This window comes from Thunnus maccoyii, chromosome 8 (genome assembly GCF_910596095.1).
Source record: "Thunnus maccoyii chromosome 8, fThuMac1.1, whole genome shotgun sequence".
NCBI classification, from domain to species: Eukaryota; Metazoa; Chordata; class Actinopteri; order Scombriformes; family Scombridae; genus Thunnus; species Thunnus maccoyii.
The window spans coordinates 33332515-33404603 of NC_056540.1; the positions used below are offsets into that span (position 1 = coordinate 33332515).

The 72089-nt window shown below is 39.0% G+C and overlaps 3 protein-coding genes and 1 long non-coding RNA gene across 4 annotated transcripts in view; 1 reads left to right on the forward strand and 3 right to left on the reverse strand.

The window, feature by feature from the left end:
- Positions 1 to 4968: 4968 nt before the first annotated feature.
- LOC121901524 (protein NLRC3-like) lies at positions 4969 to 22531 on the reverse strand. Its single transcript, XM_042418359.1, has 12 exons — positions 22479 to 22531; positions 17303 to 17361; positions 16602 to 16703; positions 16373 to 16504; positions 16170 to 16289; positions 14792 to 14870; positions 14423 to 14630; positions 12495 to 14298; positions 12212 to 12385; positions 11191 to 11364; positions 6852 to 6898; positions 4969 to 6697 (listed from the first exon to the last, which is right to left on the reverse strand). Exons 3-12 carry the CDS (start codon positions 16688 to 16690, stop codon positions 6162 to 6164), a joined length of 3363 nt encoding a protein of 1120 aa, XP_042274293.1. The 5' UTR covers positions 16691 to 16703; positions 17303 to 17361; positions 22479 to 22531; the 3' UTR covers positions 4969 to 6161.
- Positions 22532 to 32032: 9501 nt separating this feature from the next.
- LOC121901480 (NACHT, LRR and PYD domains-containing protein 12-like) lies at positions 32033 to 50593 on the reverse strand. The gene is made up of 11 exons (XM_042418270.1): positions 50577 to 50593; positions 48255 to 48333; positions 47865 to 48093; positions 45939 to 47739; positions 45658 to 45831; positions 45140 to 45313; positions 44621 to 44794; positions 44101 to 44274; positions 43581 to 43754; positions 42622 to 42795; positions 32033 to 32177 (listed from the first exon to the last, which is right to left on the reverse strand). The coding sequence occupies exons 1-11, from the start codon at positions 50591 to 50593 to the stop codon at positions 32033 to 32035; spliced, it is 3315 nt and encodes a 1104-aa protein (XP_042274204.1).
- A 12228-nt stretch (positions 50594 to 62821) lies between these two features.
- ccdc69 (coiled-coil domain containing 69) overlaps positions 62822 to 72089 on the reverse strand; it is a 22511-nt gene continuing 13243 nt past the window's right edge. Inside the window, exons 2-9 of the mRNA XM_042418387.1 lie at positions 71808 to 71871; positions 67529 to 67707; positions 65986 to 66073; positions 65359 to 65432; positions 65079 to 65180; positions 64807 to 64926; positions 64569 to 64666; positions 62822 to 63606 (exon numbers count right to left, since the gene is read on the reverse strand). Coding sequence (XP_042274321.1) covers positions 63438 to 63606; positions 64569 to 64666; positions 64807 to 64926; positions 65079 to 65180; positions 65359 to 65432; positions 65986 to 66073; positions 67529 to 67707; positions 71808 to 71871 — 894 coding nt within the window. The 3' untranslated portion in view covers positions 62822 to 63437. The remainder of the gene's footprint in view (positions 63607 to 64568; positions 64667 to 64806; positions 64927 to 65078; positions 65181 to 65358; positions 65433 to 65985; positions 66074 to 67528; positions 67708 to 71807; positions 71872 to 72089) is intronic.
- On the forward strand, positions 69549 to 71769 carry LOC121901569. Its single transcript, XR_006097315.1, has 3 exons — positions 69549 to 69714; positions 70757 to 70910; positions 71714 to 71769. It is a non-coding gene; the product is annotated as an uncharacterized LOC121901569 (long non-coding RNA).

A 72089-nucleotide genomic window follows, 5' to 3' on the forward strand; every position in this document is an offset into this window, starting at 1 on the left:
TGCTCAGACACCACTTGGACGTCGGGGTTCGACCCGTGCAGCCCGGACTCGGCCCTTCCTGCTCAGCTTTGGGACCCAGAGGACAAACGGCAGCCCATTCAGGAGCCTCTAATTGTGGCCAGGGAAGCTCCACAAAGCCCCCCTGCCTCTGCCTTCAATGGGCTGCCCTGCGGAGGCCCGTGTGAACCACAGAGCCTCTTTTTCCTCCCCATCCTGCCTCAGTGTGTCAGCCTCCGCCCCCCCCCCCTCACCCCCACCCTCCTCCTCCACATGTTAATTAATAGGCCTTACTGGCAGATTTGGATCCCGCTCGGCTTTGATTGAAGGCGGCCATTAGCATCTATTAATTTTGCCTCTGGCGTTTTATCTGCGGGCTCTGAAAGGAGGAATTAAGTGGTGTGAGTTATTGTGAGGGTCTCGGGGTGTGAGGCTGAGTTAAAACGTGATTATTGTCCCCGCGGCCTGGAGCCAGCTAACTGCTGCTAAGCCCTCTTGAAAGTGAAGGGGCGACTCCTCTCATTAGAGCTCAACAAGGGAAAGATATTAACAGGAAATAACTGCAAATTTCCTTTTTCACTCACTTTCCTAACCTTAATCTCTCCTCTTTATGTTCCGCGAGAAAAAAGGGAACTTAAAAAATGTAAAAGTGGGGGAAACTTGAGCGCGATGATACAGTAGTTCAGCTGGATGGACGTCACCTCGGAGGTTTTGTTCTTGAAAAAGCTCCGATTTAATTGGGCGACGAGGAGCAGCTGCAGGAAACATGGCTGCAGTTCTTGTTTATGCTGTTCAGTCAGAGCAGTTTTGTTGGAACATTCGGCTTTTTAGAAGAAAAACGTCCTCGGCTCGTATTTATCAAACTGCTAAAAGTAAAATGTTGGACTTCTAGACAAAAATTCTTCACTTTTACTCACAAACGTCAGAATAAAAACTATTTATTAAACTAGTTTTAAGCAGAAAATGCTGTTAAATGTCAGAGCTGCAGTTCAGTTGGTTCAGATCCTCGATGACTGATCAGACTAAACATCATCAGCTGATCAATAACGTTACTGAAGAAGAATCATGAAACAAGGTCGCTTTAGTCTTTATGTTACACCACGTTTATTTCATCTTTTAATTAGAGCTGCTATGATTAGTCCATGGAAACAATATTAATCAGAAACTATTTCAATATTTGTAAATATATGGAATATTTGTTTTGAAAAACAATGAATATTTGATGTTTACAGCTTCCAAAATGTGAGAATTTGATGCTTTTCTTGGTCTTACATGATAGTAAACTGAATGTTTTAGGATTTTGGTTTATTTGTCGTACAAAACAAGACATTTAAAGGACAAGTTCACAATTTTTCAAGTGTGTCTTGCAACAACAATAATGTGTTGTACAATATATATGTTATTCTCTTTATGGAAACAACAAATGCAGTACTTATGTTTGAGAGCAGTTATGACTTTTCCTAAAGTGACCCAGAATATACAAAAATGGAAATATTTTAACTTTTTTCGGTACAGCTGATACACATTTTGTACACATAAGCGTTAAATCATGATGGTTGTCATGTTCTCTTGTGTTAGGTAACACAGAACCATCATAGAGTGTGATTAAACAAACAGTGTAAAACCTGAAGAACCTCTCTAAAATCATCATTAAAGGACAGTTTCACAATATTTCCAGTGTGTTAAACCAGCAGTCAGGTGTCGATATGAGCAGTGAAAGAGGTTTTCCTCGCTGTAATCATTCCTCCTGTTCATACTGGATATTAAAAGATCCTTCAAATGTGCTTTCAATGGAAGTGATGGAGGCTAAAATCCACAGTGTGTCCACACAGTCATTTAAAAGTCTGTGTGAAGCTTCTATTCAGCTTCAGCAGTCTGAGTTAGTCATATCAAGTGGATATCTGACACATTTACAGTCTTTTTAGCATCAAATTCCCTCTTTGTGTTTCCTCGGACAGTGTTTCCCTGTTGAGCTGCAGGTGGAAGAATAGTAACAAAAAGAGGAACTTTGTCACTAAAAAGACTGTAACGTTGAAAGATATCTACTTGATTTGACTCATTTGGACGCTGAAGCTTCATATTAGCCTCAGATAAACTTTGAAATACATTTTTTGCACAGAAGGAGGACTGTGGATTTTGTCCTCCATCACTTCCATTGTAAGGTCATTATGAAGGGATCTTCTAATGGTCAGTATGAACAGGAGGAATGATTACAGCAAGAAAAACAGGTTTCATGTTCATTTGTTGTTTTAAGACACACTGGAAAACTGAGACAGATCATCACCCTCTGACCTTTAACCTGGACTCAGCAGATCTGAGAGGCCTTTTTGGACAGTAAGGAGTTTGGCGTCATACAAAGCCCTGGCTAGGATTTTAAAATGGCTTCCTTCCTTCCCTCTTTTTCTTTCTTTCTTTCCTTCCTTCCTTCCATCCTTCCTCCCTCCTTCCTTCCTTTCTCCCTCCCTCCCTCATTTCCTTCCTTCCCTCCTTCCTATGACTTCCATGCATCCTTCCTCTCCCTCCTATGTGTTCACACTCTCTTCTCTCTCTGCTTCAGGTGTTTCCAGGTGGCTGTGAAGCGCCATGGGAACACTGTGACATGACAGCAGAGGCTGTGACCCATGGCTAACACACACACACACACACACACACACACACACACACACACTAACACACACTCTCAGCAGGGGCTGACCTCCAGGTTTCAGGTATTGTCTCAGCTTGTCAAACAGCCACTGACACACTGATCCCTTTACATCCGCTCAGCGCTTCACAGCACACACACACACACACACACACACACACACACACACACACACACACATGCGCGCACACACACACACACTTGGAGCTGTGGCTCTTAAACTGCAGGTCAGGATGTCGACCCTCAGTATTCAGAGTTTGGGTAACACACACTTCACACTTCAGTGTTTCTCTACCTGTGAGGCAGCGTGACGTCACAGGAAGTTTCTACACAACAAGACACAAGCTGAGTCCTGTTTCCACTGTTACACTATTACTGCTACTACTACTACACTACACTAGTACTACACTACTATTACTACAATACTACTACACTACTACACTTTTACATTACAACACTACTACTACTGCCACACTACTACACTACTACACTTATACACTACATCTACACTACTACTGCACTACTATACTACTACTGCGCTACCACACTATTACATTACTACACTTATACACTACTACACTACTACTACTGCTATACTTACACACTACTACTGCACTACTATACTACTACTGCGCTACCACACTATTACACTACTACACTTATACACTACTACACTACTACTACTGCTATACTTACACACTACTACTGCACTACTATACTACTACTGCGCTACCACACTATTACACTACTACACTTATACACTACTACACTACTACTACTGCTATACTTACACACTACTACTGCACTACTACGCTACTACTGCACTACCACACTTATACACTACTACTACACTACTACTACTGCACTACTACACCTATACACTACTATACTACTACACTATTACACTACTACTGCACTACTACACTACTACACTACTACTGCACTACTACACCTATACACTACTATACTACAACACTATTACACTACTACTGCACTACTACACCTATACACTATTACACTACTATACTATTACACTACTACTGCACTACTACACCTATACACTACTACTACACTACTACTACTGCTACACTGTGAACAGTATATTCAGATTTACTAAATAATGTATAATCCCTTCACAACTCCATCTGCTGATATGTTTCATATTGTGATGAAGATCTATGAAAAAAAACATTATTTTATTAAATATAGTGCAGACAGTGACTGGATGAGGTAGGATGTGATGTTCTCTTCTGATGGACTGCAGCGCAACCTGGAGGCAGGTTCTTCATGTTCAGCTTGAGTTCAACTCTCTCAGCTTCTTTTGCATCAAGTCTTTGCTCTGAGTTCATGCTGTTGATCCCAGTTTGTCTCCATGTGCTGAAATAATGAAAACAACAACATAAAACAGACTGAAGAAAGTAAAAATATAAATAATATAGTGAGGTCAAAGTTCACTGTTCTCCACAGCGACACCTGCAGCGTTGAGCTGTGAACTAAAACTTTTAGAGACAGTTGATGGTTGAAATCTGTCCTGTAATATAACAGAGTTTCTGCTGGTTAACCAAGTTAAATTTAAGACTTTTAAAGACATTTTTAACAATGTAATATCTGTTTCAGTCAAAAATATGAAATGGAAAACATTTCAATATTTATATTATGTCATATTTTTCCAGTGCTGCCCAGCAGTTTATAACAGTAATTCTTAATGATATAATTCATAAAATGAATGCAACCAGATGCACAGATCAGCTGCATAAAATGGGTGGATGGATGGATTTGGATTTGGAACATGGATGAAAGTTGATTTAGGTTTTTAGTGCATGAATTTATTGATATTTTTTGTCAGCACCACCCAGTTGTGTATTAGTGTATATCAATAATTCTTTGTGATATAAATACAGCTGCAAGGGAAAGAAAATCTTCTTCTATTTTGACAATTAAAAAGTTCCAAAGATTTGATGGTTCCATGTCAGAATTTGATGCTTTTTGGTCTTAAATTTTAGTAAATTAAATATTTTGTGGGTTTGGGACGCCAACAAAAGTTCTTTGCTGCTCTCTAGTGGTCCTGCAGGTTTACTACACAGCCTGAATGGAGCAGGACTCACTCTTCCTATGGATCAATGAGTTTTCTTGATTCCAGCAGCAAAGAAATAAATAAGAATAAAAACAGAAAAATAAATAAAATTAAACGTAATTAAATAAAACTTAAATCAACATAACAACATAAAACATATATATAACCTATATAATGAAACAAATAAAAAATAAAATGGAAAAGATTAAAAACATTAATAAAATGATTGTGTCATGTTGCTGTAATGAGTCTGAATACATTGACAATGAGAAGTACAGTTAGTTGCAGCTTTTTATTTAGTCAAGCCAAAAAACAAAAAACAAAGGAAAGCATCAGTGTGTGTTTTTTTTCTTCTTTTTTGGCAATACAAATGTCACATAAATCCATTGTCATGGTCAGAAGAAGAAAAATACTAAAACTGAGGAAATGGTGATATTGTTCACATCTTTAAAAGGTCATAAAAGATCCCAAACTGACAGTTTATTAAGGTTTTTAGAGGGAAAATGTTTACAGTGATTGTTGTTCTGTTCCTAAAATTCAAGTTATTTAGTGGAACATAATGAGACTAAGAGCCCGGTCACACCAGCATTCATAACAGATAGAAACATTTAGAACAAAAGTCTATTAAATTCAACTCAATAAAAATTCAATGACTTGCAGAGATGAGCAAAGTCTACTAGGAGCTATACTTTCATGAAATTTTAACTTTAATTTTCATTGTTGACCAAAAGTAAACTTTCCTATTTACTGTAAATGCATTATCTGTAGTAGTTAGGCGGGAAAGATTCCCATGTTTACAACTTATGAGTGTTCATGTCACAGAATAAATCAAGACGGCTGCATGATTACAAAGTTGGTGGAATGAGGCTCAAAAATACTGTTATTGACAATAATCCACCATATCCAGTAAATATCAGAGCTTTCAGCTTTTCCACTTCATAATTACCACTTGAATGTTGACCTGAATTCTATTTACAAGTCAGAATCTCATAATTAGCATAATTCCAATATGATATGAATGCAGCATAAAAGCAGCCACACTCCAGCTGCTGAGCCTCAGCCTTCACCATTAGAGGTGTTCATTTAACCAGCCAATAGGAGGCCTGTTGTTCTGACCATCATTTGTCATGTGATCTCTAAATAAGTGAAGGAATCAGGTAACACAGTTACTATGATACTACTATAAGAACTACAACAAATCATTATCCCATTACAGTTCAAGCCTTTCTAATACACTAACAACAGAAAACAACAACAACTGGACTCAGTTTATTGTTTGATTCATTTTACAAACAAACTGTCAATCATGTGGAAACCATGTTTACATTTACAAGCAGTGAGAGATCATGGTGGTACTAAATACCATCAGCTGTGTGTGATCCTGTACAGACTGAACTATCTGGTCAGCAGTGAGAAAGTTTCTCTAACAGGAGGAGACTCTCCCCCCTACAGACCACACAGAGAAGCTGAGGAACCAGACCAGTAGACCCCAAACCCAGCATACAGAGGCTGAGTGAATGTGGTGTTGAAGGTGTGGAGGTGGATCAGTGTGTCAGAGGAGACTCTGTAGAAGGACAGAGTGCCAGCAGGACAGTCCACATACACTGCTACTCTGTTAGAGACAGAGGAGGAGGAGATGATGGATGTTACTCTGTTATTGTGACGGACAGAGTAACGACCATCATCAGAGCAGATCAGACACCAGGACTGATCATTCCATCCAAACACACAGTCATCACTGTTTCCTTTCCTTCTGATTCCTCTGTAACTCACTGATATATCAACTCTTCCTCTCCACTCGACCTCCCAGTAACAGCGACCAGTTAGATCATTTCTACACAGCAGCTGAACCCAGACATCAAATCTGTCTGGATGAGCAGGATATGACTGATCCTCCTTCACACGTGTCACCTTCCTGTTGTTGTCAGACAGTTTGAGTTCTCTGTTTGCTGTGTTTGGATCCAGTGTGAGTTGACAGAAATCTGATGGAGAGAACGAGACACAATACAGCTGCAGTTATTGATCTATCATCTGTTTGATGATGACATCATCTTCATCCTCAGTAAGATGTTAATGAGTGATGTCACAGTTTGAAGTTTGCTTTGTTTTCATGAATCAAATGAAAAACACACTTACACCTCCATGGACCTGGTGTCAACCATCGGACTCCAGCAGGCTGCAGCCTGAAAGGAGGAGGGGGGTTAGAGCAGCACGTTCTCTTTCAGCATGCAAACATGGACATGACATCACTCTAGAAAAAGCAGCTCTGATCCTGATCACACTGAGGTGCTTTGCTGCTGCTAGGCAACACAACTGTCAATCACATCACATCACATGACGACTATCAACAGCAGCTGCATTCAGCCAATCAAAAACAGGCGTCTCAAAGTCAAATGATGTCAACAATGAGACTTTTTCTCCCCAGACTCAGCAGTTTGTATTGTGAACAGATGACAAGACTGTTTAAACTGATTCACACTAACATGAAAATGATAAACCGCCTGTTTCTGTTTGTCTTTCCTCAACAATCTTTGGACGACTGATAAGTTATTTCCTCTCACACAGGTGGAACATTCCTGCATGATGGTTACAGCTGACAATCAGCTGCAGTCTCAAGTGTTTGAGGTGAGTTCACTGCAGCTTCCTGTTTTTCATTTAGTTGATTGCTGCAGGTATTTAATAATCTTTCCACTGTAGCTCAACCAGGAAACACTGTCAATAAACATTCATTAATATTAGATCCTAACTGGTCCTGTCCGCGTGTCTGGAGATTTAAATAATCAATGATATTAAGCTGATTTCCACTTTTTCTTTCCCTGTACAGTGTTTATCTGTTGAGCTGCAGTAGAAGGATCATAACAAAATGAGGGAATTTGGCACTAAAACAAATGTGATGTTGAGAGATTTCTGCTTGAGTTTATTAGACTCTTGCGGGGATCATCTGCATTAAGAGAGACGCTGTGCACATTTACGCACAAGACACAACAGCAACTTTATTATTTAAACCTCCAGATGCCGTTTCTTCACATGAAAAACAGCAACAAAATAATGTTTTATGTATATTTGTTCATCCTGTGACAGCCCTCTCTCTTGTTCTCTCCCTCTCTCTTGCTTTCTTTCTCTCTCTTTCCCTTTTTCTTTATTTGCCTCTAGTTCTCTCCAGTTACTTTTGTTGTTTTTCTTCCAGGAGGGGGAGGGTAAGAGGTCTGTCAGTTGATTGGATGCACCTGAGGAGGGAGTGGCCCAAAGGATATAAAAGGCTGCTCGCCCAGGCGTGTCTCTCTCTCTCTCTCTTTTTCTGCTGAACAACAGTACCCTCATCCACATGGCTTGCACATTAGATTAAGTTGTTTTGAACTTGTGTTTCTTTACTTTTGCACTCAACATTTCATGCACCCATACACCCACCTTACACCACTGATACAACCATTCCCATATTTAAGTATGATTTATGTTTAGTTAAATAAATATCATTTTTGCACCGTTATTCAGTGTGGACTCTCTCCTTTGTTACGAGTTACGAGTTGAACAGATCTTTGGACGGAGGAACACGGACCCACAACCTGGATCGACCAGAACAACTTTAAAGCACAAACAAGTCAGCATTTTAAGGTGTAAACTGAGTTGTGTGGTGGTGGTTAAGCTGTTATATGCACAAGATAATAATAGATCATAATCAGCATATTAACCATAACACAGAAGTCAGTCTTTCAAGAAAAAGGGATATGAGATGTTTTTAGTCAGATGTTTTTAATTCATCATGTTTAAAACTTCAGAATGATGATATGTACAGTAGTAACATGTTCTGTTTATCTTTCATACATTTAACTTTTACTTTCATACTATAATTGGGATTCAGGAGGGTGAGTGTGAGCAATATATCTCAATGTGATAATGTTTCAGTTTGTGACAGTAGCCTTTATTCCTTTTTTAAATTCAATTCTGACCTTAGTAATGAAGTGATATTTTTCACCGTGTTGTCCACGTTTATATAACCTGCATGAAACAACACGGTAAGAACTACCAGGGGATTTATGTAGGATGTGCTTTTTGTAGTCCATCTTCAGAAGATCATAGCTTCACCACAGCAGACCCACGTCAATAACATCCGCTGTCATATGATGACGTAGCCCAAGATGGGCAAAAGTTCCTTGCTGTTTCTTGCTGTAAGTGTGTTACAGAATAAATGGAAAACAAAGTTTTATTTCTTTAACTCAAATCTGTGATACGATCCGAACCGTGAGTTTTGTGATCCGTTGCACCCCTAGTGTTAGCATGTCAGCTTTGTAGACTATATTTTGTATGTCGTGCACATAGATAAGAGTGTGTAAGTCATGTATTTGATACATGCATTAATACTTTCTGATGTGAACCTACACTTTCAGATCTGTGAATGTTTTTAGTGTTCAGTCTTTCTAGTATTCAGCACTGATCTGTTCCTGTATCACATTATAAGCTTTGTTCTACTTTATATATTTCATAGGAAACGTGTAAATCATGTGATATGTTGTCTGTTTTTGATGAGAACATAAATCTGTTGTCACAATAGAATACTATGAATTTGAATTTCACTTTGTTGGTAAAATCACACATCTGAACCACTGCGCAGCTAAAATGAGCTCTTCTTTGTTTAGTAACAATATGTATATGCTAAATGTCTTTAAAGAGGCAGCCTTTACACCACTCAGGGGTTTTTGTTTTTGAAAGAAAATTGTTTTATTGGCATATGAAATTGCCCCCCAGCCCTCCGATTTCATCAGGTGGGGGACAATGATATAGTTTGAAGCGGTTTGTTGTAAGATTCCATGTTGGTTTTCCTCCTGTCCTCCCCAATTTTTGAGTCACCAGCCGCCACTGGTGTGGGGGTTGAATGGACCTCATTTTTGTAGGATACAGCAGAAAGGTCTATGTACGTACAGTACATTATATACAAACTTTGTATGAAGTTTGGTGTTATTATCATTTATTTTACAATAATTATAGGTCTTATATGTATAATTCAGAAGTGGGGATGACCTATGAGGGGAAGGGAAAAAATGGAGTGAGGGTGACAGTTTAGCGATAAAGTGCTGTAGAAAAATATCATCAAAACTGAAATTTGTAGCTCTCTACTGCAGTTTTTCCTTTATTAGGGCCCGAGCACCTAGCGGTTCGCTCACACTCTCCATTCAAATATATGAGTAATTTTCTGTGTCCAGCTGCAGTTAATTATTGTCATCCTCACACTGTTGAGATTTGATGCTTCGCCATGACAGAGGAAGTTGCTATAACTTTATTGTACATGCTCCAGTCTGCACCAAACTTTACATGTTTGATAAGAGTCTCGGCTTGAACACTCCATCAGTTGCCTCCAGGTGGCTACAGTTCCTCCAGCACCCCTACTTCCCACGGCTATGGATGAACCTGCATCAGGCTGACCGGGAGAAAGCGTTGTACCGCCAGGGTCTGATGAGTCTGGTGGACTCAGTCAGAGATGGTGGAGTTTCTTCTTCCTCAACTTTTTTTCAAATAACACATTAAAAACTTTGTGTAGCCATTGTTGTAGCATTAATGTTACAGTGTGTCGGCTGAGTCACATCACAGCCTGAGCCTCACAGCCTGTCTGACAGCCTGTGACAGGCTGCTATGATTATGCCGAGAGTGCCAGCTTGAGATTTAGATGGCACATCTGGGCACACCTGTGGCTATGCGGGTAGTGAACATCACTCTGAATTTAAAGATGCATTTATCATTATAAACACTGGAGACAGCTGCAGAAAACACTCCACTCACTGTAAAATAACTTTACTGATCTTGTAATACATCCATGGCGCTCACAGCTGCGTTTCACTGTTGTTGAACATGAACACAAACTAGATGCAGCAGGTTAATGTGAATGATACACATCCAGTGTGTTTTAGAGTCAGTTTAACTCTAAATATCAAGGAGAGCAAATCAGCTTTCTTTCAACTTATGAGGGAATCTGATGTCCAGTAAATTACAAATATTGGGGGGGGGGCAAATTTCCATGTTTCATATATTGAGGTCTAAACTGTGGTTGGTTTATATCATTGCACAAATATCCATTATGAAATTAAGACTGTGTAACATGTTAGTATTCTGCATAGAAAATATAACAGAATGCTGTGATTCATTCCCAAACAGTTTCTCAGCATTTCTCTGTTCCCCTGTCACATCTGCTTGTCGAGCAGGGTCGCCATTTTGTATGACTACCCTACAGAGAGATTACCTTGCGAGGCAGCTGGATTTGCCTTTTCAGGCATTTGACTTTTCAGATAGTTCTGTGTAACAAACCAGACAGACAGACGCTGCATCTGGACTGTTCATATGTGCTACCTGGTAGTTGCTGATGCGCGCTGCAGCAACTCCTGGATAAATTACTTCACCCCCTTCGCTGCTGCCACAGCATTACTGTGGTACATCAATGGAAATGAGCGACATCTGTACCTGAAAGTGTCCACCTGTTTGTCCATACCTGAGAGTGTCCAGTCTCCAGTGTGGATCCTCCAGTCCAGCAGACAGCTGCTTCTGTCCTAAGTCTCCTGGATGATTGTAGCTCAGGTCCAGCTCTCTCAGATGGGAGGGGTTGGATCTCAGAGCTGAGGCCAGAGAAGCACAGCCTTTCTTTGTGATCAGACATCCTGACAGCCTGTAGACACACAAAACAACAACACACGTCACATGATCTGAGATCACTGCAGGACTGGAACGTAGTGTGTTTATTATTTATTATTTATGTTTTTCATCAGTAAGAATAGTAAAAGAAGAATCAGCCACAGTGAGATGATTAGATGAAGAGGGAGAGGAGGCATTGTAGGCAGAGGAGACAGACTCTGCCTACAATGTACATCAAACCTCAAACCATCAAACATCACAGAAGAAAATGACTCAGTCTCAGATGCTCACAGTCGAATACAGAACAGGAATCCCAACAAATGTGGCATATAAGGACTGAAGTTTGTGGAAATAAAAGTAAAAACTAACAATAAGGAAACATTTCTGACTCCCTCACTCACACTCACCAACTCTTCTTCACTCAGTTTCAGTAATAATCCAGAGTTTAAAGCTTGTTTGAAACAAAAGAAGAATTAAATGGTGGTTAACCACATAAAAGCTGGTGTGTACTGTCACATCCCCATGGTGAGTAAAAATCACTATCATCCCAGCACAGAGAGTGTTCTGAAATTAAAAGAAACTATAATTGTTACCAAAAACTGTTCACTGAATGACTGTCTGTATGTGTTTTACTTTGGGCCAGATAAACAGTTCTTCATTCGGTTTTTCAATCTTAAATGTCCCCTCTGATATGTCAGGTTCCAACAGCAGAGACAGAGCAAAACTAATGAAATTGTGTTAATAGACAGTTATTCACAGGGTCTAAACACTCAACTGGTCTGAAAATAATTAGAGTACAGGTACAAATGTTCAGGTGTTTATCTACTCATATAAATCACAGTTTAAATGGTGATGAGTTGAACAGGTTGATGAATCCTGACCTTAGGGTTTCTAGTGTGCAGTGTGGACTATCCAGTCCATCAGACAGCAGTTTCAGCCCGGAATCCCGTAGGTTGTTGTTGCTCAGCTCCAGCTCTCTCAGACTAGAGGACTTGGAGCTAAGAACTGAGGACAGAGCTACACAGCTTCTCCCTGACAGGTTACAGTCACTTAGTCTGAAGAATACATTTGGAAAAAAATATTAATAAATAATTTATTTTTCCTCACTCTTTAAAAAATCTCTTTGAATATCTTTTCAATAAATCCAACTATCTGAGTACTTACAGAGCTTTCTTGGAGGCTTTGACCACTGGCAGCAGCCTCAGAAGAGCCTCTTCTGAAGCAGAGTATTTTTTTAGGTCAAACACGTCCAGATCTTTTTCTGATGACAGCAAGATGAAGACCAGAGCTGACCACTGAGCTGGAGACAGTTTATCTGTGGAGAGACTTCCTGAATTCAGGTACTGTTGGATCTCCTCCACTAGAGAACGATCATTCAGTTCATTCAGACAGTGGAACAGATTGATGCTTCTCTCTGCAGACAGATTCTCACTGATTTTCTTCTTGATGTACTCGACTGTTTCCTGATTGGTCTGTGAGCTACTTCTTGTCTGTATCAGCAGGCCTTGTAGGAGAGTCTGATTGGTCTGCAGTGAGAGACCCAAGAGGAAGCGGAGGAACAAGTCCAGGTGTCCATTTGAACTCTGTAAGGCCTTGTCCACAGCATTCTGGTAGAGACCTGTTGGTATGGGGTTTTCTTCAAAGACTTTAGACCACCAGGATGTTTTCTGTGCTTCTGCCAGCAAATTGACTCCAGACTTGATGAATGTCAGATGGACATGAAGAGCAGCCAGAAACTCCTGAACGCTCAGGTGGACGAAGCAGAACACCTTGTCCTGGTACAGCCCTCTCTCCTCTTTAAAGATCTGTGTGAACACTCCTGAGCACACTGAGGCCACTCTGATATTGATGCCACACTCTTTCAGGTCCGATTCATAGAAAATCAGGTTGCCTTTCTGCAGTTGTTTAAAAGCCAGTTTTCCCAGAGACTCAATCATCTTCCTGCTCTCTGGACTCCAGTGTGGATCTGTCTCAGCTCCTCCATCATACTTGACCTTCTTCAGTTTGGTCTGAACCACCAGGAAGTGGATGTACATCTCAGTCAGGGTCTTGGGCAGCTTTCCTTCATTTCTGCTTTTCAACACATCCTCCAGAACTGTAGCAGTGATCCAGCAGAAGACTGGGATGTGGCACATGATGTGGAGGCTTCGTGATGTCTTGATGTGGGAGATGATTATGCTGGCCTGCTCCTCATCACTGAATCTCTTCCTGAAGTATTCATCCTTCTGTGGGCCAGTGAATCCTCTAACCTCTGTCACCATGCCGACACACTCAGGAGGGATCTGATTGGCTGCTGCAGGTCGTGTGGTTATCCAGAGGCGAGCAGAAGGAAGCAGTTTCCCCCTGATGAGGTTTGTCAGCAGCACATCCACTGAGGTGGACTCTGTAACATCAGTCAGGATCTCATTGTTGTGGAAATCCAGAGGAAGTCGACACTCATCCAGACCATCAAAGATGAACACAACCTGGAACTCTTCAAACCTGCAGATTCCTGCTTCTTTGGTTTCAGTGAAGAAATGATGAACAAGTTCCACCAAGCTGTACTTTTTATCTTTCAGCACATTCAGCTCTCTGAAAGTGAATGGAAATGTGAACTGTATGCCCTGGTTGGCTTTGTCTTCAGCCCAGTCCAGACTGAACTTCTGTGTTAAGACTGTTTTCCCAATGCCAGCCACTCCCTTTGTCATCACTGTTCTGATTGGTTCATCTCTTCCAGGTAAGGCTTTTAAGATGTCTTCTTGTTTGATTCTTGTTTCTGGTCTGTCTGGTTTCCTAGATGCTGTTTCAATCTGTCTGACCTCATGTTCATCATTGACCTCTGCCGTTCCTCCCTCTGTGATGTAGAGCTCTGTGTAGATTTGATTCAGAAGGGTTGCGTTTCCTGCTTTAGCAATTCCCTCAAAGACACACTGGAAGTTCTTCTTCAGATTAGACTTGAGTTTATATCGACACTCTGCAGCACGAGTTCCTTAAATAAAAAAGAACAGATGAAATCAACCAGAGAGTTCATTAACATATTTTCCTCTATCTCTTGAGACATCAGTAAATGTCTCATTTATCCAGAATGTTAAATCTTTATAAAATCCTCTTACTGCTCTGCAGACGGTTAGCCAGCTCATCCTGCTTCATTCTCCTCAGGAAGTGCAGTGTAATCTTAAGAAATGCCTCTCTGCTGCTCCTCCTATGCTCCTCCTCATCCTCCCTCTGACTCTCTAAGCATTCTGGGTAATCTGGACTCAGAACCTTCTGCATTTTCTTCAACTCGTTCTTCACAAAAGTGACGATGTTCTCCTCCAGCAGCTGGAACAGAATATTATATGAATGACACAATCAAACTAACATCATGAAGCAAACATCAGATCCATGTTGGACAGACTGACAATCCACTGGTCTACAAAGTGCAGCATGGAGATGATTGTGACCAGAACAGATGTAAAAGTAGTTGTTGTACATGTACAGACCATAAATATGGAGTCCAGGTGTGTTTGATGCTGCTGGGCAGACTGACCACTGGGAACCTCTGAGCTCTCCTGGTCCACTCTGTGGAGGAATCATGAAGAATGAGCTCACATTATGTCTGTCCACACAGAGACAAACACAAGCTAAAGTTCCATCAAGTGATATTTGGATGTGAACAGAGAATCAGATGACTTCCTGTAGTGGTAAAGCTTTACTAGTCCTGCTGATCCCACTGAGAATCAACAGCTTAGTCTGTTTGTAGCTTTCAGCTCAGTGTTTTGCTTCATCAGTCAGTTTGCTTTAGTCCCAACAGCTCTGAACAACCCTCCATACAGCTCTCCCTCCCTCATTGTACACTGCTGAAGTGCCCTGGAGCAAGGCAGCTACAACCTTCAGCTACTCCAGTGGACCTGCTCAGTGTCTGCTTGTATCAGACTGGTTGAACTGGGCAGCTCCCAGTATGAAAAATGAAATCAAATCAATAAAGCTTTTCTGAGTAAATTACAGTTCAAACCTGAATCAGGAACATTTTAAGGTGTCAGTGTTCTTCATCATCGTTGCTTATCAAATGTTCCCTCCAAACCTTTTTGATGTCTGAATTGGGGCTGTTGTGTTTTACAATTTCTGTAACTTTCTGAAACTGAAAATCTAACAATGAAGACAACAACTCCCATGATTCCACGCTACTTCACACCGTCATCACACTCCGTCACTAATTATTGTTTTGATCGAGACCCCTAGCGGCAGAAATTACATATTGTGCGTTTAAATCATGTTGGTGATGAATTCAGAAGCCAGTGTGTGTCCATATAAAGTCCCTCCAGTGAAAAATGTAGCCAGAAGTTCCTTTTTTTAAGCTGCTGCCGTGTTGTGGAACAGCCTCCTGTTACACATCCAGCTGTTAAAAATGAGAGGAGCTTATAGACGTCAGGTTAGGACTTAATTATGGAACATGGTCACAGGTTTATAATGAAATCTGCAATTCCATTTTTACTTCAGTCATCAACTTGTCTTTGTTGTACTTTGTGCTTTGATGTGGGTGTTTACTGTTTAATTTAATTTGTAGTGATTTAGTTTTATGTTGTATGTCTTGTGTTTTGTATTTTAACATCTTGGGACCATGTTGGAAATAAGTGTTTACACTTTAACATGTTTTTTACGTATGCAATATATAAATAAAATCATATCATGTCATGTCATGAATGCAACACCATGAATGTCTTCCAGCAGAGACTATCTGAAAATGTGATCTGTTATCTCCATATTTAAATGATTATCATGTCTCCTCCCTCTCTATGACAACCGACTTTTCACTGACGTGGTCGTACAAGCCAGTTCCTTTCTAGCATAACCCAACGTTTACTGTCAGTTTCAGCTTACATTTGACCAGCAGATGGACGTCCTCCTTTAAAATCAATGAAACGTTTGTTTGACCGGTCACTCTTAAAGGACAGACAGCTGGGCTCAGGTCCAGAAGAGTCTGGTCTCTGCTGCTGGATCCTGAAACAACAACAGCTCTGATAAATGTGCATGTCAGATAGAAATGAAAAATCTGTTCAGTCTTTGCAACTTTACATTCTTACCTTCCATCAGCAGGTTGTCCAGGTTTAAAACATATAGGTTCTTTCATGGACCGGTCACTCTTCATGGACACACAGCTGGGTGCAGGTCCAGGTCCGGGTCCAGCAGTGTCTGGTCTGTGCTGCTTCTTTGTTCTTGAACACAACACACACAGAGCTTTGAGTGTGAATAATGATGGTGGTGTGATGTGAGTGGAGAACAGTGATGGACAGTTAAAGATCCTCATCTCACCTCTGAGCTTTGGTCTGGCTGTCATATTCCCCACACAGAGAGCTTTTAGAGGGAGAGACTCCCTCCTCTCTGTCCTCACACTGATCCATAGCAGAGAAACACCTTCACACAAACACAACACGTTATTTCTCATCATTCCTCTCAGTCACATGACAAACACACAGAGCTCTAACTGGAGGAAAGCAGCTCATCCACTTCAATACTAAATACTCTCATCAGACAGTTACCATGTTGTTGGCACTGTGAGCTGCAGTGTCATATCTAACAAATCACTTTCACAGTGCTCACAATGAGCCTCATGCAAGAAGCACTCAAACCAACAGATTTTTTCTTAAGTGACACGTACGAGTGATTCAAGAGAATTTGTGGCTTCACCAATTTTCTGAGACTTCTCTCTGAGGTACGAATGAAACTGACGAATTCAGAGCTGTCGTACTAGTCCTGAACAGACAGTCTGACTTTCTTCACAGTTTAAATATGATACAGAAACCAAATAAAATAAAATGTAAAAGGTTTATATATTACAGAGGTTTAGGAGAAGAGAATGAAAATGTTTTTGCAGGAAGCTTTTGGATGGTTTGAAGACTAGAGGGAAACACTTCATGTCAACATTTGAAATGTTCCTCTTTTTCCAAGTCTACTATATCCAGTCAGAGCATGCAGCGGCAGCTCGTCTCTTAATTCAAAATCAATCATGTTACCTGGACAGATGCTGCTGAATTCACATCCACATCAGCTCACAGAGACTTTCTACCTTCATCTGTAGAGGAAACATAGAGAGAACAGCTGAAAGCATCAGTCCAATTATTGATCAGCAACTGAACATTGATCATCACTCATTCATCCTTTACATCATTTCTACTGGAAACATCCTAAATATCAGCTGCTTCTCCTCTGATTGGCTGCGTCTCTCTGGTTCAGCTGAATCTCTTTGGGTTTTTGGACTGTTGCTGCGACTAAAGAAGCAGTTTGAAAACATGACTGTGAACTCTGGGAACTACTGATGGGCTTCACACTTCAAACTAATCAATACATGGATCAATAGTGGTTTGTTACTGAACAGAGAAGATGCTCCTGGTTGTCATTGGTCAGTCAATGGGATGAATCAGAAAGCTGCAGCCAGTAAGGCAGCAGATCAATCTCCAAACTATCAATACTACTGATACTACTTCTGAGTATTGATACCAGCGTCAATAGGATCGATATCTGATCAATAGATCAGTCTTCTAAGTGCTGCTGCTGTTTGCAGCTATCACCTCCTTAGTTCACAGAATTCACTCTAAAGCTGCAACTAACCATTATTCCTATTATTGATTTAATCTGTTGATCATTTTCTGGATGAATCGTTTGATCAATAAAACATCAGAAAACAAATGTCCGTCACAGTATCCTCGGACACAAGCTGACGTCATTAAATGTCTAATATTCAAACCCCAAAATATTCAGTTTACTATAATGTAAGACCAAGAAAAGCAGTGAATTCTTACATTTGAGAAGCTGGAAACATCAAATATTTGTATAACAAGCTTAAATATTTTGACAGTGTAATGTGGAGCGCTGTCTGTGATGATAGCGCAGCTGAATGTGCACAACTGAACCAATGACCCAAACATCTGGCTTTCATTTTAAATGTCAGAAGGATAAAGATTTACAGAATCATTTACAGTAAGATCAGACTCTGACTGATCATTTGTTATTAATATTATGAAGATCAGTTTGTACAGATGGGTACACAGGCTGCCATGATGGACAAGAAACATTATCAGCCTAAATCCAAAGTCCTGAAAGGCAAATGGTAACCAGAGCACACACACAGACACACCGAGCTGTATTCAACTCAACTAACAAGGTTCAACTTCAGTTTGAATAGTTAGATTGGCTCTGAGGATGACAGGAAGCGCAGCGTCCTGGCTGTGTTTACAATGAACCATTACGCATGGGTGACAGGTATGTTACAGTCATTTTAAACCTCTTTCCATCAGAGGTATGAATGAATAAACATAATTTATTATTAAGCTGTAGAAGCTCACAAAAAACATTTTTACATAATTTTATCCCAAATTTCTCCTGCAGTAGGAATTTACATCCTTCGTCGTCTTGTTTGAAATGGGGCAGATGACATGGAAAATCTGTTATTTATAGAGTCTAATTAGTCCAATAGACAAGAAAACACATCAATAATACTCTTAAATATATTACAGAAACCAAAAGGACCTTTTTTAATAACTAAAGCAGGAATTACAGCTTACATAGGTGATTTGTGTATGTAGAATATTTTCATGGATTCAGGGAGGAAAATAGTGGATTTACTGGAGAGGGAAACTATTGATCTACTCATTTATATGTATAGATAGACTCATTGATTTTTAATGTAAGATTTCTCTCATCTGAATTTAGACTTTTTCTATTTTATTCTGATGCAGCAGCCGCAACTGAAAGTGTGCATTAGGTTATGGAGACGATGTGTATCTCTTTTATGTTTTTAATTATTCATGACAGCTTGGCAGCTCCAAAAGGCTCAATACGTTCAGTGCAGCATTTTTCAATATTCATGGGTCACCAAGTCAGGTCTCCTCAGCTTTTTACCTCCAAGTCTCCAGTAAGTCGAGTCTCAAGTCTCCAGCTCTGCTTGATTCAGTCAGAACTGCTTTCATCCAGATGATGAAACTTGTCAAAGACTGAAGAGAGTTTTGTGCATCAAACTTTGAGATAAATGTTTGAATGTATGAACACATAAAAAGACTTTCAATGTGACGAAGGAGAGTCACTTCCTGTGTTGGATCTCTGAACTCTACAGGACATGCACCTGAGCTTTCACTCCATTTCTTGGACTTCCTGCATGTGTCACCAGCTGAATAGATTCAAGCTTCTTCCCATCTGCAATAAGACTAATTACTGAGGACATTCAGTCTGAAGAAAGATACTCCAAGCTCACAGGGGAAGAACCACCTCAATTTACCTGAAGCACTTTATACTGACTTATTTACATCCACAACACAACGTTGTCATATTAGTACGACTGTTACAGACACAATTAAGTTAAAAAAGTCATCAGTAAATTAGTTATTGTGCTTTCTACATTAATATTAACATTAACAAAAATAGATTTACTATTTAAACCTCTGTATTTTAATGGATTAACTATGTGAATGTGACCTAATACTTTATGAAAGATAATATAGCTAGTAATACTAGCTAGTGATTAAGTATTTGCATGTTAGCACATAGAGTACTGGCCTTTATTGTCTTTCTGTATGATTGATGGTCGTTTTTAGCAGCTTTATAGTAGAATATTAACTGGTATTAAAACATAGATTAAAAATACTTTGTATACAATCTTGCAGAGAAAAAAGGATCATTTTTCAGCCCTGAGTAGTGTCTGCAGGCTTCTTTCTCAGGCTGCATGCAGCCCCAACAACCCCCAGTAATAAGGAGGGCAGCCTGTATGTAGCCTGAGAGGCCAAACTCAGGGCAGAACAGTCTTCAGACCCTCGCTGAGCTTGTTATAACTGAAGGAGACTCAGATGAGCCTTTCACTGGTTGCACAGTCAGAGGACAGTTTAGAGAGATGTTGGTGAGAAAATCAACCTGAGACTGTAAAGGTCGGGGGACTTTGATGGTGCTGGACTCATCCTGAGCACGGCCGCTTTGCTCCCAATGATTTCACTGTATAAACTTGGAATCAGTGTGTAACAGGTCACCTGTTTTCTGTACAGAAAAGCCTTTAAGTTAATAATTCTATCGTAGGTAAAATCTGAAAACAAAATCAATCTCTGTGTGTCCCAGGCCATGAAACCATGGATCATGTGGACAGAACAACGATGGCTCTGACAAGCATCATGGCCAAGGTACAGTATGTGCACTGAATGTGAAAATGTCATACCTGTATTTGTGGTGCCATCATGCTTTTTTTTAAACTGTTATTCACTACTACAAATTACATAATATCAGAATAACTTGTAACTATCATTTTTAATTGTGAGTGTGTGGATGGGGGGGAGGGGAGGGGGGTCTCCACCCGCACTGAAGGGACAACCCTAAAAGATTTCGCATTGCAGTTTAAAGGATTTGTGGCTTCCTGCCCTGAGCTGAAGAACAAAATAAAGTGGCGATGTAGAACATAAGAACAAAGTACCTGAAAATTGTTTTTTTGTTGTTGTTGTTGGTCTGTTACATTTACAATTTAAACATAGTTTCCTGTTTTGTTCTTGTTGGGTTTTTTTTTACTAAAATTAATCATTTTATAACTTTGTTAGATTAGTTCAGATAGATAGATTAGTTAAGTTATTTTGTTGTTTAAGTTTTATATATAGTTTTTGTTAAGTTTTATATAGTACAATTTATGTAGAATATTTATATTGTATAATAATAGTTCATATAGTTAAGAAGTTATAAATGAAACATATTCTATTTAATCATGTTCAATAATGTTTTCTCATTGTCTGTTCAAAATGTTGGTGTGGTGTGTTGTTAATGACACGTTGCATGTTGTTAGGTTGTGACATGAAAGGTAACAGAACCAAATAGCTCAGTAAGGACAGGAGAACATAATACAGCCCACTCCCTGTTGTTACCATGTACTTCTAGGGTAACTAGTCTGTACCTACAGAGTAAGACTGGGAGAACAGCATGTTGTGGTTTATGTGTAATTAAAGAATAAAATCATTTTTCATAACTTCCTACGTACCTTATTATTGTGTAATTAAAGATATACTATTTATATTACATTACTGTACTGTTATTTTTTCATCCTCGGATGACAATACAAGCCTTTCATAGCTGGTACACTGGAGAGAGGTAAGTTTGCCTGTTATGAGCTGCTGCAGTGCTGGACCAACATGGCTGCTAGGGGGTAATTTTCAAAAGTATAGACCCATTTCTCGACTTGTTCCATTCAAATTTATACAGTGAAGTGGAAGACATAAGCATAATAAATCTCTTGAGTGTGGGTGAAGCTTGCCTGTCAAATACACGTGCATAAAAAAATGATTGTCATAACTGCCATGAGCAAAAACATTTGATTTTAGTACAGATATACACATGTAACGTATTGATTCATACGAGGAAGTTACACTATAAGTTCCGGGAAGTTACATGGTAAATGTTGGGAAGTTACACTTTAAAACCCAAATTGTTACTCCCTCGTTTCTCTTTGCTTTGTTTTCTTCCGCTGTACCTACATTTAAGTATCAGTAAGAACCGGAAGGTATTTTATATGTACGGATTCATACAAGGAAGTTCAGGAAACATGGTAAGTGATGGGAGGTTACACCGTAAAACGCGGGCTGTATTATAAAGTGTTACCATTGCGCTCAGCCCCTCTTCCAGTCTGGAGACGCAGGTACGGATGCTGCTGCTGTGTGACAGCCACAGCTGTTCATTAAAGTCAGAGGAAAGGAGCAACATTACACATCTATCAGCGTGAGACACAGTCTGAAAGCGGATGTTTCTGACTCCCGGCACGATTTAACCACTTCCTCCATCACTGCCAAACACAATCTGTATATTGTATATTAAGATTTTTTTTTTTTTTTTTTTTACCTGTTTTTACTTCTATGTTTGTACTTTTTATGGACTATAACTCTATACAGACAGAGCAGGTTGTTGTTTTTCTCCACAAAGAAGACAAATGTTGGAAGTTATTGATCTGTGAACACTGACTCAGTACTGTCAGCTGTTATTGGACATTTTGAACAGTGACACTAAAATGGAGGAAAACTTCCACGTGTTGATTTGTGTTGACTGTTAGTAGAGTTCTGAACTACAGATTTCTGCTGTTTCTACTGGAACTAAACTAACAAGATGAACAAAGAGTCATTCAAGAGTCAAACAGTGAAAACTGTCACAATACAAACAGAATAAAGTTACAATAAATACCTTTAGACGGAGAAAAGAAGCTGCAACAACTAAACTTCAACAGGAAACAGGAAATAACCAGAGAGAGACAGAGAGAGGGGGGGGGGGGGGGGGGGGGGGGGGGGGGGGATGTGTGTGGCAGAAACACAAACTGCAGGATGTCAGTTTCCCTAACAGATCAGTTTAAAAAAGAAAAGAAAAGGAAAAACAAGGATGACAGTGATTCACTTTGTAGTTTATATAATATGACATTGATTTTATATTGATATAGTAGAAAGATACTGAATGAAAGGTTTGACAGCAACATAAACTTTTGTTTATATTGCTGAAGCTCTTTTTGTTTTGGTTAAAATACTGAATATCATCTGTGATATAGTTTAGAGAGATTTCAGAGAATATTATTTTATGACTTTTTATTACCTGTTAATCACTAACCATACCACCTGTGAAACAAAGTCTCCCTCACTACCAGCATGATACTGCTTATTAAAACATGCACCAGTTTAAAGGTGACTGAATGGGGCGACCCTTCATAAACTTCTCAGAGTAAAATTAATGACACACACAATTCCTTGCATCAATAAAATGTTTTACACAAACAAACTCAAGACTGTTTGAGTTCATTTTATATCAAACCTGTCAGAACATAATCACATGACTGTGTTTAAGTGCAGTTAGTGACGTGTTGAAAGCTGATAAAATGCTTGCTAGCTAGTGACAGTGTTCCTAATATAACTGCAGCACATTTTACTGTTTGATGAACAATAAATTCACCTCAGAACATCTATTAAAACATGGTTTACTTTTACTGGTCAATATTAAACACAACTAAACAGCATATTATTAATAATTTATTTAATTCATCCGTGAAAAGCAGCACCATCATACATTGAGCCTTTAACACTCAGTGTCAGCTGTGTATTTATTTGAGTCTAATTTATTATTATTGATGCACATATTACATGTTATATGCAGGTAATTTTTCAGAGTAACAATTTCAACAGACATTGAAAGGTTGACCGTTGGAATTAGTGTTAAAATAGTGCAGACGTGGAACAATGGGTGGCACAGCGGTAACATTCATTAAGACCTGCATTATTGTCTCTGATGCTGTGAAATACACTCAGTGATGGAGGAAACTCAACTGCAGTCAAATACAGCAGTTGTGTAAAAAATTAAAAATTGAACAGTTGTTGAAACAAGTTGATTGACGTCATTTGATAGGTTTGTGATGTCACTATTCTGTTATGCCACTATTACTACTATATTGTGTTAGCAGTGACCCACGCTGACACAGTTCTATAGCAGCTAGTTTAACTGACATGCTAACATCCAGCATTTCATTCAAACTGAGCAGAGCAAACACTGACAGGCATCTTTTATTCTCCCTCTAAATGTTCTTGTTGCTGCATCATCTGTAGATTCTCTTTACATCATAGATGCTTTCCAAGCTAGCAGCATACGAGCTGTCTGAGGCTAATGAGCTGCTAATAAAACCCTCTGAGTCATTTTTTACTGTTGGGTTAACTGTTATGTATTTTGCTCTTTATAATTTTAATCTTTTATCTGTTTACTATTATTATTACTATTAACTACTGACAAACACCTTTGTTCTCACTCTTGTTTATTGTATCCCATCTTTTTCTGATTTATAGTATTATTGGATTTATTCAATATTGACTTCACATTTTTCTTCCATCACAAACTCTCCTGAAAGTCTCCGGTCAGAGAGCAGCGCAGATCCTCCGCGCAGCAGCCGGGTTCGAGCAGAGAGCGGCGGGGCAGCAGGGCTCTGATCAGTCGATGTCTCCTCACGCCTCCTGCCGCCGCATGCTGGAGTCTGAGCCGAGCCGGGAGTGTCTCTGTCACTCAACAGGCTGCAGCCAGATACCTGCCCTGCCCTCCTGCCAGAGGTGCGCTGAGCATGCGCAGAGGCAACCCCCCTCAGACAGCCATTTTGTTGATGGTGGATGACGGTGAGGAAGAGGAGGAGGATGTCATGTTAAAGGTGATGATGATGAACAAACACAGTCATGAGACAGATGAAGGTTTAGTACATTAATCATACCTGTAAGAAAGCGTAATACTGTTATAGTTAGTTAAAGTTATATTTTATACATTTATAGTAATAGCTGATAAAGTGGGACAGTTTTTGGCTATTTTAAATATGTCGTCATTAACACACCTACACACTGAATGATAGATTTGATTTTAAAAACAGGTTAAATCTGCATGATCACCATCTGACATTCATTTGTTGAAGGTCAAGTGGGAGGTTTTTGCTGGTAAAGTGGGACAGTTTTGCCAATTTATGAAGTTTTTTTCCCTCATGTACACAGGTCCTCATTAACACACCTGCAGTGAAATCAAAGTTTATTTTAAAATTAAGTTTAATCACCATAAACACCATCTGACACTCTTTCATTGAAGGCCAAATGGGAGACTTTTGCTGATAAAGTGGGACAATTGGTAGTGAAATCAAACTATGGAATTTATTTTATGTTTTTTCAATGTAAACACAATCTGACACCCGAGTCAAGTGCAACACTTATTCAGTCATTGACCTAGTTACTGGTGGATGTTATCAGGATTAAATTTAAATATCTTCATAAATATTTTGGAAAGTGTCCCTCTCAGTGTAAAGTGATGACAAAAGGAGGTTGTCAGATTGTCAGATTGTGTTGGTGCTGCTGGACCAGATCAAGCTGAAAATTTGAGAAACAGCAGCTGAATGAAGCAAATCAGAAGAGTTTATATGTCGATCCAGCACCGCCTGTCTTCTACAATTTAACTTTCAGTTTGCTGGTCAGGTGTTTAAATACTGTTTATTCAACTTATTATTAATAATTAATGGGCAAATCAATTCCTTTTTTAATGGGTGTGGTTCGTTGACTCTTTGCAGTGAGTTGTTAAAACTCTATTCCACTTTACCTGTCAGATTTTAAATAATATTATTAATATTTTATACATTATTATTATTGTTTTATCTGGTATCAGATCCTCAGCAGATGTGGTCATTGACTTGTGGTTCCTCCCAGACAAACTGTTATTAAAAGACAGGAAGTAGAAATAGTAGAGAGCAACAGGTACGTTGGTACTTGCATTGATAAGAAACTGAACACTGAGACAACTAAAGCTTTGTTTTCTGCAGAGGTTTAATGTTTTTAATGTTTACCTGATATATGACTCCTCATGGAGGAAGTAGAGTGATGTTATTGTACAGAAAAAACTCTGACAATGAAACACTCAATCTGGATGAGATGGTGGATGGAGAGATGAGGACAGCACAGTACTGCGAGAAGAGGAGGAAGAGGAGAGGTTCATCAGAGTGAGGCGATCTCTCTCTCTTTTTCTGTTGTCTCACCTTTTTGTGGCAGTTTTGTGAGCCACTTTAGCAGCGTGGCTCCAGACTAACATAAATCATCATTAAAAGATGGATTCATAATATTTCCAGTGTGTATTAAACCAGCAGTCGGGTGTCCATATGAACAGTGAAAGAGGTTTTCCTCGCTGTAATCATTCCTCCTGTTCATGCTGGCTATTAAAAGATCCCCTTCAAATGTGCTTCCAATGTAAGTGATGGTAGAAGTCTGTCCTGTAATATAACACAGTTCCTGCTGGTTCACAAAGTAAAATTCAAGACTTTTAAAGAATTTTTTAACAATGTAATACCTGTTTCAGTCAAAAGTATGAAATGGAAAACCAGCAGGAACAATATGACCTAGAAATATTTATATTATGTCACATTTTTCCAGTGCTGCCCAGCAGTTTATAACAATCATTTTTAATATTATTAATAAAATGAACGTAACCAATTAATTTAAATTGATTTCGGTTTTTAGTGCATGATATTTATTGATATTTATGTTATATTTTTTGTCAGCACCTCCTAGTTGTATATAGTGTATGTCAATAATTATTTGTGATATAATTAGAATTGCAATGGAAAGAAAATCTTCTATTTTGATAACTGAAAAGTTCCAAAGATTTGATGGTTCCATGTGAGAATTTGCTGCTTTTTGGTCTTAAATTTTAGTAAATTGACAAAATTTGACAAAATCACAAATTCAATGACATCACATGGTGTTCTGGGATGTTGTGACGACCATTTTTCACTGTTTTATAGGACAAATGATTAATAGAAAACATTATTGGCAGAATAATGGATAATACAAATAATTGTGAGTTGCAGCTCAAAATATAATATCAATTAATATTAATTAATCAATTAATGTGATCTGGACTCAGAGAAGTGTCAGAAAACTGATGGACTGAAAAGCTACAAAAAATAATGGAACAGCTTCCTGCAGCTCAATCAGCTGTTGCGTCTCAGTTTATAGATGTAAAACGTCTCCCGACAGAAACATAATGTTACCGTCTACAGCAGGAACAGGTGATATTCAAGAGCTTCGGACAGGAAATTTAACACTTTCTAATAACTTTTAAGGACCTTTTTTTTGAGGAGACTGAATTAAATGCTTTTTAAAGACTTTTGTTGGCCTGCAGATACTTTGCATATACGAGGCTTTTCTTCCTATCCTTATTCAAGAATGTGGTCTTTCAATTTGAGAGGATTTATTGATTTCATGTTCAGATTTTGTAACAGGACTGAAGCTGCAGCAGGAAATCTGTGCAAGCAACAATATTTCTGAGTGCAAACATACAGTTTTAGCAGAAGCAGAACAAGTCTAAGCAAGAATTACAAAATCTGAAAATGAAATCGATGAATCATGCTCTCAAACTGAAAGATCACTCTCATGAATAAAGGTAGGAAGAAAGCCCCGTATGTGTAAAGGTCACAGGTTGCATTGCAGTAACTGCTGCAAGTAAAAAGTCCTCTGCTGCTCTCTAGTGGTCCTGCAGGTTTATTATACAGCCTGACTGCAGCAGGACTCACTCTTCATAAAGATCAATGAGTTTTCTTGATTTGATTGGTGACAATTTGACTAAACTTCTCCCAAAAAATAAGAAAACATTTCTCCTGGACTTGGTTGGAAAAAGTGTTTGACATGTACTGTGTTTCTGAGCAGGAATCAGGATCAATCAGAAATATTTGAATTAAAAATCTGTTGACAGTTGTGAGGTTGTTTGTGTATATTGACACTTTCAATCAAATCTGATCAAACTACAGTCCTGAGGAAGCAGATCAATGTTTTAAGTGTTAAATTCTTTATGAATGATATTTTTTTCCACAATTTAACTTTTGTCGAGCATTTAGTCATGAATATCTCAAGATATCTAAGATCTGAAACCACATTTTCAGACTAAAAAGGACAAGGCATTCAAGTTCTGTGACAACTGAGCAAATTTCATCTGCTGGTGAAGACCATGCAAAACAGTCAAAAGCTCCAGAACAAGGACCTTGAGTGGAGACATCATAAACACACAACAAAACATCCAGCAGCAAAGAAATAAATAAGAATAAAAACAGAAAAACAAAGAAAATTAAACGTAATTGAATAAAACTTAAATCAACATAAAACATATATATAACCTATATAATGAAACAAATAAAAAATAAAATGGAAAAGATTGAAAACATTAATAAAATGATTGTGTTGTGTTGCTGTAATGAGTCTGAATACATTGACAATGAGAGGTACAGTTAGTTGCAGCTTTTTATTTAGTCAAGCCAAAAACAAAAAACAAAGGAAAGCATCAGTGTGTACCTAAGGCACGCTGAGAAACAAACCGCTGGACTTTAATCCACAAAACAAGAAAAGATAAACATGTAAGAACCCGAGAAAATTCAAAACTATACAACATGGAAGCATCTCTCTTATACAAACTCCTGGTAAAATACTGGTCAAAGTGCTAGTGCATAAGGAGAAAGGTGTCAAAACACTGATAAATGTTTTTTTTTTCTTCTTTTACAATACAAATGTCACATAAATCCATTGTCATGGTCAGAAGAAGAAAAATACTAAAACTGAGGAAATGGTGATATTGTTCACATCTTTAAAAGGTCATAAAAGATAATAAACTGACAGTTTATTAAGGTTTTTAGAGGGAAAATGTTTACAGTGATTGTTGTTCTGTTCTTAAAATATTCATGTTAGTTAGTGGAACATAATGAGACTAAGAGCCCAGTCACACCAGCATTCATTACAAATAGAAACATTTAGAACAAAAGTCTATTAAATTCAACTACATCGGTGAATCAACTTCCAGAGATGAGCAAAGTCTAATAGGAGCTAAACTTTCATGAAATTTTAACTTTAATTTTCATTGTTGACCAAAGCAAACTTTCCTATTTACTGTAAATTCCTCATCTGCAGTAGTTTTTCGTCTTTCGTTTTACCTAATATCTTTATTGTTTATCTTTTATCTTTGTTGTTTATCATATATCTTGCCTGCAGTACTGTCCCCAGCCTCATCTCAATCATTTCATTGTACATGACGCATGTTATTCTGCACAAATGACAAATAAAGTCAAACTTGAACTTCTTGTCAGAGCTGAGTTTGAGCTGCAATCAGCTGCAGTTCTACTATCAGTCCACTAGATGGCCTCATAATGCACATGTGGAGGAATTTACAGCTGTGTTTCATGTCAATTACAAGTCAATTTAACTCTGAGTGGCAGCCAAAGGTGAATAAGAATTTATATATAACAGAACAGACTGAAGATGCTGGAAAATGATTCTTTGTGCAAATATATTCCAAATCTTTACATTTGATTCTTGTCATGTAAAAACAGTTTTCAGTGTTTTCTGCTGTTTTTTCTTCTTGTAAGGATGGAAAACATTTATCAGACTGGAGGTCTGAGACTGACCCATGGAGAACCTTCCTGAAGCCAACATGCATCAATGAATGTTAAAAATAAAGAGTCCTGATGTGAAACAGAGCTGAGGATAATTAGACCTGATCCAGACTGTGTTGGACCTGAGCAGACCCAAACAGAGAGAGAACATCCACCCTGACAGCAGCACGATGCTCCATTAATTCACTGAGCAATGTTTGAGATCTTTGTCAGTAAATATCACAGAGCAGAACAAGCTGCACAGTCAGATGTCTGTGATCCACTCAACACATTTCTCAACAGATCTTACTATTCTTTTACACATTTTAAACTGAATATATTGTGACTGTCTCTCTCAGGAGCAAACACCTGGCCATGCATCCAACTGGATTCTTCTTTTGGATTGTTTCCTTGGTTACGTATTCATTTTGCTCCATTGTTTGTTTGTAATACATTATTTTGGTGTATTTATTCAGGGCTGTAGCCAGGATTTTAGAAATACCCAGAATAAAACAACATAAATAATATGTATCATTATTTAGATTTTATTAATGTAATTATCCAATTATATGCTATATTTTGTACATTTTATTAAACATGAGGAACTAAATGTTGCAAAATGTCCTCCACACTGCCAGGAATTAATCATGGTGGAGAAATATAAAATCCATTTATGTTATTTAAATAGGAATTTAAAAGAATTAATTAGAAACATAGTAGATAGAAATAAGAAAAAACTGAATCAAAAGAAGGAAAAATAGCAGTGTGGTTCAAGATATTATATGAATGAAGAGTCTCAAACTGAAGTGAATAAAACCTCCTGAGAGGTCTGAGACCAGCTGAGAAAATGAGCAGCTGTAACTTATATGTGTGGGAACTTGAGTGCTGAGGTTCACATAGTTTTTAGCTTTGAATCTACTGACATTTATACATTTTATTCAGACATCATCATCATTTACAAATACACATTCACAAACATCTTCATGGATGTACAAAGAGCCAAAAGGCTTTGAATGATTTCTGAACATCGTCTCACAAACTCCTGAACAGTGCAGGATGGTGTTGTAGTTTGTCACTCTGACCACCAGAGGGCGCTAATATTCATCAGCATTTATCATAGTATCTCTGTCAGTATGAAGCAAAGGAATAAACAGTGACACCTGCTGGCTTTAATCACATATGACAGCTGAGTGCTGATGATGCAGAACTTATTTAGAAACAATCAATGAACAACAGCTGTAAGACTGAATGTGAGCTAAACACATTAAACTGACACTTTAAACAGTCCTGAAACTGTCAAATACCTTCAATCTACTATATGAAATTAGATATGAATTAACATGCACACACACAAAAATAAATGGAGAAAACTAACATCAGCTGCTGATCACCATTAACTTTATTCTCTACACAGGAACTAAATAAACACTCAAGACAAAAACTAAATACTTCCTGTATGTCAGAAACACACAACAGCTCCTGGACTTCTCATCTCTAATGCTGTGTTCACATCATATGGGATGGATGGTAGAGGCAGGAAAGATTCCCATGTTTACAACTTGCCAGCGTTCATGTCACACAACAAATCAAGACAGCTGCATGATTACAAAGTTGGTGGAATGAGGCTCAAAAATACTGTTATTGACAATAATCCACCATATCCAGTAAATATCAGAGCTTTCAGCTTTTCCACTTCATAATTACCACTTGAATGTTGACCTGAATTCTATTTACAAGTCAGAATCTCATAATTAGCATAATTCCAATATGATATGAACGCAGTATAAAAGCAGCCACACTCCAGCTGCTGAGCCTCAGACTTCACCATTAGAGGTGTTCATTTAACCAGCCAATAGGAGGCTTGTTGTTCTGACCATCATTTGTCATGTGATCTCTAAATAAGTGAAGGCATCAGGTAACACAGTTACTATGAAACTACTAGAAGAACTACAACTAAACATTGTGAAGATCCCATTCCCATTATCCCATTACAGTTCAAGCCTTTCTAATACACTAACAACAGAAAACAACAACAACTGGACTCAGTTTATCATTTGATTCATTTTACAAACAAACTGTCAATCATGTGGAAACCATGTTTACATTTACAAGCAGTGAGAGATCATGTTGGTACTAAATACCATCAGCTGTGTGTGATCCTGTACAGACTGAACTATCTGGTCAGCAGTGAGAAAGTTTCTCTGACAGGAGGAGACTCTTCCTCCTACAGACAACACAGAGACACTGAGGAACCAGACCACCCAAACCCAAACCTAAACCCAGCACACAGAGGCTGAGTGAATGTGGTGTTGAAGGTGTGGAGGTGGATCAGTGTGTCAGGGGAGACTCTGTAGAAGGACAGAGTGCCAGCAGGATAGTCCACATACACTGCTACTCTGTTAGAGACAGAGGAGGAGGAGGAGGAGAAGGAGAAGGAGGAGGAGGAGGAGGAGGAGGAGATGGATGTTACTCTGTTATCGTGACTGACAGAGTAACCACCACCATCAGAGCAGCACAGACTCCAGGACTGATCATTCCTTCCAAACAAACAGTTATCACTGTTTCCTTTCCTTCTGATTCCTCTGTAAGTCACTGATATATTAACTCTTCCTCTCCACTCAACCTCCCAGTAACAGCGACCAGTTAGATCATTTCTACACAGCAGCTGAGGCCGGTCATCAAATCTGTCTGGATGATCAGGATATGACTGATCCTCCTTCACATCTGTCACCTTCCTGTTGTTGTCAGACAGTTTGAGTTTTCTGTTTGCTGTGTTTGGATCCAGTGTGAGTTGACAGAAATCTGATGGAGAGAACAAGACACAATACAGCTGTAGTTATTGATCTATCATCTGTTTGATGATGACATCATCTTCATCCTTAGTAGGATGTGAATGAGCTTTGTTTTCATGAATCAAATGAAAAACACACTTACACCTCCATGGACCTGGTGTCAACCATCGAACTCCAGCAGGCTGCAGGCTGAAAGGAGGAGGGGGGTCAGAGCAGCACGTTCTCTTTCAGCATGCAAACATGGACATGACATCACTCTAGAAAAAGCAGCTCTGATCCTGATCACACTGAGGTGCTTTGCTGTTGCTAGGCAACACAACTGTCATTCACATCACATCACATGATGACTATCAACAGCATCTACATTCAGCCAATCAGAAACAGGTGTCTCAAAGTCAAATCATGTCAACAATGAGACTTTTTCTTGTCAGACTCAGCAGTTTGTATTGTGAACAGATGACAGGACTGTTTAAACTGATTCACACTAACATAAAAATGATAAACCGCCTGTTTTTGTTTGTCTTTCCTCAACCTGTTATCAAACGAGTTGAACAGATGTTTGGACGGAGGAACACGGACCCACAGCCTGGATCAACCAGAACAACTTTAAAGCACAAACAAGTCAACATTTCAAGGTGTTAACTGAGTTGTGTGGTGGTGGTTAAGCTGTTATATGCACAAGATAATAAAAGATCATAATCAGCATATTAACCATAACACAGAAGTCAGTCTTTCAAGAAAAAGGGATATGAGATGTTTTTAGTCAGATGTTTTTAATTCATCATGTTTGAAACTTCAGAATGATGATATGTACAGTAGTAATATGTTCTGTTTATCTTTCATACATTTAACTTTTACTTTCATACTATAAGTGGGATTCAGGAGGGTGAGTGTGAGCAATATATCTCAATGTGATAATGTTCCAGTTTGTGAAAGTAGCATTTATTCCTTTTTTAAATTCAATTCTGACCTTATTAATGAAGTGATATTTTTCACTGTGTTGTCCACGTTTATATAACCTGCATGAAACAACATGGTAAGAACTACCGGGGAAGTATGTAAGATGCGGTTTTTGTTGTCCATCTTCAGAACATTGTAGTTTCACCACAGCAGACCCACGTCGATAACATCCGCTGTCACATAATGACATAGCCCAGTGTGAGTGCAGTCAGACTCTCTCAGCTTCGCGGTTGTCTTTTTCTAAGTCCTAATGAATTCTCCTTCACATATTTCTTATGACCTCATGACGTTTTCCATCGAGGTCGATGGAAAAGACAGGAGGGACTTTTTGACCACAGCCCTCGGGTACATCTCAAGTCTCTTAATTTATGTCTCCTCACTCCTCGTCTGAAACGGAAGTTGTTCCTGGTGCGCCATTTTGACGAGTGTCCCAAATCTCTTATTTTTACATCATTTAATGTCATTTCCATTCAGTCACATGTGAGGCTGAAAATTCCTGAGCGTCAGATTTGATATGAGTTACATAATTTCCATTTTCCGTGAAACATTTAGCCCAATACATATTTTCCAGTGTTCAGAAGACACTCTGATTATATTCTGGGTTATTGAATAATGAATTCACTATCAGGATTATCAAAAAATACAGATGCAAATAATCAATAAACAGTATAAACGCATTCTGCTAGTAGAAATGGTTCCTGTGCGTCTGAGCAGGACACAGTATAAATGCAGAATGCAGGTGGGTGCATCCCAAGTCTCTTAAATTGCATCCACGTTTCCCTCACTTGCGTCTTTTCCACCAAGCGAGGAGTGAGGAAACAAGGTAATTTGTTTTAAGAGACATAAGAAGTCCTCTCCTCTGAAGCGTCATGTGAAGCGACGTCCGTTTCTGATGACCGCGACAACTGATCACAGCTGGATCAGCTGTCAGTCAGCTTTAACAGCTGTAGAAACCATTTCTACTGGCAGAATGCGTTTATACTATTAATTGATCATTTCCATCTGTAATGGAAATGACGATAAATGATGTAAAATATAAATGTATTTAACTGTTATTATGGATCAAATTAAAGTCAGGAAGAGTCTGTCTGTCAGCAAGAAACAGTTTAATGGAGGAAATAACATCATGAAAGAAAATCTTTCTGATAAATGAAGAAAGCTGTTTATGGTTCTTTTGTTAATCAGACGGACAAGCTGCTACATCAACAGCTTTCCAGGAGTAATCCATTATTTCCTGCGGCGGGAGGGACAGACTAACAAATTACCTGTGAAAACAACGGGGGTGTATTCAAAACACCCCCGTTGTTTTCACAACTTTGAACTCGCCCAACCTGATGGAGACTGCTGGGTCTAACTGTACTCAACATTTACTGGAAGTTTACTGAATCTGTGTTTCTCCATAATGACACAACGAGAACCCCCGCCAGGCCAAAAAATAATAATAATAATATTTGATATCCGACAGCGTTTGGGAGTCTACGGGCAGCGCTGTTCCGGTATGTGAGTCAACCTCTGTGTCGTTGCCTGGGAAACTATTGGTAGCGTGGCTTCGTTAAGGAGTATGTTTGCGTAGCGAGCGGGAAAGAGCGGCAGAGAAGTGACGGTGGATGCGAGCGGAGCAGAGGAAAAGGTTAGCAGTCAGTTGTCAGTCTGGCAGTAAATGTACAGCACAGACTACAGTGTGTCAATTAATAAATGCTAAAAAGTCACGTCTGTTGTCTCCCCAAATGCTGGAGAAGTAAAGGGGGTTAGCTCCAAAGTTAGCAACAATGGGTTAGCCTGACCTGAGGACACAAAACAGAGAAATACAGAAGAGAGAAATGTGTGGCTGCCGAGTTTACTGTGCACTCTGTCCCGTTACATCCAGGAACAACTTCCGGTTCAGGCGAGGACTGAGGAGACATAAAATAAGAGACTTGAGACGTACCCTCAGTTTATGTCTCCTCACTCCTCACCTGAACTGGAAGTTGTTTCTGGTGCGCCATTTTGACAGGCATCCCAAGTCTCTTATTTCTGCTCCAAGGAGCGAGGAAACATGAGAGCAGCCTTCACGGTCTTTTACCAGCTGACATGACCCCTTTTCGGATATCAGTTATTGATTTGCTGCAGCTGATCAGACTGATCTGATCCATCACTGCAGTTTCATACTGAAGTGGAGAGAGATTACAGACTAAATTTAAGTGTATCACGCCCAGTTTTTATATTTTATTTGTTTTCTGATTCATCATCTAGTTAAAAATCTGTTAATTGTCGGTCTGATCAACAAAAGAACCATAAACAACTTTCTTCATTTATTAGAAAGATTTTTCTTTCATGATGTTATTTCCTCCATTAAACTGTTTCTTGCTGACAGACAGACTCTTCCTGACTTTAATTTGATTCATAATAACAGTTTAACACATTTATATTTTACATATTTATCGTCATTTCCATTCAGTCACGTGAGGCTGAAAATTCCTGAGCGTCAGGTTTGATTAAGTTACATAATTTCCATTTTCCCTGAAACATTTAGCCAAATACATATTTTCCAGTGTTCAGAAGACACTCTGATCATATTCTGGGTTACTGTATAATGAATTCACTATCAGAATATCAAAAAATACAGATGCAAATAATCAATACATAGTATAAACGCATTCTGAGTAGCAATGGTTCTTGTGTTTCTGAGCAGGACACAGTATATATACAGATTGCAGGTTTTTATTTATGTTTGTTTTTATTTAGGTGTTTGTTAAACAGGTAACACTCTACAAAGAGGAAACAGGTGCTGCAGTGATAACTGTGCAGCTTTAATAGTACCAACACAGTGCATGTGTGCAGACACAAACTCCATCAGAAGTTTCTAAACTGTTAGAGCCAACTGACAGCTGATCCAGCTGTGATCAGTTGTCGCTGTCATCAGAAAGGGATGTCGCTTCACGTGATGCTTCCGAGGAAAGGACAGGCCTTATCCAAACTAGCCCCTACACCCTCTCCCTACTTACTTCCACTCCGTTTGCGCGTTCATGTGGAGGGTCCGCCATATTAAGTGCCATCCCAAACCAACTAGTGGGGAGTGGAAGTGACATTTAATATTGCCACACAGATGTTAAAAACTTAAAAGTTACATAGTATTTAGATCAACTATACCATTCTCTAGTCTAGAAAACGGTAGACATGTTTATTTGATTGTAAAGTGCTGTACATTTACAGGGACTGTTGCTAAAAACAAGCAGCTTATAAACATAAGAATGTAAAAGGAGAAGATGTTTACAAAGAAAAGAAATGCAACCAAAGAGTCTTGGGAGTAATTTTGGTATTATAATATATGCATATGTAGTATTATATATGATGTCTACCTATGTGTTTGAAATTAGTGTCATTTTTTATTTAAACAAAACTGGTTTGGACAGGAAGTTAATTTATTTCCATGGAACATTAATACATTTTTAAAAAGTTTGACCGTCCCTTTGTGTATCGTTCATATCTCCAGAGACAATGATGTTCACAACCTCTGGTTGTTATATCCTAGTTAATGGCATGAGCTAAATATACTTCTGACTACAAATGTATAAAGGAAAAGGTAAACACATTTATTGTTTCAGGGGGAAAACATTCATTAATGTTTGTGCACAAATGTAATTACCAGATAAATTCCATTAATGCACAACAAGTTTTCAGTAATACTTGCAGTGTTACTGTGCCATTGTATTTCCATTTACATGTGAAATTTAGCAAATGACAATATAACTCAGGATATTTGATATGAATAATGAAGCTAGAAGGAAAACTTTTTTGAATTGCATCATAACAAGTGTGTGAGTATGACTACAAATAGACTGCACTCCATGACGAAGTGGAAGTGGGTAGGGGCTAGTTTGGACAAGGCCCGACGTCTCATGTCTCTAAAAACACATTTTCCTTGCGTCTCTCCCGCATCCTCGGTGGGAGGGACTAAGACACAAGTGAGGGAAACGTGGATGCAATTTAAGAGACTTGGGATGCAGCCCTCGACTCTGGCGATTTGACCGTTGCCATTTTGGATTTTTGGAGCCAGAAGTGACCAAAAAGAATTTACATTGATCAATATAAGTGCTTCTATACTCTGACCATATCTAGACGAGAGGATGGAGCTGACCATAGTGCTAACTGCTAGCTTGGTTAGCACGGTGCATATACAATCTATGGTTAACAGTGATAATGCTAATGCTAATTTCCGCTAGCGAAAAACAGGCCTAAAACCATTAAAATAAAACGTACTCACCAACTGAACATCCGACTCCTTAGAGGATCTTTATCACAACCAAAGGCTGAACAAGACTTTTTTAGGACCAAAATGTTACAATTAACTTTCATGAACTGAAATCACGCTGTGAAATAGCAGCAGCTACACCTATACTCTGTGAATGTGGGGTTGCCAGGTTACGTCGCGTAATCATTGTTGTCGCCATGGTAACAACTTGTCAATCACAACGGAGTCCTGCCCTTAAGTATACGCTGCTTTATCGTCTATTTTACTCTAAATGGGACCATAATTTACTAAATGAGCATGCTGTATTTAAGAAGACTTGAAACTAGTGATTGAGACCATGAACTCATTATGAAAGTGTTTACTGAGGTAATAAATCAAGAGAGAAGTAGAGTCATTTTCTCATAGACTTCTTTTTGGAGCCAGTGGAGTCACCCCCTGCTGGCCATTAGAGATAATACAGGATCATTATTATTAATAAAAATAAATAATAATAATAATAATAATAATGATGATGATGATGATGATGATGATGATGATAATAATAACAACAACTTACATGTTATGTTATATGTACAGCACCTTTCATACAGAAAAATGCAGCTCAAAGTGCTTTACAGCAAAAAAAATTACCACCAAATGCTTCACATCAAGAAAGACATAAATGAAAATAAAAATAAAATTAACATAAAAACATGTAAATGTACATAAGAGGGAAAATAAAACATTTTGATATAAGATAAAGTGAAAATAGAACACATAATGAAATAAAATAAATAAGAGTAAAATAAAATTATAGTTAAAGTTAAAACAGAAAACATAAAATGCATAAAATCAAGTAAAATTCAACATTTTAAAGAAGTGCAGTAGAGCATAAGTGTGAAGCTGATTGAGACAAAAGCTAGTTCGTTCTTAGCTTTCTTTTAAAAATATCCAGCGAGCTGCTTCCCTGATATCTATCGGTGGTGTGTTCCATAGTTTGGGGCGTCATTGACAAAGGCTATGTTCCTGATTTTCTCTCTCGGCTGTTGCTGGAATCTCCAATAAACCAGCAATGACACTCAGCAGCAGATGATCACAGTGTTCTTGAAGGCAGATAGTGAACAAGGGAGTTAGTGATTTAGCTTGGTCCTAGCTCATTAAGGGCTTTGTATAGAGGGAGGAGGACCTTAAAGTCAATTCTAAATGTTACAGGAAGTCAGTGCAGGGCAGCTAAAACTGGACTAATGTGTTCTCGCCTCTTGGTTCTGGTTATTAGTCAAGCTACAGAGTTTTGAATGAGCTGAAGTCTCTCAGTGGTTTTTCTCAGGAGGCCAGTAAAAAGTGCAGTTTTTCTGCATCTTTGTGATTTATAAATGGTCGTACTTTAGCTGTTTCTATGGTGGAAAAAATATGTTTTCATCACCTTGTTAATTTGGGATCTGAATCTAAAATAACACCAAGACTTGTAACCTCAGATTTAATCCAGGGAGTTAATTTCCCCAGATTATTACACAACATTTCTCTTTTTGTTTTGGGGCTGACTAGTAGGATTTCAGATTTGTCCTTATTTTACTTAAAGAAATTATTGCTCCATGTATTTATTGCCAGAAGACAGGTAGTAATGGAATTTAAAGCTGCAGCATCATTTGATTCAGCAGAGATACATACAGTTGTGTGTCATCAGCGTAACTGATGTCACCAAGTGGCAGCATGTACAGTGAGAATAATAATGGACCAAGGCAGCTGTCATGTTTCTCGGACACATCATCTCCAAGACTGATGTTAAACTCCCCCCCCAAAAAAAATGTTTGTTTTGAACCAGTTTAACACAGTCAGAAAGACCCACTTTTCAAGACCATTGATTAGGATATCATGGTAAATTGTATCAAGGAGGAGGACTGAGACCTCATTTTCATCAGAGTTTAGTCTGAGGTTGCTGATTATTGTAGTGAGAGCAGTTTCAGCGTTGTGGTTTGTTCGAAAGCCTGACTGAAACTCCTTCAGGATGTTGTTTTCTTCGAGAAAGGAGTTTATTTGCACTGAATCTATAGCTTCTCAGTGCATTACCATCTAGGTTGGGTTTCTTTAGTAATGGTTTGACAACAGCTGTTTGGAGTGACGTATTTATCATGGTCAGGACATGACTTGAAACACTGTTGAACACCCACTTAAAAATGCTGTACGTACAGGGTCAATACATGAGCTGGAGTAATGACACTCAGTGACAGTCTTGCAAAGCTCAGATAATCTAATACAGGTGAATTTTCCCATGGTTACATCATTTTTACAGGATTCACTGAGATCATCTGTGTTCACATCAGCAGCAATACTGGCTCTGATTAATGCTATTTTGTTATTAAAGAACAGTGGAAGTTCTTCACATTTTGATGCAGAGAACTGCTGGGGGGGGCAGTGTTGAGTAGCTGAACAATAGTGGAGAATAATATTCTACAGTTACCGGTATTCTCTGTAATAATCTTGGGAAAATAATCCATCATTGCCAGATGTATTGTTTTTTATAGACAGTCATGGCTTCTTTGTGTATATTACAGTGAACTATATACAAAGAATTTCTCTTGATCTCATTAAAACTGTTATTGTTTAACTATGGAGAGATTCTGTCAGTCCACCTCTTTTTAACTTTTAGTGGAGCTACAGTATTTAAAGCAGATGACAATGCATTATTGAAATTTTCAACCATGTCATTTAAAGGGCAGTCACAGCTGTAGGGCTCAACTGATCTCATAATATTAGTGAACATTGTTTCAGCCTCATCATCTAGGAATCTCTTTTGAACCAAAAATTCCCTTTTAGTCCTTGTTAAGATTACGTTGGCATCAAAGAACACACAGTGATGATCAGAAATAGGTAGTTCAAATACTTGGGTACAGGCTGTCTGTCTGTCATTTTTGTTTGTGTTTAGTGTCCCAAGGGCATGACGTAGATTGGTGCCAAGGAGTCTGGATCAAGTGATGTCCAGATGAATCCCATCAGGTTTAAAGTGGTCTTTACAGTTCCCAAAGATATTGAAATTGTCGATAAACTTTATCCCATGCATGAGGCACACCGATGTCAGCCATGTATTCAGGCCAAGGAGTCTGCTGAAAGATTTAATTCCCTTCCCAAAACTTGGTATCAGTCCAGAAATGTATAAATGTTGCAGTTGACAGTGGCTCAGCTTTTCCAGTAGCAGGGAAAAGTCTCTTTTCAGGATCTCAGAGCCAGTTTTCCTTCGCAGAATGTCAAAGGATCCAGTGTGTATAATAATGTTCATATCAGTTGGATGTGTAGAGAGGATAGTTGGCAACATCTCTGTTTGCTCCCTGACAGATTTGTTATCCACAGTTAGATTTTCAGTCATTGCCATTTTTACATGCTTGGTTATAGAGTCCCCAATCAGAATAGCGTCTGGAGCAGCATCTCTGCTTCTGGCCCTTGGCCTAGCAGTGGCCTAGCAGTTGGTTATATTTCTCCTAGCAGTGGCTTTGGGGCCATTTTTGGGTTTTTGGTTAGCCTTAATGCTGGTGATGTGATTGGCTTCCCTGAGTTCAACATCATTAGTATTAGTCAGATGATCATACCTGCTATGCAATGAGAGTTCAGGTGGTGAAGGGAGTGTTGGTGCTCTCTTATTTAATGTCTTCCTGGATTTGCCTCTGCAGCGGTCAACATCAGACCAAGTCCTGGCTGGAGTTGATGCTTTCGGTCTGGCACCCGTGCGGTGCCAGAAGGCCGATCTGGGAGCCTCCGTGGCTAATCAGTGTAGTTATGACATATCCAGGGGAGCGTGTCAGCTAACTGGACTGCGACTGGATTCTCCACATCCGATGCAATCCCATGTGTAAAAGTCTATTAATATTTGGTAGCTCTATACCTTGTGCAGTAGCTGCTACAGTCAATGAATTGCTTGCTCTCACGTATTTGATGCAGCATTTCAATCTTCTTTTCAAGCTGCGTTACCCTCTCAGTCAGTTGCTTAGTCAGCTTACTGACTTTGTTGGGTTTGGAGACATAGCTTCTAAGTTGTCTTTTGCCAAGTGGAGAAGCTTTGTATGCTAGGCTAGGCTAGACTAGCAACTGAGTCTGAGGCTCTGAAACTTTCACGTGTCCCAAAAGTAAACTTTTGTTCCATTCCGCAGTTCCACTATTGACGTTTTTCTTTAGGGTCAGTGTAAGCGGTAATAGCTCTTTTTGGAATAATACTTAAGAAGTTACGAAATGCAAAAAGAAAGCACAGCATATAGCAATCAGAGAACTGAGTAAAACACATCTGCCCTCCAGCACCCCTACTTCCCACGGCTATGGGTGAACCCGCATCGCACTGACCATGAGAAAGCGCTGTACCACCAGGGAGGAAGCAGCCGGGCTGATGAGTCTGGTGGACTCAGTTGGAGGCGGAGGAGTTTCTTCTCAACTTTTTTCAATGACATTAAAAATTTTGTGTAGCCATTGTTGTAGTGTTAACGTTACAGTGCGTCAGCTGAGTCACATCACATTGATCAGTTTAGCCTCACAGCCTGTCTGACAGCCTGTGACAGGCTGCTATGATTATGCCGAGTGTGCCAGCTTGAGATTTAGATGTCACATCTGGGCACACCTGTGGCTATGCAGGTGGTGAACATCACTCTGAATTTAAAGATGCATTTATCATTGTAAACACTGGAGACAGCTGCAGAAACCGCTCCACTCACTGTAAAAATAACTTTACTGATCTAATAGATCAATGGCGCTCACAGCTGCTTTTCACTGTTGTTGAACATGAATACAAGCGAGACGCAGCAGGTTAATGTGAGTGATACACATCCAGTGCGTTTTAGAGTCAGTTTAACTCTAAATATCAAGGAGAACAAATCAGCTTTCTTTCAGCTTCTGAGGGAATCTGATGTCCAGTCAATTAAAAATATTGGGGGGGGGGGGGGGCAACTTTCCTGTTTCATATATTGAGGTCTAAACTGTGTTGACGGATGGTTGGTTTATATCATAACACAAATATCCATTATGAAATTAAGACTGTGTAACATGTTAGTATACTGTACAGAAAATATAGCAGAATGCTGTGACTCATTCCCAAACAGTTTCTCAGCATTTCTTTGTTCCCCTGGCACGTCTGCTTGTTGAGCAGGGTCGCCATTTTGTATTGACTACCCTACAGAGAGATTACCTTGCGAGGCAGCTGGATTTGCCTTTTCAGGCATTTGACTTTTCAGATGGTTCTGTGTAACAAACCAGACAGACAGACACTGCATCTAGACTGCTCATATGTGCTACCTGGTGGTTGCTGATACACGCTGCAGCTACTCCTGGATAAATTACTTCACCCCCTTTGCTGCTGCCACGGCATTACTGTGGTACATCAATGGAAATGAGCGACATCTGTACCTGAGAGTGTCCATCTGTCTGTCCATACCTGAAAGTGTCCACCTGTCTGTACATACCTGAGAGTGTCCACCTGTCTGTCCATACCTGAGAGTGTCCAGTCTCCAGTGTGGATCCTCCAGTCCAGCAGACAGCTGCTTCTCTCCTGAGTCTCCTGGATGATTGTAGCTCAGGTCCAGCTCTCTCAGATGGGAGGGGTTGGATCTCAGAGCTGAGGCCAGAGAAGCACAGCCTTTCTTTGTGATCAGACATCCTGACAGCCTGTAGACACACAAAACAACAACACACATCACATGATCTGAAATCACTGCAGGACAGGAAGGTAGTGTGTTTATTATTGTCATCAGTAAGACTAGTAAAAGAAGAATCAGCCACAGTGAAATGATTAGATGAAGAGATGCAGGGGACAGACTGACTACAATTTGTATGTACATCAAACCTCAAACCATCAAACGTCACAGAATAAAATGACTCAGTCTCAGATGCTCACAGTCGAATACAGAACAGGAATCCCAACAAATGTGGCATATAAGGACTGAATTTTGCTGAAATAAAAGTAAAAACAGTAAGGAAAAATTTCTGACTCCTTCTCTCACACTCACTGACTCTACTTCACTCAGTTTCAGTAATCATCCAGAGTTTTAAGCTTGTTTGAAACAAAAGAAGAATTAAATGGTGGTTAACCACATAACAGCTGGGGTGCACTGTCACATCCCCATGGTGAGTAAAAGTCACTATCATCCCAGCACAGAGTGTTCTGAAATTAAAAGAAACTATAAATGTTACCAAAAACTGTTCACTGAATAACTGTCTGTGTGTGTTTTACTTTGGGCCAGATAAACAGTTCTTCATTCGGTTTTTTAATCTTAAAACTCCTATCTGATATTTCAGGTTCCAACAGCAGAGACAGAGCAAAACTAATGAAAATATGTTAATAGAAAGTTATTCACAGGGTCTAAACACACAACTGGTATGAAAATAATTTATCTACTCATATAAATCATGGTTTAAATGGTGATCAGTTGAACAGGTTGATGAATCCTGACCTGAGATTTTCCAGTGTGCAGTGTGGACTCTCCAGTCCATGAGAAAGCAGTTTCAGCCCGGAATCCTGTAGGTTGTTGTTGCTCAAGTCCAGCTCTCTCAGACTAGAGGGCTGGGAGCTGAGAACTGAGGACAGAGCTGAACAGCTTCTCTCTGACAGGTTACAGTCACTTAGTCTGAAGAGACAATAATGAACAAGACAAAATATAATATTTGTGTTGAAATAAATCTGAACTTTGATTATGCCTAATCCTCTGCCAAGCACTGGCTACAGTCTCTGGTGTTCTGTTGTAAACCAGCCGGACATGTGACAGTTAATGAACAAGTAACCAGAATAAGCAGTAATTCAGTAATATAAATCACATGGTATCAAAAAATGATGAGCTTATTTATATCAAAGTTGATATATTTGTGCTGGACAGTACATGAAGATTTTCTACACTGTGAAATTTAAAATTCTGATTCTGAAATACTGACATGAGAGAGGCTGTTTAACCTGTATAGTGACAAGCATGATCTGACCTGAGAGTTTCCAGTGCACAGTGTGGACTCTCCAGTCCATGAGAAAGCAGTTTCAGCCCGGAATCCTGTAGGTTGTTGTTGCTCAAGTCCAGCTCTCTCAGACTAGAGGGCTGGGAGCTGAGAACTGAGGACAGAGCTGCACAGCTTCTCTCTGACAGGTTACAGTCACTTAGTCTGAAGAGACAATAATGAACAAGACAAAATATAATATTTGTGTTGAAATAAATCTGAACTTTGATTATGCCTAATCCTCTGCCAAGCACTGGCTACAGTCTCTGGTGTTCTGTTGTAAACCAGCTGGACATGTGACAGTTAATGAACAAGTAACCAGAATAAGCAGTAATTCAGTAATATAAATCACATGGTATCAAAAAATGATGAGCTTATTTATATCAAAGTTGATATATTTGTGCTGGACAGTACATGAAGATTTTCTACACTGTGAAATTTAAAATTCTGATTCTGAAATACTGACATGAGAGAGGCTGTTTAACCTGTATAGTGACAAGCATGATCTGACCTGAGAGTTTCCAGTGCACAGTGTGGACTCTCCAGTCCATGAGAAAGCAGTTTCAGCCCAGAATTCTGTAGGTTGTTGTTGTTCAAGTCCAGCTCTCTCAGACTAGAGGACTGGGAGCTGAGAACTGATGACAGAGCTGCACAGCTTCTCTTTGATATGTTACAGTCATTCAGTCTGAAGAGACAATAGTGAACAAGACAACATGTAATATTTGTGTTGAAATAAATCTAAACTTTGATGATGCGTAATCTCTGCCAAACACTGGCTACAGTCTCTGGTGTTCTGTTGTAAACCAGCCGGACATGTGACAGTTAATGAACAAGTAACCAGAATAAGCAGTAATTCAGTAATATAAATCACATGGTATCAAAAAATGATGAGCTTATTTATATCAAAGTTGATATATTTGTGCTGGACAGTACATGAAGATTTTCTACACTGTGAAATTTAAAATTCTGATTCTGAAATACTGACATGAGACAGGCTGTTTAACCTGTATAGTGACAAGCATGATCTGACCTGAGAGTTTCCAGTGCACAGTGTGGACTCTCCAGTCCATGAGAAAGCAGTTTCAGCCCGGAATTCTGTAGGTTGTTGTTGTTCAAGTCCAGCTCTCTCAGACTAGAGGACTGGGAGCTGAGAACTGATGACAGAGCTGCACAGCTTCTCTTTGATATGTTACAGTCATTCAGTCTGAAGAGACAATAGTGAACAAGACAACATGTAATATTTGTGTTGAAATAAATCTAAACTTTGATGATGCGTAATCTCTGCCAAACACTGGCTACAGTCTCTGGTGTTCTGTTGTAAACCAGCCGCAGATGTGACAGCTAATAATCAAGTAACAAGAATAAACAGTAATTCAGTAATATAAATCACATGGTATCAAAAAATGATGAGCTTATTTATTTCAAAGTTGACGATTTGTACTAGACAGTACATGAAGATTCTCTACACTGTGAAATTTAAAATCCTCATTCTGAAATACTAACATGAGAGAGGCTGTTTAAACTGTATAGTGACAAACATGATCTGACCTGAGAGTTTTCAGTGTGCAGTGTGGACTCTTCAGTCCAGCAGACAGCAGTTTCACTCCTGAAGCCTGCAGGTTAGTGTTACTCAGCTCCAGCTCTCTCAGACTACAGGACTGAGAGCTGAGAACTGAGGACAGAGCTTCAATACTTCTCTCTGAAAGGTTACAGCCACTCAGTCTGGAGAATAAATGTGAGAAAATATTTAATAAATTGTTCATTTTTCTCCCCATTTAAAAGCCCTCTTTAAAAATCTTTTTAATATACCCAACTATCTGTGTACTTACAGAGCTTTGTTGGAGGCTTTGACCACTGGCAGCAGCCTCAGAAGAGCCTCCTCTGAAGCAGAGTATTTATTTAGGTCAAACACGTCCAGATCTTTTCCTGATGACAGCAAGATGAAGACCAGAGCTGACCACTGAGCTGGAGACAGTTTATCTGTGGAGAGACTTCCTGAACTCAGGTACTGTTGGATCTCCTCCACTAGAGAACGATCATTCAGTTCATTCAGACAGTGGAACAGATCGATGCTTCTCTCTGCAGACAGATTCTCACTGATCTTCTTTTTGATGTACTTGACTGTTTCCTGATTGGTCTGTGAGCTACTTCCTGTCTGTATCAGCAGGCCTTGTAGCAGAGTCTGATTGGCCTGCAGTGAGAGACCCAAGAGGAAGCGAAGGAACAAGTCCAGGTGTCCATTTGGACTCTGTAAGGCCTTGTCCACAGCATTCTGGTAGAGACGTGTTGGTTTGGGTTTTTCTTCAAAGACTTTAGGCCACCAGGATGTTTTCTGTTCTGTCAGCAGAATGACTCCAGACTTGATGAATGTCAGATGGACATGAAGTGCAGCCAGAAACTCCTGAACACTCAGATGGATGAAGCAGAACACCTTGTCTCGGTACAGCCCTCTCTCCTCTTTGAAGATCTGTGTGAACACTCCTGAGTACACTGAGGCCGCTCTGATATCGATGCCACACTCTTTCAGGTCTGACTCATAGAAGATCAGGTTGCCTTTCTGCAGCTGCTTAAAAGCCAGTTTTCCCAGAGACTCAATCATCTTCCTGCTCTCTGGACTCCAGTGTGGATCTGTCTCAGCTCCGCCATCATACTTGACCTTCTTCAGTTTGGACTGAACCACCAGGAAGTGGATGTACATCTCAGTCAGGGTCTTGGGCAGCTCTCCTCCCTCTCTGCTCTTCAACACATCCTCCAGAACTGTAACAGTGATCCAGCAGAAGACTGGGATGTGGCACATGATGTGGAGGCTTCGTGATGTCTTGATGTGGGAGATGATTGTACTGGCCTGCTCCTCATCACTGAATCTCTTCCTGAAGTACTCTTCCTTTTGTGTGTCAGTGAATCCTCTGACCTCTGTCACCATGCCGACACATTCAGGAGGGATCTGATTGGCTGCTGCAGGTCGTGTGGTTATCCAGAGGCGAGCAGAGGGAAGCAATTTCCCCCTGATGAGGTTTGTCAGCAGCACATCCACTGAGGTGGGCTCTGTAACATCAGTCAGGATCTCATTGTTGTGGAAATCCAGAGGAAGTCGACACTCATCCAGACCATCAAAGATGAACACAACCTGGAACTCTTCAAACCTGCAGATTCCTGCTTCTTTGGTTTCAGCAAAGAAACGATGAACAAGTTCCACCAAGCTGTACTTTTTCTCTTTCAGCACATTCAGCTCTCTGAAAGTGAATGGAAATGTGAAGTGTATGTCCTGGTTGGCTTTGTCTTCAGCCCAGTCCAGAGTGAACTTCTGTGTTAAGACTGTTTTCCCAATGCCGGCCACTCCCTTTGTCATCACTGTTCTGATTGTTTCATCTCTTCCAGGTGAGGCTTTAAAGATGTCTTCTTGTCTGATTGTTGTTTCTGGTCTGTCTGGTTTCCTGAATGCTGTTTCAATCTGTCTGACCTCATGTTCATCATTGACCTCTGCAGTCCCTCCCTCTGTGATGTAGAGCTCTGTGTAGATTTGATTCAGAAGGGTTGCATTTCCTGCTTTAGCAATCCCCTCAAACACACACTGGAACTTCTTCTTCAGATTAGACTTGAGTTTATATCGACACTCTGCAGCACGAGTTCCTTAAATAAGAAAGAACAGATAAAAACAACCAGAGAGTTCATTAACATATTTTCCTCTATCTCTTGAGACATCAGTAAATGTCTCATTTATCCAGTATGTTAAATCGTCATAGAAATCCTCTTACTGCTCTGCAGATGGTCAGCCAGCTCCTCCTGCTTCATTCTCCTCAGGAAGTGCAGTATGATCTTCAGAAATGCCTCTCTGCTGCTCCTCCTATGCTCTTCCTCCTCACCATCCAACACCTCCTCATCCTCCCTCTGACTTTCTAAGCATTCTGGGTAATCTGGACTCAGAACCTTCTGCATTTTCTTCAACTCGTTCTTCACAAAGGTGACGATGTTCTCCTCCAGCAGCTGGAACAGAATACTGTATGAATGACACTATCAAACTGACATCATGAAGCAGACATCAGATCCATGTTGGACAGACTGACAATTCACTGGTCTACAAAGTGCAGCATGGAGATGATTGTGACCAGAATAGATGTAAAAGTAGTTGTTGCACATGTGCAGACCATAAATATGGAGACCAGGTGTGTTTGATGCTGCTGGGCAGACTGACCACTGGGAACCTCTGAGCTCTCCTGGTCCACTCTGTGGAGGAATCATGAAGAATGAGCTCACATTATGTCTGTCCACAAAGAGACAATCATACACTAAAGGTCCATTAAGTGATATTTGGATGTGAACAGAGAATCAGATGACCCCGTAGTGGTAAAGCTTTACTAGTCCTGCTGATCCCACTGAGAATCAACAGCTCAGTGTATTTGTAGCTTTCAGCTCAGTGTTTTGTGTCATCAGTCAGTTTGGTTTAGTCCCAACAGCTCTAAACAACCCTCCATACAGCACTCCCTCCCTCACTGTAGACTGCTGAAGTGCCCTGGAGCAAGGCAACTAGAACCTCCAGCTGCTCCAGTGGAGCTGCTCAGTGTCTGCTTGTATCAGAATGGTTGAACTGGGCAGCTCCCAGTATGTAATATGAAAACAAATCAATAAAGCTTCTCTGAGTAAATTACAGTTCACACCTGAATCAGGAACATTTTAAGGTGTCAGTGTTCTTCATCATTGTTGCTTATCAAATGTTCCCTCCAAACCTTTTTGATGTCTGAATTGGGGCTGTTGTGTTTTACAACTTCTGTAACTTTCTGAAACTGAAAATCTAACAATGAAGACAACAACTCCCATGATTCCACACTACTTCACACTATCATCACACTCTAGGCCACCAGACCACTAGTTATTGTTTTGATTTGAGACCCCTAGCGGCAGAAATTAAATATTGTGCATTTAAATCATGTTGGTGATGAATTCAGAAGTGTAGGACAGCTGCCAGTACAGCTCAGAGTAGAACAATAGAAGCTGCATCATATGTTTAACATTATCAATGGGTTTGCTCCTCAATACTTCACAGATAACAATGGGACATACTCAGCATGGTTATAACACCAGGGCCAGTGTGTGTTCATATAAAGTCCCTCCAGTGAATAATGTAGCCAGAAGTTCCCTTTTTTAAGCTGCTGCTGTGTTGTGGAACAGCCTCCTGTTACACATCCAGCTGTTAAAAATGTATTATAATGAAATCTGCAATTCCATTTTTACTTCAGCCATCAAATTGTCTTTGTTGTACTTTGTGTTTTGATGTGGGCATTTATTATTTTATTTAATTTGTGGTGATTTAGTTTTATGTTATATGTCTTGTGTTTTGTATTTTAACATCTTGGGACCATGTTGGAAATAAATGTTTACACATTAACATGTTTTTTATGTCTGTAATATATAAATAATATCATATCATGTCATGTCATGAATGCAACAACAACAACTTCCAGCAGAGACTGTCTGAAAATGTGATCTGTTATCTCCATATTTAAATGATTATCACATCTCCTCCCTCTCTATGATGGCCGGCTTTTCACTGACGTGGTCGTACAAACCAGTTCTTTTCTAGCATAACCCGACATTTACAGTCAGTTACAGCTTACATCTGATCAGCAGATGAACATCCTCCTTTAAAATCAATGAAACGTTTGTTTGACCGGTCACTCTTAAAGGACAGACAGCTGGGTTCAGGTCCAGGAGAGTCTGGTCTCTGCTGCTGGATCCTGAAACATCAACAGCTCTGATAAATGTGCATGTCAGATAGAAATGAAAAGTCTGTTCAGTTTTTGCAACTTTACATTCTTACTTTCCATCAGCAGGTTGCCCAGGTTTAAAATATATAGGTTCTTTCATGGACCAGTCACTCTTCATGGACACACAGCTGGGTCCAGGTCCAGGTCCAGGTCCAAGTCCAGTAGGGTCTGGTCTGTGCTGCTTCTTTTTTCTTCAACACAACACACACAGAGCTTTGAGTGTGAATAATGATGGTGGAGTGATGTGGGTGGAGAACAGTGATGGACAGTTAGAGATCCTCATCTCACCTCTGAGCTTTGGTCTGGCTGTCATGTTCCCTACACAGAGAGCTTTTGGAGGGAGAGACTCCCTCCTCTCTGTCCTCACACCGATCCATAGCAGAGAAACACCTTCACACAAACACAGCAACACATTATTTCTCATCATTCCTCTCAGTCACATAACAAACACACAGAGCTCTGACTGTAGGAAAGTAACTCATCCACTTCAGTACTAAATACACTCATCAGACAGTTTCCATGTTGTTGGCACTTTGAGCTGCAGTGTCATATCTAAATCACTTTCACAATGCTCACAATGAGCCTCATGCAAGAAGCACTCGAACCAACAGCTTTTTTCTTAAGTGACACGTATGAGTTTTTTAAGAGAATTTGTGGCTTCACCAATTTTCTGAAACTTCTCTCTGAGGTTTGAATGAAACTGACGAGTTCAGAGCTGCCATACGAGTCCTGAACAGACAGTCTGACTTTCTTCACAGTTTAAATATGATACAGAAACCAAATAAAATAAAATATAAAGGTTTATATATTACAGAGGTTTAGGAGAAGAGAATGAAAATGTTTTTGCAGGAAGCTGTTGGATGGTTTGAAGACTAGAGGGAAACACTTCATGTTGCTTTTTCTTTGGCTTTCTTTGGGGATCAGATCACTTTTCACTTCTATTTGACAGACTTTGAAAAGCTCTTCAACATTTGAAATGTTCCTCTTTTTCCAGGTCTACTATATCCAGTCAAAGCATGCAGCGGCAGCTCGTCCAATAATCCAAAATCAATCATGTTACCTGGACAGATGCTGCTAGATTCACATCCACATCAGCTCACAGAGACTTTCTTCCTTCATCTGTAGAGGAAACACAGAGAGAGCAGCTGAAAGCATCAGTCCAACCATTGATCAGCAACTGAACATTCATCATTCATCCTTTACATCATTTCTGCTGGAAACATCCTAAATATCAGCTGCTTCTCCTCTGATTGGCTGTGTCTCTCTGGTTCATATCAGCTGAATCTCTTTGGGTTTTTGGACTGTTGCTGCGACTAAAGAAGCAGTTTGAAAACATGACTGTGAACTCTAGGAACTACTGATGGGCTTCACACTTCAAACTAATCAATACATGGATCAATAGTGGTTTGTTACTGAACAGAGAAGATGCTGCTTGTTGTCATTGGTCAGTCAATGGGAAAAAGTAGAAAGCTGCAGCCAGTAAGGGAGCAGATCAATCCCCAAACTATCAGTATTATTGATACTTGTTTTGAGTATTGATACAAGCGTCAATAGGATCAATATCTGATCAATAGATCAGACTTCTTAGTGCTGCTGCTGTTTGCAGCCATCACCTCCTTAGTTCACAGAATTCACTCTAAAGCTGCAACTAACCATTATTCCCATTATTGATTTAATCTATTGATCATTTTCTGGATGAATCGTTTGGTCAATAAAACATCAGAAAACAAATGTCCATCACAGTATCCTCGGACACAAGCTGACGTCATTAAATGTCTCATATTCAAACCACAAAATATTCAGTTTACTATCATGTAAGACCAAGAAAAGCGGCAAATTCTCACATTTGAGAAGCTGGAAACATCAAATATTTGTATAACAAGCTTAAATATTTGACAGTGTAATGTGGAGCTCTGTCTGTGATAATAGCGCTGCTGAATGTGCACAACTGAACCAATGACCCAAACACCTGGCTTTCATTTTAAATGTCAGAAGGATAAAGATTTATAGAATCATTTACAGTAAGATCAGACTCTCACTGATCATTTAATATTATGAAGATCAGTTTGTACAGATGGGCACACAGGCTGCCATGATGGACAACAAACATTATCAGTCTAAATCCAAAGTCCTGAAAGACAAATGGTAACCAGAGCGCACACACAGACACACCGAGCTGTATTCAACTCAACTAACAAGGTTCAACTTCAGTTTGAATAGTTAGATTGGCTCTGAGGATGACAGGAAGCGCAGTGTCCTGGCTGTGTTTACAAGACACATGAACCATTACGCATGGGTGACAGGTCTGTTACAGCCATTTTAAACCTCTTTCCATCAGCTAACATCAATATCAATTTACATCCTTTGTCATCTTGAAAAATCTGTTATTTATAAAGTCTAATTAGTCTAATAGACAAGTGAAAACACATCAATAATACTCAGAAATATATTACAGAAACCAAAAGGACTTTTTAAAAAAAACTAAAGCAGGAATTATAGCCTACATAGGTGATGTAGAATATTTTCATGGATTCAGGGAGGAAAATAGTGGATTTACTGGAGAGGAGGGAAATTATTGATCTACTCATTTATGTGTATAGATAAGACTCATTGATTTTTTAATGGAAGATTCCTTTCATCTGAATTTAGACTTTTTCTATTTTATTCTGATGCAGCAGCTGCAACTGAAAGTGTGCATTAGGTTATGGAGATGTTGTGTATCTCTTTTATGTTTTTAATTATTCATGACAGCTTGGCAGCTCCAAAAGGCTCAATACGTTCAGTGCAGCATTTTTCAATATTCATGGGTAACCAAGTCAGGTCTCCTCAGCTTTTTACCTTCAAGTCTCCAGTAAGTCGAGTCTCAAGTCTCCAGCTCTGCTTGATTCAGTCAGAACTGCTTTCATCCAGATGATGAAACTTGTCAAAGTCTGAAGAGAGTTTTGTGCATCAAACTTTGAGATAAATGTTTGAATGTATGAACACATAAAAAGACTTTCAATGTGACGAAGGAGAGTCACTTCCTGTGTTGGATCTCTGAACTCTATACAGAACATGAACTTGAGCTTTCACTCCATTTCTTGGACTTCCTGCATGTTCACCAGCTGAATGAATTCAAGCTTCTTGCCATCTGCAATAAGACTAATTACTGTGGACATTCAGTCTGAAGAAAGATACTCCAAGCTCACAGCTCCTCTGAACTCATAGTACTTCACCTGACCCCTAATACACACTACACACTGGGAAGAACCACCTCAAGTTACCTGAAGCACTTTATACTGACTTATTTACATCCACAACACAACTTTGTCATATTAGCACAACTGTTACAGACACAATTAAGTTAAAAAAGTCATCAGTAAATTAGTTATTGTGTTTTCTACATTAATGGTAACATAACACAAATAGATTTACTATTTAAACCTCTGTATTTTCAATGGATTAACTATGTGAATGTGACCTAATATTTTATGACAGATAATATAGCTAGTAATACTAGCTAGGGATAAAGTATTTGCATGTTTAGCACATAGAATACTGGCCTTTACTGTCTCTCTGTATGATTGATGGTCGTTTTTAGCAGTTTTATAGTAGAATATTAACTAGTATTAAAACATAGATTAAAAATATTTACAATCTTGCAGAGGAAGTAGGATCATTTTCAGCCCTAAGTAGTGTCTGCAGGCTTCCTTTCAGGCTGCAGCCCCGGCAACCTCCAGTAATAAGGAGGGCAACCTGTATATAGCCTGAGAGGCCAAACTCAGGGCAAAACAGTCGGCAGAGCCTCGCTGAGCTTGTAATAACTGAAGGAGACCCAGATGAGCCTTTTGCTGGTTGCACAGTCAGAGGACAGTTTAGAGAGATGTTGGTGAGAACATCAACCTGAGATTGTAAAGATGAGAGGGCTTTGATGGTGCTGGACTCATCCTGAGCATGGCCGCTTTGCTCCCAATGATTTTACTGTATAAATTTGGAATCTGTGGGTAACAGGTCACCTGTTTTCTGTACAGAAAAGCGTTTAAGTTAATAAGGTTATCGTAAGATCTCAACGCCACATCAGGAGATTTACATACTTAATGAAGTTACCGCTGCTGAGCCAAACGCATAAATTGCGCACAGCCCCTCTTCCAGTCTGGAGACACAGGTATGGATGCTGCTGCTGTGTGACAGCCACAGCTGTTCATTAAAGTCAGAGAAAAGGAGCAACATTACACATTTATTAGCATGAGAGTCTGAAAAGCTCCGGTCAGATTTAATTGCTTCCTCCACCACTGCCAAACACAATCTGTATATTGTATATTAAGTTGTTTTACCTGTTTTTACTTCTATGTTTGTACTTTTTATGGACTGTAACTCTATTTTTACTCAGCATATGACCCAAATGTTCTCTGTGTTTCTTCTTCTTGTAAATAACAAATTGTTAAGTTATTTGAACTTGAAGCTGTCACTAATACAGACAGAGCAGGTTATTGTTTTTCTCCACAAAGAAGACAAATGTTGGAAGTTATTGATCTGTGAACACTGACTCAGTACTGTCAGCTGTTATTGGACACTTTGAACAGCGACACTAAAATGGGGGAAAACTTCCACCGTGTTGATTTGTGTTGACTGTTAGAAGAGTTCTGAACTACAGATTTCTGCTGTTTCTACTGGAACTAAACTAACAAGATGAACAAAGAGTCATTCAAGAGTCAAACAGTGAAAACTGTCACAATACAAATTGAATTAAGTTACAATAAATACCTTTAGACGGAGAAAAGAAGCTGCGTCACGTCGAGAACAGAAGGAGGAAGTAAATTCCAAAAGGAAGAAAAGAAGGAATTAAAGCTGCAAACAGCGGTGAACGGGCCCTCGCACCCTTGCGCCTGTCAGGGCGTGGCACAGTCGAACGGCTTCTGTCACGAGCATGTAGATGTTTTAAGACCTGGGCTGACAGGTCTGACAGGTCTGACTCTACAAACATGTAAAGTTTGGTGCAGACTGGAGCATTTACAATAAAGTTATAGCAACTTCCTCTGTCATAGTGAAACATCAAATCTTAACGTTGTGAGGATGAGAATTTTCTGCAGGGTGAGACATGTCTGTCTTGCTCACACGTGTAGCTTCAAAACTATGCAAGTTTTGGGCCCTTTCACTTGAATTTCAATTAGTAAATTGAAAAGTCTTGATGAGTTTGTGTGTAAAAAAATGTATTCCTAATTGTCATCAAGTCTGTTTTAGAAAAGTAAAGACCTTTAATCCACATGACCTGGTCAAAGTTTGATTGAAATGTGTACTGTCAGGTGTGTAGAGATAATAAAAAACTGCAGCTGGACACAGAAAATTACTCATATATTTGAATGGAGAGTGTGAGCGAACTGCTAGGTGCTTGGGCCCTAATAAAGGAAAAACTGCAGTACAGAGATACAAATTTTAGTTTTGATGGTATTTTTCTACAGCACTTTATCACTAAACTGTCACTCTCACTCCATTTTTTCCCTTCCCCTCATAGGTCATCCCCACTACCGAATTATACATATAAGACCTATAATTATTGTAAAATAAATGATAATAACACCAAACTTCATACAAAGTTTGTATATAATGTACTGTATGTATATAGACCGTTCTGCTGTATCCTACAAAAATGAACTGCATTCAACCCCCACACCCATCCCCCCCAAATGAAACACTAAATCTGGATATAATGGTGGATAGACAGACAAAGACAACACAGTACTGCGAGAAGAGGAGGAAGAGGAGAGGTTCATCAGAGTGAGGCGATCTCTCTCTCTTTTTCTCTCTTTGTCTTCTCATCTTTTTGTGGCAGTTTTGTGAGCCACTTTAGCAGCGTGGCTCCAGACTAACATAAATCATGATTAAAAGACAGATTCACAATATTTCCAGTGTGTATTAAACCAGCAGTGTTCACAGGTGTCCATATGAACAATGAAAAAGGTTTTCCTCGCTGTAATCATTCCTCCTGTTCATGCTGGCTATTAAAAGATCCCCTTCAAATGTGCTTCCAATGTAAGTGATGGCAGACGTCTGTCCTGTAATATAACACAGTTCCTGCGGGTTCACAAAATAAAATTCAAGACTTTTAAAGAATTTTTTAACAATGTAATACCTGTTTCAGTCAAAAGTATGAAATGGAAAACCAGCAGGAACAATATGACCTAGAAATATTTATATTATGGCACATTTTTCCAGTGCTGCCCAGCAGTTTATAACAATCATTTTTAATGATATTATTAATAAAATGAATGTAACCAATTAATTTAAATTGATTTAGGTTTTTAGTGCATGATATTTATTGATATTTATGTCACATTTTTTGTCAGCACCTCCCAGTTGTACATAGTGTATATCAATAATTATTTGTGATATAATTAGAACTGCAATGGAAAGAAAATCTTCTATTTGATAACTGAAAAGTTCCAAAGATTTGATGGTTCCATGTGAGAATTTGCTGCTTTTAGGTTTTAGTAAATTGACAAAATTTGACAAAATCACAAATACAATGACATCACATGGTGTTCTGGGATGTTGTGACGACCATTTTTCACTGTTTTATAGGACAAATGATTAATAGAAAACATTACTGGCAGATTAATGGATGATGAAAATAATTGTGACTTGCTGCCCAAAATATAATATCAATTAATATTAATTAATCAATTAATGTGACCTGGACTCAGAGAAGTGTCAGAAAACTGATAGACTGAAAATCTACAAAAAATAATGGAACAGCTTCCTGCAGCTCAATCAGCTGTTGCGTCTCAGTTTATAGATGTAAAACGTCTCCCGACAGAAACATACAACTAATGTTACCGTCTACAGCAGGAACAGGTGATATTCAAGAGCTTCGGACAGGAAATTTAACACTTTCTTATAACTTCTAAGGACCTTTTTTTGAGGAGACTGAATTAAATGCTTTTAAAGACATTTGTTGGCCTGCAGATACGTTGTATATACGAGGCTTTTCTTCTTACCTTTATTCAAGAATGTGGTCTTTCAATTTGAGAGGATTTATTGATTTCATGTTCAGATTTTGTAACAGGACTGAAGCTGCAGCAGGAAATCTGTGCAAGCAACAATATTTCTGAGTGCAAACATACAGTTTTAGCAGAAGCAGAACAAGTCTAAGCAAGAATTACAAAATCTGAAAATGAAATCGATGAATCATGCTCTCAAACTGAAAGATCACTCTCATGAATAAAGGTAGGAAGAAAGCCCGTATGTGAAAAGGTCACAGGTTGCATTGCAGTAACTGCTGCAAGTAAAAAGTCCTCTGCTGCTCTCTAGTGGTCCTGCAGGTTTATTACACAGCCTGACTGTAGCAGGACTCACTCTTCATAAAGATGCAATGAGTTTTCTTGATTTGATTGGTGACAATTTGACTAAACTTCTCCCAAAAAAAAAAGAAAATATTTCTCCTGGAAAAGTGTTTGTCAGATTCTGTGTTTCTGAGCAGGAATCAGGATCAATCAGAAATATTTGAATTAAAAATCTGTTGACAGTTGTGAGGTTGTTTGTGTATATTGACACTTTCAATCAAACCTGATCAAACTACAGTCCTGAGGAAGCAGATCAATGTTTAAATGTTAAATTATTTATGAACAATAGTTTTTTTCTACAATTTAACTGATAGTCGAGCATTTAGTCACGAATATCTAAAGATATCTAAGATTTGAAACCACGTTTTCAGACTAAAAAGGACAAAGTATTCAAGTTCTGAGACAACTGAGCAAATTTCATCTGCTGGTGAAGACCATGCAAAACAGTCAAAAGCTCCAGAACAACGACCTTGAGTGGAGACATCAGAAACACACAACAAAACATCCAGCAGCAAAGAAATAATTAAAAAGAAATAAAATTAAACGTAATTGAACTTAAATCAACATAACATAAAACATATATACAACCTTGAAACAAATAAAAAATAAAATGGAAAGGATTAAAAACATTAATAAAATGATTGTGTCGTGTTGCTGTAATGAGTCTGAATACATTGACAATGAGAGGTACAGTTAGTTGCAGCTTTTTATTTAGTCAAGCCAAAAACAAAAAACAAAGGAAAGCATCAGTGTGTACCTAAGGCACGCTGAGAAACAAACCGCTGGACTTTAATCCACAAAACAAGAGAAGATAAAGTACATGTAAGAACCCGAGAAAATTCAAAACTATACAACATGGAAGCATCTCTCTTATACAAACTCCTGGTAAAATACTGGTCAAAGTGCTAGTGCATAAGGAGAAAGGTGTCAAAACACTGACAAATGTTTTTTTTTTCTTTTTTGGCAATACAAATGTCACATAAATCCATTGTCATGGTCAGAAGAAGAAAAATACTAAAACTGAGGAAATGGTGATATTGTTCACATCTTTAAAAGGTCATAAAAGATCCCAAACTGACAGTTTATTAAGGTTTTTAGAGGGAAAATGTTTACAGTGATTGTTGTTCTGTTCCTAAAATATTCATGTTAGTTAGTGGAACATAATGAGACTAAGAGCCCGGTCACACCAGCATTCATAACAAGTAGAAACATTTGGAACAAAAGTCTATTAAATTCAACTCAATCAGTGGATTAACTTGCAGAGATGAGCAAAGTCTATTAGGAGCTAAACTTTCATGAAATTTTAACTTTAATTTTCGTTTTTAACCAAAAGCAAACTTTCCTGTTTACTGTAAATTCATTATCTGTAGTAGTTTTTCTTGTCTTTCGTTTTACCTTATATCTTTATTGTTTATCTTTTATCTTTATTATTTATCTTATATCTTGCTTGCAGTACTGTCCCCAGCCTCATCTCAAACATTTCATTGTACATGACGCATGTTATTCTGCACAAATGACAAATAAAGTTGAACTTGAACTTCTTGTCAGAGCCGAGTTTTAGGGGAACAAAGAGTCCAAAAGGGAGGAAGCTAACGTATTAGTTGTGCTTTATCATCTAGTTTTATACAACTCTGCTCTGCTGGAGAATGAACTGCTTCTCAAAAAGATGCAGCAAAGTCTGCAGTCAGTTATCATGAACAGACTTTGGCTCAAATCATTAACATAAACTCCATTGGTGACAGACTAGCATGCTTGGCATACAATTTTGGCCAGGCATGTAGTGGTCAGTTTTCAAGTCTCTACTCTTTACATACACAGAGAATGAAGCAGCAGTTTAAAGAAGGAAAGTAAAAAGTATTCAGTCTTGATGTTTTTCTCTTATGCCTGCAAGCTAGCATTTTACTTGTTAGCTTTCCAGTCACAATAGCTTGTCTACTAGCCCCACAAGAATTTTGATGGGACAACTATTTACAAATCAGAAACTGCTAGTTACACAACATTAACCTCAACTGGGGACAAACCAGCATGCTTGGCATGTTATTTCAGCTAGCTGGCATGTAGCAATTAGCTTTTAAGTGGGAACCCGAGTTGTTCAGTGGTAAATAAGTTCAACTGCACACTACTGAAAGAACAATTACAGGTTGAGAAGCAGTTAAAAGGAGAAAAGTATTCAGTCTAGTTTTTTTCTGTTACACCTGCTAGCTAGCATTTTACTGGTTAGCTTTCCAATCACAGTAGTTCGTCCACTAGCCCCGCAAGGATGTTGGCGAGATGACTATTTACAAGTCAAAAACTGATATATATTATATATTAACCTCGACTGGTGACCGCAAACCTCAAGACTGCATTCTTCACATGCTATTTTGTCAAGCTAACATGTAGCGGTTAGTTTTTAAGTCTGGGTACGATTATCAGTCTGTTATTCAGTCTGGTTGTTTCTCTGTTACACCAGCTAGCTAGCATTTTACAGGTTAGCTTGCCAGTCAGAACAGCTCGCAAGGACCTATAAATGAACTTCTTTGTGTCACTTTCTGGTGTAACCGGGCGCTAAAAGACTACAGCCATGTTAGCGCCCACTTATGAGGCTTCAATACTGATTCCACTCCAAAAAACAAAAATGTAGACCATAATTCTCAGATTCTTACCAGCTAACAGAACAAAAAACTTGACAAAACATACAGCTGAGCTGAACTTAAGCTGTAATTTGCACTGAAGCTGTAATTTGCACTGAATGCTAACAGGCTGCATGCTAATGTGTTAACAGTAGCATGTTACTGGATAAAACTAAATTATGAGTTGAAGCAATGTTTTGATTCTTGGGCTCATAAAAACCTCTAAAAATCTCCAATAAATGAAGATCAGTCAGGAACTGTTTTTCACTTTTGAACACTGAATACATTTGAAACTGAAAGTTTCAGCAATGAACAGAGCTGTATGTTATAGCTGGTGTCAGCTGACTTCAGCAACAGGTTGTGAGAAACAAAAGGCATAACAGTATGAACACATGAAAATGTGAAAAGAAAATACACAAACTCAGTACAATAAGACAAAACATTTGGCATCAGGTTCGAACAGGATGAGAAAAATCGGTGGTTAAGTTGTTTAGGTTTAGATTTGTTGGGGAGTGTTTCAGTCCAGCTTTGTTCCACAGGGTTCACACACTTGAATTTTCCAACAGGACGTCCAGGTACACAGATTTTTGAATATTTTGATCTCAAAAATCAACCAAGAGACACCAAAGGTTCTGGTTTGTAGTCAAAGGGAAAGCCAAGAGGAGTTTCTATTAATCATTTAAGGTCTTTGTTTATTGTGAGGAACTTAAAAAAAACCTCCAATGGTCACTAAAGTCTAAAAATCAATCTGTGATACCTGTAGAGGATCTTTCTTTTGTTTCACACCTTTACCATCACGTACCACAACAATTTAACCCTAAACTGAAGTGAAAAACAGAAGCTTTGTTAATCTCAAGTGCTACTCAAAACTCGAAAATTTCTGGAAAGTCAAATTTGTGGAAAAAACTTGATCAGTATCGTCCTTTCAAATACTGTAAATGTGACATTTAGCAAAGGCACTTATTCTCATAACCCAGGTGAAGATGTTCTAACATCAGAAAACTGCATATTGTAGCTTAACAGGCATGAAGCTCGACACGTTTTCTCTGGAAAAACACTGAAATGTGGCTTCTTCCACATGATCTACAAACATGGAGTCTTTAGTTTTTAGGTAAACCACACAAGAAGTACAGTTTGCTAAGCTTGAACAGAAAACATCTACAGAGGCTGATTTTTTTTCTAATAACAACGCGTGACATAATCAGCATGTCAGAGTCTTTATGCGAGTCTCAGGCACTTATTTGGTTCAGTCACACCAACATTTTTCGGACCAAAGTAAAATAGAATCAACATGATTAGTGGATTCAAAGTAAATCTGCACTGAGTTTTCATTTTGTCGAAGTTTTCAATGTCGGCAAACTTCAACAAACTCTGACATCTGTGCTGCTGCCGTGTCTTCACAGTGTTCACCTCTGAATAAACGGAGAGCAAGAAAGTCCAAAACAGAAGAAGCTAGCTGCTAGTTTTTTGAAGTCTGGGTACCTGAGTTGTTCAGTGGTTAATGTGGTCAACTTCCTGCTACCAAAAGAACAATTACCAGTGGAGAAGCAGTTAAAGAGAGAAGTATTCAGTCTTGCTTTTACGTTACCGGCTAACTAGCATTTAACTAGCCACAGTAGCTTGTCAGTTCTACGTCTCCAAGGATGAAAAAACAACCTCAGCATGAAAGTTTGTGGCGTGACGAAGCGCTTTAGCCACACTGATCCGTCCACCTGTTGTTTTTTTTATAATTCCTTTGACAAAACAAAACTTAATACAGTCCCAACGTACAATAATCTGTCAGAGATGGACACATCAGCAGCAGAGAGCTGAAGTGAAACCAGAACGTCCAGAAGCAAAATCTCATTAATAGTAACTTAAATAACTAAAAATCCAGCTTTAAAACAGTATGTCAGGTTGTTCACCAAGTTTTAGATAAAAATGGTAATTTTTTTTAAAAAGAAAATGTGGTAATTATTCAATTTTTCAGTTTAAAGCAGCCTTTAATTAACTGCATTTCCCATAAGCCCACACACTGCACACACTGCAGGTTAAACGACTCGGCTCGTTGAGTGTCTGGCGTTTTTCTGCATTCTGAGTAGAGCTGCAACTAATGATTATCATCAATATCGACTAATCTTAATTATTTTCTCAATTAATCGTTTAAATGTTGAAAAATTGTGAGAAAACAGGATTCACAGTTTCTTAAAATTAGCTTGTTTTATCTGACTAACAGTCCAAAACCTTTAAATATTCAATGTACTGTCACATATGGCAACGAAAAACAGCAAATGGTCTCATGTGAGAAGCTGGAACCAAAGAACTACTGAAACAATTAATCGATTATCAAAATAGTTGGACTAATCAATCAATCGTTTCAGCGCTACGTTGGAGTTATCATAATTACGAGATTCAGAGTTGTGAATAACGTTCACACCTACTTCCCAAAGGTTAGTCTGAAAGCTCTTATATGTCTGATTGGATGCTTCATAATTCAGAAGTGACTGAAATCAAACAAACATGGCCGCCTCACATCTGCTGAAGTCTCGTTCATGGCGACTAAACCCAAATTTAACGGTCGTTAGTGTTATGTTGTTTGTTCACAGTATTCTTAACCAACTCTGTAATGATTCAACCGTGTTGAGTCGTCTGGTGACGCGAACATTCGAAGGTCGTAAACGTGGGAATCTTTATATTTCCCTCTCGTCTCTGGAAAACAGCTGGAAAATAGACTTGATAAGAGATCGCTCGTGAGTTTTATGTTTGAGGACGAAAGTAGAGTGGCAACGATTAATCGATTAGTTGCCAATTATTAAATTAATTGACAATTATTTTGATAATCAATTAATCGTTTTGATTTTTTAAGGGAAAAAAAGTAAAAATTCTCTCATTCCAGCTTCTTAAATGTGAATATTTTCTGGTTTCTTTAGTCTCTAATGACAGTAAACTGAATATCTGTGTTGTGGACAAAACAAGACATTTGAGGACGTCGTCTTGGACTTCACTGATCAACATTTTTCACCATTTTCAGTTTATAGACCAAACAACTAATCGATTAATCCAGAAAAATAATCAACAGACTAATCGATAATGAAATAATCATTTGTTGCAGCCCTGAATGAAACCAAGTTCTGATGATTCAGTCACAGCAAATTGAACTTGTGAATGAAACTGAATGAGATCGAACTGAGTTACAGAAGCTAGTGGATCGGAGGCTCGACAGGAAGTGACATCAGTCTTGACTCGGGCTCTCTGTGGACGCCTTTCATTGACAAAAGAATCAGAAACAAAACACAGATGAAGAGAAACGACAGATTGGTGTGATCGGCTCAGTGCAGTCTGAGTCTTGTGACGCTTCCTCAGAGACTGCGGTGGGTTTGAGGATCCAGGATCATGTAGTTGTTCAGTGGTTAACCCGGTCAGCTAGCATAAGAACGATCACCAGGTTGTTCATGTTGATGTCATCCAGGTTAAAGCCTTTAATCTGATCCCAGAGCAGCAGAGTCGTCACCTGCTGTGGTTTGTAGACGTAGTTTGAAGCCCGGTGACTGAACCGGGCGACTGTACGAGATCATGTGAATAATTAACAGCCGCTGTGCACAAACGCAGTCTGGTTTCTACCTACAGCGAGTGACACACCGGATTCGTGCTCAGAGTCATCTGGGCGCGATCTCCGGCACCATGGCGGTCAGGTGGATGGTCGGACACGAGTCTCTGTGTCTCAGCTTGAACATCAGCTGCTCTTTTTCCTGAGAAAGATTCTGGTTTACTGCTGCCTGCCTCTCCAGCGCCACCTTCAGGTCCTGCTGCTCCTTCGATAGTTGCCTGAGAAACAAAAACAAAGACGGATTAAAGTTCATCTGACTTTTGTGGCACCGCGGCAGGTTCTTCCACAGACTTTTTTCATCAAAATTGAATCATAAAAGTCTCTGTTTTAAAGTTGAACTGTCAGTTTGAGGCCACCAAACGTTCCCTGAGAAATACTTTCAGATGACAAGAAGCTCAATTTATGAAGCTTTTAACAAACCGTTCAGCTCATTTATTTTGTGGTAACTCTCCTAAACATCGTAGCTTCAAGACCTGAGACATTTACTGCTGTTGGAACCAGTTTTTTTTATGATAAACCTCCAAGAAAACAGCAGCTTTTAACAGTTTAACGTGTAGCTACCTCAGCAGAAAAGTAACTGTCAAGAGCATTAATAGTTTTCAGCTGCGAAGGAGAGTTTAAAATGATCTAAGCTCAACTGTTTATGTGATTTTAATTAATTCTTACTGAACCTTCATGCGTGTTCACAAAATTACATTTAATACTTTTTAAGACCTTTTTAACACCACATAGAGGCAATTTAACACCGTTTTCATGGTCAAACCAGTTAAAGAATGATGGAAAACCAGTAGGAACAATAAGGCCTACAATTATTTACTAAGTACATGAATGTATTAACATTTAGATTACATTTTTGTCAGCACTTCCCAGCTGTATATAACAATAGTTTCTAGGGATATACTTAATCATTTAACCTTCCGAGGACTTTTGAGGAGTAAATTTAATGCTTTTTAAGACTTTTTAAGATCTGCAGATGCTCTCAACGTCTTTCCTCTATTTGTTTACTATAAACTGCATGTGTATGACAAAGCCAACAACAAAATCACATCATATAAAATAAAGAATAAATAAATTAATTCATGGTTTGGACCGTAAGTGATGATGTGTCTCAGCAGGTGAAATATCCAGCAGGTGGCGCCACATTCCTGCTTTATGAAGAAGAGAAGATTGAAACACTTACTGAATGAGACTCTGATAGTTGTCTATCCGGACTCCCAGATCCTCGTTCTGCTGCAGGATGTGGATGATCTGGTCCTCCAGAGACAGATTCTTCTCCACCTGAGATCACGAGACACGAAGAAGAAGAAGTAAAGAACGATGACGACGTAAAATAACAACAACGATTTACAGGACGTATAAATCAAAGCGTTGAGAAAAAGAAGAAGAAACAAAGTTGATAAAGACTTCAGTCGACCTACCAGAGCGTCCATCTGCTGCAGCTTCCTGCTCTGCTCCTGCACACGCTCGCTCTTCATCTCGATGACGAACAGCAGAGACTCCTGCTCGGACTCCCAGAATGCACCTGGGCTGCCGTGGGCCTAGAGGTCAGAGGTGAGAGCGCAGAGAACTTTTTAAACTCTTTACTGAAGAATCCAGAAACAGAAAACGTAACATCAGGTTGGTTACAGATCTCCAATTAAATAAAACAACTCAACCCCCACCGCCCCATGACCTCCGACCCCAAACACACCTGAATATTTCTCTGCAGGTCCTTCTTAAACGTTGATTCTTCTACTCGTCTCTTCAGCTCGTTATAAACCTGCAGCTCTGCTGACAGCTCCTCAACTTTAGCCTTCAATCATAGAAATGACAAAGAAACAATATGTTAAGATTGTTGTTGTGATGCAGAAAACTAATAAAAGAAACTACAGGATCGACATCCTGCTAAACATGACTGTAGAGTTTGTGAGCGACTTGCAGCTTCTGCTTTAAGTAAATAAACTGAGTTATTTGATTCGCTCGTTATTTACCTTCAGGACGTTTTCAGCAGCCTGAAACTTTTCCGTCAGCTGAGTTTTCTCTTGTTCATGTTTCTTCTGCAGCTCTGCAGGAAACAAGTCAAAGTCAGTGTGTTGCTGAAAGAATCGCATGCAAACAGCCGTAACACGCGGTGCAAACAGTAGAATACACAGTAGAATACACGGTTCTACTGTAAATACCAAGATGATCCACACACACATCAAATGAAAGGCTGTAATATAGAACAGTTGAACAGTACTTTGAATTGTATTTTATAGTATATTGTATTATACAAATACAGCTAAAAGTCAAGTATTCCTTTTAGTTTATTGGCAATTTAGTCATTATAATTTTGTTGATGGTAGCACTTTACTATAAGTTCCCATATTTATCATTAATAATCAGAATATAAGCAGTGATGGTTTATAACTCACTATAATGTAGCTGTAAGCAGATAGAAGCATTTATTAAGTCACTCACAGCAAATATTAATCTACTTTAGGTTTCTGCTGTTTACTCGACTTTGGATCAGCTTAACTGATCAATAAAAACTATTAATGGCATCATCTTTGAAAGCATCTTCACTTTAGTGTGCAAGATTTTTGCACATTTCTGTGTTTTCAAGCTGTTGTCGTCACCTTCGGCGCGTCTCTCATGTTCCTCAGTAGCAGTTTTACTCTTCTGTTCGTGCAGGACGTTTAAATCAGCCGTCGTCTCCGTTTTCACCTGAAAATCACATCATGACATTTAACTGTAACTGTAATTATAACACCAAAACATTAAAAAAAGCAACAAACTGAAAGATGAACATTAAAATATGCTTCAGATATGAGGATGTAAATAAAGCAGAGCTGCTCTCTGATTGGTGCGTCTGCGGTGACGCTCTGTAGGTTGAGGTGTGTTTAAACGCTCAGCGAGGTCACGGCGAGGACACGAGCTGCAAGTTCAAAGTGACAAACTCCTGGCTGCAGATTCAGGTGGTCACCTGACCCGGAGAGCCCGGTCAGCTGCCCCCAGTCTATGAATAACTACTTCTCTGGTTTCTGATTATGAAGCAGACTTTCACTTCTGCCAATGAAATTACAGCCGTATGTGATGTTTCAACATCACGAGCGTTAATCTGTGCAGGGATTTAATCCCATTCAGACCCGACAGCCTCAGCGAAGGTCCGACACACTGACGCTCCAGTTCATCCTAAAGATGTTGGACGGGGTTCAGGTTCAAGTCCTTCACACATCAAACTGTGAGGAGGAAGATTCATGAGGAATGAGCTGCAGTTTGTATCAGCCAGATCTGAACCCACAGACATGAAACACGTATTTTTAGATTCAGCGTGACCGACACTTCAGGAGGATATCTTTATCTCTGATGTGCACTGCAAGCAAGCAGCAGACGGCCTCTAGATGCTCCAACTGACTCCTGTTCAAAAAGCCTCATGTAGAAATAATAAATCACTTTATCAACGAGTCATTCTGGTCTCAATCTCTATGTTCAGGTCCTCTAACAAGTGTGCTGGTGGTCAGTTTGGAAGTCATTGCTCCGTTGTAATCTGCATATTCTGCAACTCTGAGCTTCAAACTGGCTCCAATGAAACCAACAGGTGACGTCACACCTCGCTACGTCCATCTTTATATGACGATCGCCAATAAACCTCCATAAATCCACTTCGAAACCTGACTGAGAATCATCACATGTTGAAGTTTTCTTCAGTGATAGTTGTCTGAACATGATCTTACGCTGCTAACAGCTGATTCACACGACTTTTAACAGAGACTATTTGACTAAATGTGAGTGTCTGAAAGAGAACAACAGCACATCTGATCAGCTTTCATGGGTTTTTACTCTCCTGATGGTTTTATTTGTTTCTGTCGTCATGTTAACGGGCCGACATGTTGCTGTTTCCATCTCAAGATTCTCTGTAAAATGTCCTAAAATGAACCATTAAATACCTGCAAATTACTCTCAATTATAAAATTAAAGGATCATTAAAATAAATAGTTGTGATGAAATGAGCCTCATACAGAGATGGACTGGATTAAAATCACCTCACCTACAGACACTGATACAGTCTGAGTGGATCTTTAGAGGAACAAACCAGAACCAGAACCAGTACATATCTCGTATACAGCACAGTTCACGTAGCTCTAAAGATCAACGATCGGCTCTTCTTCTTCTTCTCACCTTATCGAGGATGCTCAGGACTAGAGCGCACACCTCCTCGTCGGCGTGGTCCTTCAGGAGCTCCGCCCTCTCTGGGTTCCCATTGGCCGACAGCACTTCCTTTAAGGTCCTCAGCTGCCACTCGAACCGCTCCAGCTGCTTCTCCAGACAGACGTCAGGTGAGCCGGACGCACGTTTACCTGCCCAGACGGAAAAAAAAACAACAACAAATCAACAACAAGACGAAGCAAAATGTAGAAGAAGAATGAAGGAGAAAATAAGCCTGATGATGTCATAGTGATGTCAGAGGCCTCTAACAATGCTGCCGGTTATTTTCTCTATTACTCAATTAGTCATTTAATACATAAAATATCAGAAAATAATGAAGAAATGTCCGTTTTAGTTTCCTAAAGCCCAACAAACAGTCTGAAACCTAAAAATATTCAGTTTACTATCAGATAAGATGAAGAAAAGCATCACATTCTCATTTTTTTGCTTCAAAATTGACTAAAACAAGTAATTAATTATCAGAATAGATGCAGATTAGCTGATTGATAAACTAATTAATTAATCGTTGCTGCTCTATAAAAGCTGTTTTGTATTTTAGTGACTGAAGTTCAGGATTTCCGGTGCTGAGAGAGTTAACGCTGAGAAACTGCTCACAGGTATGAGGTCATCGTCACGGAAACTTAAAAACAGACATTCAACACACACACACACACACACACACACACCGATGACATCATCTACATGTAGACACACGCCGCTCTGTCCGTTCGCTTCCACTGACGTCTTCACTTTAATCCTCAACACAACTCGAAAAACATCATAAAGTTAAATATTAACACTGTAAAAACAAAGATATTTAATTATGGAAATTTATAATAAACTTTTATGAACTTAAGGACGTTAAAAGTCTGTGTTTATCTGAAATGTGAACACTGGTATGTTTCCGTAATAATCTGAGAACAGCACGTCGCAGCCTGTCTGAAGATTAATTATTTCTAAACAAACAGCAGTTTTACTTTTATTCAGCTGCTGTTTGATATCAGCTCACTGCAGATATAAATAAAGAACATTAATAATAGCAGATATATCACTATCAGATTTTTAAATTCCCAAACATTAGTATCAGTATCAACCTTTAAAAATCAGTTTATCAGTCAGATCTCATCAGCTGGAGGAGACGAGACCTGAACGTGGAATCAAATGTCATTAAAAAACAAACAGCTGTGGTTCATTTCCACACTGCAGACTGATTATACACTGAATATAGTTCTGTACATACTAAAGGAAACTGTAAACTCCTTCAGACAAGCTTCCTACACGCTGGAAATATATATATATATTTAAACCATAAATCCAGCTTCATGCATCACGTTTTTTGCAGTTAATATAAGAGAAATTAAAGCTGCAACAATTAATAAACAATTAGTTGTCAACTATTAAATTAATCACCAACTATTTTGATAATTGATTAATTGTTTAGAGTCATTTTCCAAGAAAAAAAAAATCTAATTCTCTGATTCCAGCTTCTTAAATGTGAATATTTGTTTTTTGGGGTTTTTGTATTTTTTTTATTTGCACAAAGGTTACAATAGGAGAGGAAGGAAGTCCAGAGGGCTTATACAAAGTCCTCCCCTTCCTTTCAACAAGTCATAAAAACATACAGTTAGGGCTGTAGTCTGCTGGTCGACTGGTCGATTAGTTGGTCGATATGCTCTCGTCCGACTAAATTCTCATTGGTCGAATAATCTCCGTGTTATTTTCATAAGGAGAAAAGTGCTACATCAACAGCTTTCCAGGATTAATCCATTATTTCCTGCGGCAGGAGGGACAGACTAACAAATTACCTGTGAAAACAACGGGGATGTATTCAAAACACCCCCGTTGTTTTCACAACTTTGAACTCGCCCAACCTGATGGAGCCTGCTGGGTCTAACTGTACTCAACGGTTACTGAATCTGTGTTTCTCCAGAATGACGCAACGAGAACCCCCGCCAGGCCAAAAAAAACAAAAGATAATATTTGATACCGACAGCGTTTGGGAGTCTCTGAGCAGCGCTGTTCCGGTACGTGAGTCAACCTCTGTGTCGTTGCCTGGGAAACCACTGGTCGCGCGGCTCCGTTAAGGATTATGTTTGCGTAGCGAGCGGGAAAGAGCGGCAGAGAAGTGACGGTGGATGTGAGGCGGAGCAGAGGAAAAGGTTAGTAGTAAGTTGTCAGTCTGGCAGTAAATGTACAGCACAGACTACAGTGTGTCAGTTAATAAATGCTAAATGTTGGAAAAGTGAAAGAGATTAACTCCAAAGTTAGCAACTATGGGTTAGCATAACCTGAAGACACAAAACAGAGAAATACAGAACAGAGAAATGTGTGGCTGCCGAGTTTACTGTGCTCTCTGTCCCGTTACATCGCGCCCCCCCCTCCCCAAAATTTTCGACCAAAATTTTCTTTGGTTGACTACAGCCCTACATATTGTCATAAAACAATATAGCATCAAATAAACAAAGAAACGTGAATAGCAAAAAAAAAACAAGAGAAAAAGAAAGAAAAGAAAAAATTAACAGAAATTTGAACACTTTAAATGTGCAAGAGGTGTAATATATACACACAAAATTCTGTTTGAAGTGTTATTAAAGAAGATTTTCTGGTGTCTTTAGTGTCTGTGACAGTAAACTGAAGATCTTTTGTGGATAAATTAAGACATTTGAGGCCGTCGTCTTGTTCTTTAGGAAACGCTGATCGACATTCTTCAGTTTTCTGACATTTTATGGACCAAAGAACTGACAAATTAAGCAATAATGAAAATGATTGTTAGTTGCAGCCCTAAAATGTTTTTTTAAAACACTCAGTAGTTATTTTTTGTTTTCTGAGGTTTCCTGGAGCAGTTTCACTACCATCAAACAACTCAAAAATCAACAGTTTTTATACTTTATATATCTTCCATTTTGTGTATATTACACGTTATTCATGTTATTTCACCTGTATTTATATTTAGTAAAGTACTTTACTACCTCAGTCAGGCTGTTAGAGTAGTTTTGCATGTACAGTATGTGTGTATATATATATATATATATTTATTTATTTGCACAGTCCCATTCACTTCAATGAGAAAGTGTGTCCAGACCTCTGACTGGTCCTGGATATGATTGGAGGGGGTTTCACATCTTTCTTTTTCTACCACATGACCACTGTTTCTTCTTCTGTGTCTTTAAAGCAGCTATAATCATGTTTTCATATCAACAGATCAGAGGTCGGTGTGTAACATGTCGGTCGTGGCTCGTAGCGACTCTGCAGCTCCTCTCAGCTGTTTATCCGTCCGGCTGCAACTTCTACCGTTTAGCGACGATACATCTGAAAATGGCTGAAAAACTAGTGGACAAACCATCAGCTAATGCGGGTATGTTTTCATGTTTTACGAGATTTATTTAAGATTTAATGGTTGGGTCAATAAAATCTTTTAAATCTGGAATAAATATCTTATTTTGTTATTTGCACAAGAGAATTATAGACCAACAATTTACAATCCTGACTGCAATTATGAGGTTTTATAGTAAACGGGATAAACCGCAAAGAGTATTTTGGCATTCAGCTTTTTTTTTCCCAGTCTGACTCTTCTCTCCTGACAAAACATTACAGCTGTATTGATTAATTGACTGATAATCTATCTATCTGAGCTGATATGTTGATGAACTGACTGATAAGTATCTACGTAGGGAGTTGTGGTTCTACCGGCGGTGCTGCAGCCCTCAGTGAATCACAGAAGGATGACGGCAGCACCATCCTGTTTTTAAATGCGTGGTTTCTCCCATTAAAACTGTACATTCTGCTCATAAACATGAGGAAATGAGGAAGTGACTGGTTGTGACTGGAGATGAGTCACAGCTTCACAGCATATGATTCACTCAGTCACTCAACAACAGCCTCCTCTGTTCTTTCTTATCATGATGTCAGAAATTAAACTGATTTCTCTGTTATTAAACTGTCATCGTTCAGGCGCTGCAGGGAGATTTTGTTGGGGTTTTTGTGGCCTGAAACCACTTTTTACAACATCAAAAAACTGTGACAGGTGTTTATTACAAACTCTTCAATATGAGTTCATATCAAAGAAAGAAACGTAGGAACTATTTCTGAAGCAGCGACCTGTAAATATATCAGCAGCTGAATAGACGCTAAGATGTGACACATCTTGACATTTATCAGACAGAGTTCTCGTGAACTTTGCTTCAGGAAACAAGACGAGCAAACAGGAAGTGAAAGAAGGTAAACCCACAAACACACACTCTCTCTCTCTCACCTCCGTCATCTCGGTGGCTGTTGTCTTTCCGTGTCTTCTCTCCCTTCTTGCCTTTGCTTTTCTTCTGATAAAAACAGGAAGAGAGAAGAAGAGTTTCAGTGACGATATGAACAAACTAAAAAGAACAGAAACAGACTGATATGATGAGTGTTTATTGGCTCCCTCGTGATCAGATGACTTCTATTTTAAAAGGACGGGTTCACAGTTTTTCCAGTGTGTCTATAAACCAGCAGTCAGGTGTCCATATGAACAGTGAAAGAGGTTTTCCTCGCTGTAATCATT

Bases quoted from the DNA above. Each gene is read 5' to 3' on its own strand.
- LOC121901524 (XM_042418359.1), bottom strand. From the start codon at position 16,690: ATGGATCAGTGTGAGGACAGAGAGGAGGGAGTCTCTCCCTCTAAAAGC. The intron at 16,290-16,372 runs GTAAGAATGTAA...TTGTTGTTTCAG, and splicing joins GGACAACCTGCTGATGGAAG to GATCCAGCAGCAGAGACCAG. The intron at 11,365-12,211 runs GTCAGGATTCAT...GTGTGTCTACAG, and splicing joins TGCACACTAGAAACCCTAAG to GCTGTCAGGATGTCTGATCA.
- LOC121901480 (XM_042418270.1), bottom strand. The intron at 48,094-48,254 runs GTCTGCACATGT...ATTCTGTTCCAG, and splicing joins ACCTGGTCTCCATATTTATG to CTGCTGGAGGAGAACATCGT. The intron at 44,275-44,620 runs GTCAGATCATGC...TTGTCTCTTCAG, and splicing joins TGTGCACTGGAAACTCTCAG to ACTAAGTGACTGTAACCTGT.